Genomic DNA, 56,103 nt, shown 5'->3' on the forward strand with positions numbered 1-56,103 from the left:
CCGTCTGTACAGGATCCAGCACTGGAGCGCTCCTCTCCGTCTGTACAGGATCCAGCACTGGAGCGCTCCTCTCCGTCTGTACAGGATCCGGCACTGGAGCGCTCCTCTCCGTCTGTACAGGATATGGCACTGGAGCGCTCCTCTCCGTCTGTACAGGATCCAGCACTGGAGCGCTCCTCTCCGTCTGTACAGGATCCGGCACTGGAGCGCTCCTCTCCGTCTGTACAGGATCCGGCACTGGAGCGCTCCTCTCCGTCTGTACAGGATCCGGCACTGGAGCACTCATCTCCGTCTGTACAGGATCCAGCACTGGAGCGCTCCTCTCCGTCTGTACAGGATCCGGCACTGGAGCGCTCCTCTCCGTCTGTACAGGATCCGGCACTGGAGCGCTCCTCTCCGTCTGTACAGGATCCGGCACTGGAGCGCTCCTCTCCCCTGGCTTTAGTGACTGGACACCCCTCTCCTAATAAGATATCTGGGTGTAGACCACAGACGTCACCACAGAAGTAGAACATGTAAGATGAGGCCTTAAACTCCAAACCACCACATGAAGCCCAAACCTGGGAGCCACATTCCAGACGTACAAGTCCCTGATCCTCTCAGCACAACGCCGGTCACTGTCTGTAACTGACCCGGTCAATCTGAATATTCATGAGCTCCTGACTCTCCCCGCCCACCTGCTGCTGAGTGACAGTTTGTTTCCATAGGAACCAGCAGCAGGTGGGTGGGGGAGTGGCTATAGCTCTGAATTACATATACGCTGGACTCAATGACATCACGCTGGACTCAGTGACATCACGCTGGACTCCAATCAGCTCATTAGCATGCGGCATCTCTGTGTGTATATTATGAGGTCACACCAGTGAGTGATACATCTAAGGCACTGTTTACTAGTTAATGATTGTATAGAATTAGATTATAATCAAATATCCACAGGACAGGTTCCCTGCAGCAGATTCCACCCCACTTCACCCCACTGCCCCGAGTGCTCCACCTGCCCCCCCTCATATATGAGCTCCATGCCGCCCCGCCCCTGCTCCTCCCCTAGCCCCGCCCCTGCTCCCCGTGAAGCTCCGTGTACTCCAGCAGCCCCTCCTCCCTCACTGGGCAGCTCTCAGGCTCCTCCCCCTCCTTCCACAAGCTGCTGCAGTCGGGGTTTGTCAGCACTTCCCACATTTGGTCATGTGACCATGAAGGAGCATGTGACCAGTGACCAGTGACGTCACAGACCTCCTTCTAGCAACTCCACTCTAGCATCTACCATTCCACAAGGATCGCGGAACCAGGTGAGGGGTCGTGTGAGCGGCACCGCAATAGAGCTGCCCCTGTGCACACCGTGCGGTTCACCCTGCGCCTTATATCTTCTACTACTGCTGTATATTACACCCTGTACATGAGATATTACACCTCTACTGTATATTACACCTTGTACATGATATATTACACCTCTACTGTATATTACACCCTGTACATGAGATATTACACCTCTACTGTATATTACACCCTGTACATGAGATATTACACCTCTACTGTATATTACACCCTGTACATGAGATATTACACCTCTACTGTATATTACACCCTGTACATGAGATATTACACCTCTACTGTATATTACACCTCTACTGTATATTACACCTCTACTGTATATTACACCTTGTACATGAGATATTACACCTCTACTGTATATTACACCCTGTACATGAGATATTACACCTCTACTGTATATTACACCCTGTACATGAGATATTACACCTCTACTGTATATTACACCCTGTACATGAGATATTACACCTCTACTGTATATTACACCCTGTACATGAGATATTACACCTCTACTGTATATTACACCTCTACTGTATATTACACCCTGTACATGATATATTACACCTCTACTGTATATTACACCTCTACTGTATATTACACCTCTACTGTATATTACACCCTGTACATGAGATATTACACCTCTACTGTATATTACACCCTGTACATGATATATTACACCTCTACTGTATATTACACCCTGTACATGAGATATTACACCTCTACTGTATATTACACCCTGTACATGAGATATTACACCTCTACTGTATATTACACCCTGTACATGAGATATTACACCTCTACTGTATATTACACCCTGTACATGATATATTACACCTCTACTGTATATTACACCCTGTACATGAGATATTACACCTCTACTGTATATTACACCCTGTACATGAGATATTACACCTCTACTGTATATTACACCTCTACTGTATATTACACCTTGTACATGAGATATTACACCCTACTGTATATTACACCCTGTACATGAGATATTACACCTCTACTGTATATTACACCTCTACTGTATATTACACCCTGTACATGATATATTACACCTCTACTGTATATTACACCCTGTACATGAGATATTACACCTCTACTGTATATTACACCCTGTACATGAGATATTACACCTCTACTGTATATTACACCTCTACTGTATATTACACCCTGTACATGATATATTACACCTCTACTGTATATTACACCCTGTACATGAGATATTACACCTCTACTGTATATTACACCCTGTACATGAGATATTACACCTCTACTGTATATTACACCCTGTACATGAGATATTACACCTCTACTGTATATTACACCCTGTACATGATATATTACACCTCTACTGTATATTACACCCTGTACATGATATATTACACCTCTACTGTATATTACACCCTGTACATGATATATTACACCCTACTGTATATTACACCCTGTACATGAGATATTACACCTCTACTGTATATTACACCCTGTACATGAGATATTACACCTCTACTGTATATTACACCCTGTACATGAGATATTACACCTCTACTGTATATTACACCCTGTACATGAGATATTACACCTCTACTGTATATTACACCCTGTACATGAGATATTACACCTCTACTGTATATTACACCCTGTACATGATATATTACACCTCTACTGTATATTACACCCTGTACATGAGATATTACACCTCTACTGTATATTACACCTTGTACATGAGATATTACACCTCTACTGTATATTACACCCTGTACATGAGATATTACACCTCTACTGTATATTACACCCTGTACATGAGATATTACACCTCTACTGTATATTACACCCTGTACATGAGATATTACACCTCTACTGTATATTACACCTCTACTGTATATTACACCCTGTACATGAGATATTACACCTCTACTGTATATTACACCTCTACTGTATATTACACCCTGTACATGATATATTACACCTCTACTGTATATTACACCCTGTACATGAGATATTACACCTCTACTGTATATTACACCCTGTACATGATATATTACACCTCTACTGTATATTACACCCTGTACATGAGATATTACACCTCTACTGTATATTACACCCTGTACATGAGATATTACACCTCTACTGTATATTACACCCTGTACATGAGATATTACACCTCTACTGTATATTACACCCTGTACATGAGATATTACACCTCTACTGTATATTACACCCTGTACATGATATATTACACCTCTACTGTATATTACACCCTGTACATGATATATTACACCTCTACTGTATATTACACCCTGTACATGAGATATTACACCTCTACTGTATATTACACCTCTACTGTATATTACACCTCTACTGTATATTACACCCTGTACATGATATATTACACCTCTACTGTATATTACACCTGTAACGGACCGTTTCAGCAGACAAGGGGTTTAAAATCCGTTTAGGCGATAAGCCCCTTTCTGAGAGACAGGCACAGCTACTGCAGGACACCAACCTCCCGAACTGGATACAAAACAGCACTCCAAACTGGAACCTCACGAATAGCTGCTAGCAGACGAACAGGAAAAGCATACAATCCTGGCAATCGGTCTTCTAACAGCATACAGCGGATCCCCCCAATAACGAGACAAGGCTCCGTTTTGAGGGTCAAGCAGTGGTCTGACTGTACTTGAAGTACAGCCTCTTTTATTCACAAAAAACAAACATAGTACTGCCCACAGGGGTTTTAAATACAACCAATCAGTATATTACAAGACATACAATGTAACTACAGCAACCAATCGTTCACGCCCCCAGAGGACCAGAATGAAGACTGTAACATAGGACAACATATCCCCACAATGCATCATGGTTTCCTCCTCTCTGTCCAGACAACCTGAAGAGCAATCCAATTATCTCTGAGGACAAAAGGAGATCGCCAATACACATGTGAGGACAACAGAACAGACATCACCATTTTAAACACACAATGGGACAAAAGAAACACACCCAGCATATTCCCTCCCCTTATCCTGAGAGGAGACTCAATTATACATACAGTTAAACATACTTTCTACCCAACTTTCATAACTCTAAAACCATACATCACATTCACATAAAAATTACATATTCGCAATCAATCCATTCAGGGGAACAACATATTAAAAAATAGCATGAATCAGACCAGGGGTTCAAAAGTTAGTAAAATATCTTTTGGGCCCTGGCTGGCACATGGCTATCTGGCTCAAACCAGTTTTACAGAGCCCTCTTTCCTGGAGACAATGGGAAATAATTAAATTATATCCAGGGATAGAGGCAGACTCCATTGAGCACATGGTTGCAAAAAGACATAAAATACAATAAAATACACAAGGTTACATTTACTACATAAAATAAAGACATGCAACATATCCCCAGATAGCTTAGGTCTGAGCGCATATTATTGAATGGCGCTCAGACCACACACATACAGTTCAATTGCCATGGAGCTTAAGTTTTGCATGGGCTGATGATAGGGCCCATAATCCTGGGGCAAGAGGCCAGCAGCCAGTCCTCTCCAAAGCCCAGTGGCGAGGTTGGTTTCGCCACACATCTCCCCCCCCCCAGGGAAGACTAACCAGGTACCTGACCTCACGCCGGTCGGTACCTGAGTTAGTCTGGCAGCCCACCCACAACCCAATACTGGACCTGTTGACTTAGTAGCCTGTCTCTGTCCAGTGAGTCCACCAAGGTTATGTTGGAAGCTGGTACTCCCGGTCTCTGTGTTGCTCCCTGGCTTGGAGTGGGGGTTGCTTTGTGGGCAGGTATCAGCGGTACTCTGCCCTGGTGCCAGCGCTACCACGGAAGAAGCCTGGTTGGAGCCTGGTTGTTGGAGGGGGAGACCGACTGTCCCTACCCCCTGTGCTGTAAGTGCAGAGACCACGGTCCCATCTGCACTGTTGTGGGGCTTACTGTCTCCCCCTGGTGCGTTAAGCTGCCGCTGGGGAGAGGGGGTAACGAGCTCCTCTCCCATACATACTTCCAGCCGCTGGGGAGGGCGACCGACCGTCTCCGCTCCCAATACAGTGTCCTGCTGCTGGGGAAAGGAGACTGGGCTCTCTATTCCCTGCTGGACACTCTGCCGCTGGGGGACAGGACCGACTGTCTCTGCCCCCTGTAACTCCACCTGCTGCTGGGGAAAGGAGACTGGGCTCTCTATTCCCTGCTGGACACTCTGCCGCTGGGGGACAGGACCGACTGTCTCTGCCCCCTGTAACTCCACCTGCTGCTGGGGAAAGGAGACTGGGCTCCCAATTCCCAAAGAATCATGCTGCTGCTGGGGGGCAGGAACAACTACCTCTGCCCCCTGTAACTCCGCCTGCCGCTGAGGAGGGAGGACGCTGCTCTCCTCTCCCTGCACTTCACACTGGCGCTGGGGAATGGAGACTGGGCTCCCAATTCCCTGCAATTCACACTGCCGCTGGGGAATGGAGACTGGGTCTGTCACCTTACTGTCCTGCTGAGCCTTCTCACTGGCGTGGAACAGCTGCTGGTAGCCCTGTTCCAGCTCCATCTCCCGGGTCACCAGGTGGACCAGGTCCTGCTCAATCTCATGAGTGTCGTCCCAGTCATACCTGCTCTCCCTCCATTCCAAGAGATCATGGAACCGGGCTTGTGTAGGGCTCCCAAACTCCAGCTCTGAAAAAGTCTCCCATAACAAGCCAGGACCATCAAACTCCTCTCCCTCCGGCTTGTCATGCTCAGCTGTCCTGGGTAGGTACTGTGCCCCATACCACCAGAGCGCCTGGTAGGCATCTTCCAGCCACAGCTCCCGCCATGCTAGGAGTTCCAATTCCTTCACCCATTCCTCCCGGGGCTGCTCTCCCAGGAAGGGCATCCGCAGGGCTACTCGCTTCCGCAACCGCTGGTCTTCCGTGGGGAGTCTCTTGTCCTGCATATACTCCACAATACCCAGTACCTGGTACCAGATGCCTTTGCGGACTGCATCTCGGTCATCCATGACACCCTCATCGTACTCCACTGCTGTTTCCATTCTGGTGCTGTCAGGGTCGCTGTACTGGGACATGCGTTGCCCTCAAATTGTAATTCCAGGGAATGATGTTTCTCTGTAGCTGTCCTTCTGGGCTGTAGGAACGATCCCACTGCTGCCACCAATGTAACGGACCGTTTCAGCAGACAAGGGGTTTAAAATCCGTTTAGGCGATAAGCCCCTTTCTGAGAGACAGGCACAGCTACTGCAGGACACCAACCTCCCGAACTGGATACAAAACAGCACTCCAAACTGGAACCTCACGAATAGCTGCTAGCAGACGAACAGGAAAAGCATACAATCCTGGCAATCGGTCTTCTAACAGCATACAGCGGATCCCCCCAATAACGAGACAAGGCTCCGTTTTGAGGGTCAAGCAGTGGTCTGACTGTACTTGAAGTACAGCCTCTTTTATTCACAAAAAACAAACATAGTACTGCCCACAGGGGTTTTAAATACAACCAATCAGTATATTACAAGACATACAATGTAACTACAGCAACCAATCGTTCACGCCCCCAGAGGACCAGAATGAAGACTGTAACATAGGACAACATATCCCCACAATGCATCATGGTTTCCTCCTCTCTGTCCAGACAACCTGAAGAGCAATCCAATTATCTCTGAGGACAAAAGGAGATCGCCAATACACATGTGAGGACAACAGAACAGACATCACCATTTTAAACACACAATGGGACAAAAGAAACACACCCAGCATATTCCCTCCCCTTATCCTGAGAGGAGACTCAATTATACATACAGTTAAACATACTTTCTACCCAACTTTCATAACTCTAAAACCATACATCACATTCACATAAAAATTACATATTCGCAATCAATCCATTCAGGGGAACAACATATTAAAAAATAGCATGAATCAGACCAGGGGTTCAAAAGTTAGTAAAATATCTTTTGGGCCCAGGCTGGCACATGGCTATCTGGCTCAAACCAGTTTTACAGAGCCCTCTTTCCTGGAGACAATGGGAAATAATTAAATTATATCCAGGGATAGAGGCAGACTCCATTGAGCACATGGTTGCAAAAAGACATAAAATACAATAAAATACACAAGGTTACATTTACTACATAAAATAAAGACATGCAACATATCCCCAGATAGCTTAGGTCTGAGCGCATATTATTGAATGGCGCTCAGACCACACACATACAGTTCAATTGCCATGGAGCTTAAGTTTTGCATGGGCTGATGATAGGGCCCATAATCCTGGGGCAGGAGGCCAGCAGCCAGTCCTCTCCAAAGCCCAGTGGCGAGGTTGGTTTCGCCACAACACCCTGTACATGAGATATTACACCTCTACTGTATATTACACCCTGTACATGAGATATTACACCTCTACTGTATATTACACCCTGTACATGAGATATTACACCTCTACTGTATATTACACCCTGTACATGAGATATTACACCTCTACTGTATATTACACCCTGTACATGAGATATTACACCTCTACTGTATATTACACCCTGTACATGATATATTACACCTCTACTGTATATTACACCCTGTACATGAGATATTACACCTCTACTGTATATTACACCCTGTACATGAGATATTACACCTCTACTGTATATTACACCCTGTACATGAGATATTACACCTCTACTGTATATTACACCTCTACTGTATATTACACCCTGTACATGAGATATTACACCTCTACTGTATATTACACCCTGTACATGATATATTACACCTCTACTGTATATTACACCCTGTACATGAGATATTACACCTCTACTGTATATTACACCCTGTACATGAGATATTACACCTCTACTGTATATTACACCTCTACTGTATATTACACCCTGTACATGAGATATTACACCTCTACTGTATATTACACCCTGTACATGAGATATTACACCTCTACTGTATATTACACCTCTACTGTATATTACACCCTGTACATGATATATTACACCTCTACTGTATATTACACCCTGTACATGAGATATTACACCTCTACTGTATATTACACCCTGTACATGATATATTACACCTCTACTGTATATTACACCCTGTACATGAGATATTACACCTCTACTGTATATTACACCCTGTACATGAGATATTACACCTCTACTGTATATTACACCCTATACATGAGATATTACACCTCTACTGTATATTACACCTTGTACATGAGATATTACACCTCTACTGTATATTACACCCTGTACATGAGATATTACACCTCTACTGTATATTACACCCTGTACATGAGATATTACACCTCTACTGTATATTACACCCTGTACATGAGATATTACACCTCTACTGTATATTACACCTCTACTGTATATTACACCCTGTACATGAGATATTACACCTCTACTGTATATTACACCCTGTACATGAGATATTACACCTCTACTGTATATTACACCTCTACTGTATATTACACCCTGTACATGATATATTACACCTCTACTGTATATTACACCCTGTACATGAGATATTACACCTCTACTGTATATTACACCCTGTACATGATATATTACACCTCTACTGTATATTACACCCTGTACATGAGATATTACACCTCTACTGTATATTACACCCTGTACATGAGATATTACACCTCTACTGTATATTACACCCTGTACATGAGATATTACACCTCTACTGTATATTACACCCTGTACATGAGATATTACACCTCTACTGTATATTACACCCTGTACATGAGATATTACACCTCTACTGTATATTACACCCTGTACATGAGATATTACACCTCTACTGTATATTACACCCTGTACATGATATATTACACCTCTACTGTATATTACACCCTGTACATGATATATTACACCTCTACTGTATATTACACCCTGTACATGAGATATTACACCTCTACTGTATATTACACCTCTACTGTATATTACACCTCTACTGTATATTACACCCTGTACATGATATATTACACCTCTACTGTATATTACAACCTGTACATAAGATATTACACCTCTACTGTATATTACACCCTGTACATGAGATATTACACCTCTACTGTATATTACACCCTGTACATGAGATATTACACCTCTACTGTATATTACACCCTGTACATGAGATATTACACCTCTACTGTATATTACACCCTGTACATGATATATTACACCTCTACTGTATATTACACCCTGTACATGATATATTACACCTCTACTGTATATTACACCCTGTACATGAGATATTACACCTCTACTGTATATTACACCCTGTACATGAGATATTACACCTCTACTGTATATTACACCCTGTACATGAGATATTACACCTCTACTGTATATTACACCCTGTACATGAGATATTACACCTCTACTGTATATTACACCCTGTACATGATATATTACACATCTACTGTATATTACACCCTGTACATGAGATATTACACCTCTACTGTATATTACACCCTGTACATGAGATATTACACCTCTACTGTATATTACACCCTGTACATGAGATATTACACCTCTACTGTATATTACACCCTGTACATGAGATATTACACCTCTACTGTATATTACACCTTGTACATGAGATATTACACCTCTACTGTATATTACACCCTGTACATGAGATATTACACCTCTACTGTATATTACACCCTGTACATGATATATTACACCTCTACTGTATATTACACCTCTACTGTATATTACACCCTGTACATGATATATTACACCTCTACTGTATATTACACCCTGTACATGAGATATTACACCTCTACTGTATATTACACCCTGTACATGATATATTACACCTCTACTGTATATTACACCCTGTACATGAGATATTACACCTCTACTGTATATTACACCCTGTACATGAGATATTACACCCTACTGTATATTACACCCTGTACATGATATATTACACCTCTACTGTTTATTACACCCTGTACATGAGATATTACACCTCTACTGTATATTACACCCTGTACATGAGATATTACACCTCTACTGTATATTACACCCTGTACATGAGATATTACACCTCTACTGTATATTACACCCTGTACATGAGATATTACACCTCTACTGTATATTACACCCTGTACATGAGATATTACACCTCTACTGTATATTACACCCTGTACATGAGATATTACACCTCTACTGTATATTACACCTTGTACATGAGATATTACACCTCTACTGTATATTACACCCTGTACATGAGATATTACACCTCTACTGTATATTACACCCTGTACATGAGATATTACACCTCTACTGTATATTACACCCTGTACATGAGATATTACACCTCTACTGTATATTACACCTCTACTGTATATTACACCCTGTACATGAGATATTACACCTCTACTGTATATTACACCTCTACTGTATATTACACCCTGTACATGAGATATTACACCTCTACTGTATATTACACCCTGTACATGAGATATTACACCTCTACTGTATATTACACCCTGTACATGAGATATTACACCTCTACTGTTTATTACACCCTGTACATGAGATATTACACCTCTACTGTATATTACACCCTGTACATGAGATATTACACCTCTACTGTATATTACACCCTGTACATGAGATATTACACCTCTACTGTATATTACACCCTGTACATGAGATATTACACCTCTACTGTATATTACACCCTGTACATGAGATATTACACCTCTACTGTATATTACACCCTGTACATGAGATATTACACCTCTACTGTATATTACACCCTGTACATGAGATATTACACCTCTACTGTATTTTACACCCTGTACATGAGATATTACACCTCTACTGTATATTACACCCTGTACATGATATATTACACCTCTACTGTATATTACACCTCTACTGTATATTACACCCTGTACATGATATATTACGCCTCTACTGTATATTACACCTCTACTGTATATTACACCCTGTACATGATATATTACACCTCTACTGTATATTACACCCTGTACATGAGATATTACACCCTGTACATGAGATATTACACCTCTACTGTATATTACACCCTGTACATGATATATTACACCTCTACTGTATATTACACCCTGTACATGATATATTACACCTCTACTGTATATTACACCTCTACTGTATATTACACCCTGTACATGATATATTACGCCTCTACTGTATATTACACCTCTACTGTATATTACACCCTGTACATGATATATTACACCTCTACTGTATATTACACCCTGTACATGAGATATTACACCCTGTACATGAGATATTACACCTCTACTGTATATTACACCCTGTACATGATATATTACATTATACGCCTGTATTACCGCCTGTACTTTATACACCTGTATTACCCCCTGTACTTTATACACCTGTATTACCCCCTGTACTTTATACACCTCTATTACCGCCTGTACATTATACACCTGTATTACCCCCTGTACTGTATACACCTGTATTACCCCCTGTACATTATACACCTGTATTACCGCCTGTACATTATACACCTGTATTACCCCCTGTACATTATACACCTGTATTACCGCCTGTACATTATACGCCTGTATTACCGCCTGTACATTATACGCCTGTATTACCGCCTGTGCAGTATACACCTGTATTACCCCCTGTGCATTATACGCCTGTATTACCGCCTGTACATTATACGCCTGTATTACCGCCTGTGCAGTATACACCTGTATTACCCCCTGTACTTTATACACCTGTATTACCCCCTGTACATTATACACCTGTATTACCCCATGTGCAGTATACACCTGTATTACCCCCTGTACATTATACACCTGTATTACCGCCTGTACATTATACACCTGTATTACCCCCTGTACATTATACACCTGTATTACCCCCTGTGCAGTATACACCTGTATTACCCCCTGTGCATTATACACCTGTATTACCCCCTGTGCATTATACACCTGTATTACCCCCTGTGCATTATACACCTGTATTACCCCCTGTGCAGTATACGCCTGTATTACCCCCTGAACATTATACGCCTGTATTACCCCCTGTGCAGTATACGCCTGTATTACCCCCTGTACATTATACACCTGTATTACCCCCTGTACATTATACACCTGTATTACCCCCTGTACTTTATACACCTGTATTACCCCCTGTGCAGTATACGCCTGTATTACCCCCTGTACATTATACACCTGTATTACCCCCTGTACATTATACACCTGTATTACCCCCTGTACTTTATACACCTGTATTACCCCCTGTGCAGTATACACCTGTATTACCCCCTGTACATTATACACCTGTATTACCCCCTGTGCAGTATACGCCTGTATTACCCCCTGTACATTATACACCTGTATTACCCCCTGTGCAGTATACACCTGTATTACCCGCTGTGCAGTATACACCTGTATTACCCCCTGTGCAGTATACACCTGTATTACCCCCTGTGCAGTATACACCTGTATTACCCCCTGTGCAGTATACACCTGTATTACCCCCTGTACATTATACACCTGTATTACCCCCTGTGCAGTATACACCTGTATTACCCCCTGTACATTATACACCTGTATTACCCCCTGTACATTATACACCTGTATTACCCCCTGTGCAGTATACACCTGTATTACCCCCTGTGCAGTATACACCTGTATTACCCCCTGTGCAGTATACACCTGTATTACCCCCTGTGCAGTATACACCTGTATTACCCCCTGTACATTATACACCTGTATTACCCGCTGTACATTATACACCTGTATTACCCGCTGTACATTATACACCTGTATTACCCCCTGTGCAGTATACACCTGTATTACCCCCTGTGCAGTATACACCTGTATTACCCCCTGTGCAGTATACACCTGTATTACCCGCTGTGCAGTATACACCTGTATTACCCCCTGTGCAGTATACACCTGTATTACCCCCTGTGCAGTATACACCTGTATTACCCGCTGTGCACTATACACCTGTATTACCCCCTGTGCAGTATACACCTGTATTACCCCCTGTACATTATACACCTGTATTACCCCCTGTGCAGTATACACCTGTATTACCCCCTGTACATTATACACCTGTATTACCCCCTGTACATTATACACCTGTATTACCCCCTGTGCAGTATACACCTGTATTACCCCCTGTGCAGTATACACCTGTATTACCCCCTGTGCAGTATACACCTGTATTACCCCCTGTGCAGTATACACCTGTATTACCCCCTGTACATTATACACCTGTATTACCCGCTGTGCAGTATACACCTGTATTACCCGCTGTGCAGTATACACCTGTATTACCGCCTGTACATTATACACCTGTATTACCCCCTGTGCAGTATACACCTGTATTACCCCCTGTGCATTATACACCTGTATTACCCCCTGTGCAGTATACACCTGTATTACCCCCTGTGCAGTATACACCTGTATTACCCCCTGTGCAGTATACACCTGTATTACCCCCTGTACATTATACACCTGTATTACCCCCTGTGCATTATACACCTGTATTACCGCCTGTACATTATACACCTGTATTACCCCCTGTGCAGTATACACCTGTATTACCCCCTGTGCAGTATACACCTGTATTACCCGCTGTACATTATACACCTGTATTACCCCCTGTACATTATACACCTGTATTACCCCCTGTACATTATACACCTGTATTACCCCCTGTACATTATACACCTGTATTACCCCCTGTACATTATACACCTGTATTACCCGCTGTGCAGTATACACCTGTATTACCCCCTGTGCAGTATACACCTGTATTACCCCCTGTACATTATACACCTGTATTACCCCCTGTGCAGTATACACCTGTATTACCCCCTGTACATTATACACCTGTATTACCGCCTGTACATTATACACCTGTATTACCCCCTGTGCAGTATACGCCTGTATTACCCCCTGTACATTATACACCTGTATTACCCCCTGTACATTATACACCTGTATTACCCCCTGTGCAGTATACACCTGTATTACCCCCTGTGCAGTATACACCTGTATTACCCCCTGTACATTATACACCTGTATTACCCCCTGTGCAGTATACACCTGTATTACCCCCTGTGCAGTATACACCTGTATTACCCCCTGTGCAGTATACACCTGTATTACCCCCTGTGCAGTATACACCTGTATTACCCCCTGTGCAGTATACACCTGTATTACCCCCTGTGCAGTATACGCCTGTATTACCCCCTGTACATTATACACCTGTATTACCCCCTGTGCAGTATACACCTGTATTACCCCCTGTGCAGTATACACCTGTATTACCCCCTGTACATTATACACCTGTATTACCCGCTGTACATTATACACCTGTATTACCCCCTGTGCAGTATACACCTGTATTACCCCCTGTACATTATACACCTGTATTACCCGCTGTGCAGTATACACCTGTATTACCCCCTGTGCGGTATACACCTGTATTACCCCCTGTACATTATACACCTGTATTACCCCCTGTACATTATACACCTGTATTACCCCCTGTACATTATACACCTGTATTACCCCCTGTACATTATACACCTTTATTACCCCCTGTACATTATACACCTGTATTACCCGCTGTGCAGTATACACCTGTATTACCCCCTGTACATTATACACCTGTATTACCCCCTGTACATTATACACCTGTATTACCCCCTGTACATTATACACCTTTATTACCCCCTGTACATTATACACCTGTATTACCCCCTGTGCAGTATACACCTGTATTACCCGCTGTACATTATACACCTGTATTACCCCCTGTGCAGTATACACCTGTATTACCCCCTGTGCAGTATACACCTGTATTACCCCCTGTACATTATACACCTGTATTACCCGCTGTGCAGTATACACCTGTATTACCCCCTGTACATTATACACCTGTATTACCCCCTGTGCAGTATACACCTGTATTACCCCCTGTGCAGTATACACCTGTATTACCCCCTGTACATTATACACCTGTATTACCCCCTGTACATTATACACCTGTATTACCCGCTGTGCAGTATACACCTGTATTACCCCCTGTGCAGTATACACCTGTATTACCCCCTGTGCAGTATACACCTGTATTACCCCCTGTGCAGTATACACCTGTATTACCCCCTGTACATTATACACCTGTATTACCCCCTGTGCAGTATACACCTGTATTACCCCCTGTGCAGTATACACCTGTATTACCCCCTGTACATTATACACCTGTATTACCCCCTGTGCAGTATACACCTGTATTACCCGCTGTACATTATACACCTGTATTACCCGCTGTGCAGTATACACCTGTATTACCCCCTGTGCAGTATACACCTGTATTACCCGCTGTGCAGTATACACCTGTATTACCCCCTGTGCAGTATACACCTGTATTACCCCCTGTGCAGTATACACCTGTATTACCCGCTGTACATTATACACCTGTATTACCCCCTGTACATTATACACCTGTATTACCCCCTGTGCAGTATACACCTGTATTACCCCCTGTGCAGTATACACCTGTATTACCCCCTGTACATTATACACCTGTATTACCCGCTGTGCAGTATACACCTGTATTACCCCCTGTGCAGTATACACCTGTATTACCCCCTGTACATTATACACCTGTATTACCCCCTGTACATTATACACCTGTATTACCCCCTGTACATTATACACCTGTATTACCCGCTGTGCAGTATACACCTGTATTACCCCCTGTGCAGTATACACCTTTATTACCCCCTGTACATTATACACCTGTATTACCCGCTGTGCAGTATACACCTGTATTACCCCCTGTGCAGTATACACCTGTATTACCCCCTGTGCAGTATACACCTGTATTACCCGCTGTACATTATACACCTGTATTACCCCCTGTGCAGTATACACCTGTATTACCCCCTGTACATTATACACCTGTATTACCCCCTGTGCAGTATACACCTGTATTACCCCCTGTGCAGTATACACCTGTATTACCCCCTGTGCAGTATACACCTGTATTACCCGCTGTGCAGTATACACCTGTATTACCCCCTGTGCAGTATACACCTGTATTACCCCCTGTGCAGTATACACCTGTATTACCCCCTGTGCAGTATACACCTGTATTACCCCCTGTGCAGTATACACCTGTATTACCCGCTGTGCAGTATACACCTGTATTACCCCCTGTGCAGTATACACCTGTATTACCCGCTGTACATTATACACCTGTATTACCCCCTGTACATTATACACCTGTATTACCCCCTGTGCAGTATACACCTGTATTACCCCCTGTGCAGTATACACCTGTATTACCCCCTGTGCAGTATACACCTGTATTACCCCCTGTGCAGTATACACCTGTATTACCCCCTGTACATTATACACCTGTATTACCCCCTGTGCAGTATACACCTGTATTACCCCATGTGCAGTATACACCTGTATTACCCCCTGTGCAGTATACACCTGTATTACCCCCTGTACATTATACACCTGTATTACCCCCTGTGCAGTATACACCTGTATTACCCCCTGTGCAGTATACACCTGTATTACCCCCTGTGCAGTATACACCTGTATTACCCCCTGTGCAGTATACACCTGTATTACCCCCTGTGCAGTATACACCTGTATTACCCCCTGTACATTATACACCTGTATTACCCCCTGTACATTATACGCCTGTATTACCCCCTGTGCAGTATACACCTTTATTACCCCCTGTACATTATACACCTGTATTACCCGCTGTGCAGTATACACCTGTATTACCCCCTGTACATTATACACCTGTATTACCCCCTGTACATTATACACCTGTATTACCCCCTGTGCAGTATACACCTGTATTACCCGCTGTGCAGTATACACCTGTATTACCCCCTGTGCAGTATACACCTGTATTACCCGCTGTGCAGTATACACCTGTATTACCCCCTGTGCAGTATACACCTGTATTACCCCCTGTACATTATACACCTGTATTACCCGCTGTGCAGTATACACCTGTATTACCCCCTGTACATTATACGCCTGTATTACCCCCTGTGCAGTATACACCTGTATTACCCGCTGTACATTATACACCTGTATTACCCCCTGTGCAGTATACACCTGTATTACCCGCTGTGCAGTATACACCTGTATTACCCCCTGTGCAGTATACACCTGTATTACCCCCTGTGCAGTATACACCTGTATTACCCCCTGTACATTATACACCTGTATTACCCCCTGTGCAGTATACACCTGTATTACCCCCTGTGCAGTATACACCTGTATTACCGCCTGTACATTATACACCTGTATTACCCCCTGTGCAGTATACACCTGTATTACCGCCTGTACATTATACACCTGTATTACCCGCTGTGCAGTATACACCTGTATTACCCCCTGTGCAGTATACACCTGTATTACCCCCTGTGCAGTATACACCTGTATTACCCCCTGTACATTATACACCTGTATTACCCCCTGTGCAGTATACACCTGTATTACCCCCTGTACATTATACACCTGTATTACCCCCTGTGCAGTATACACCTGTATTACCCCCTGTGCATTATACACCTGTATTACCCCCTGTGCAGTATACACCTGTATTACCCCCTGTGCAGTATACACCTGTATTACCCCCTGTACATTATACACCTGTATTACCCCCTGTGCAGTATACACCTGTATTACCCCCTGTGCAGTATACACCTGTATTACCCCCTGTGCAGTATACACCTGTATTACCCCCTGTACATTATACACCTGTATTACCCCCTGTGCAGTATACACCTGTATTACCGCCTGTACATTATACACCTGTATTACCCCCTGTGCAGTATACACCTGTATTACCCGCTGTACATTATACACCTGTATTACCCGCTGTGCAGTATACACCTGTATTACCCCCTGTGCAGTATACACCTGTATTACCCCCTGTACATTATACACCTGTATTACCCCCTGTGCAGTATACACCTGTATTACCCCCTGTACATTATACACCTGTATTACCCCCTGTGCAGTATACACCTGTATTACCCCCTGTGCATTATACACCTGTATTACCCCCTGTGCAGTATACACCTGTATTACCCCCTGTGCAGTATACACCTGTATTACCCCCTGTACATTATACACCTGTATTACCCCCTGTGCAGTATACACCTGTATTACCCCCTGTGCAGTATACACCTGTATTACCCCCTGTGCAGTATACACCTGTATTACCCCCTGTACATTATACACCTGTATTACCCCCTGTGCAGTATACACCTGTATTACCGCCTGTACATTATACACCTGTATTACCCCCTGTGCAGTATACACCTGTATTACCCGCTGTACATTATACACCTGTATTACCCGCTGTGCAGTATACACCTGTATTACCCCCTGTGCAGTATACACCTGTATTACCCCCTGTACATTATACACCTGTATTACCCCCTGTACATTATACACCTGTATTACCCCCTGTGCAGTATACACCTGTATTACCCCCTGTACATTATACACCTGTATTACCCCCTGTGCAGTATACACCTGTATTACCCCCTGTGCAGTATACACCTGTACATCCCTGTATACCGCCTGACTGTGCACTCTCTGTGCTGTGCCTGGAGATGAAGGGGTTACAGAGCCCTCCCCGGCCTTGGCCCTTTGTTCTCCCGCAGTTCTCTCTGGTTCTCGTTGCAGGGGCCCATTGTGGTGGGTGAGGCGGGCGGCTTATGTGGGTGAGAGGCGGGTGGCGGCTCAGCAGAGAGGTCTGCCGGTTGGGGAGGCTGCAGACTCATCTGGTCATGTCCTCCGGTAGCTGTGGCGGCCCGCCATCCTCCGCAGAGTGCAGGGAGCCGGACAGCCAGACGGTCACCGCCGGCATCATCATCATCGGGGATGAGATCCTGAAGGTGAGGCTTTGTGTGTCAGTATACACTGCAGGCATTCTATTCATGAAGCAGCATGAGCCGGCTCCCAGTGCAGGGAACTGTGGGACGTGTGCAAGGTGACCATGATACTTCCGCTGTGTGTCAGTCTACACTGTAGTCGTAGCATTCTATTCCACAGATTGGGGGGCGCGCTGTCATTATCTTCTTTTGGGCCCCTCTGTTTAGGGCCACACCCAGGACACCAACTCGTTCTTCATGTGTAAGAAGCTGCGCTCCATCGGGGTGAAGGTGGAGCAGATTTCGGTCATCCCGGATGATGTGGACCTCATTGCCGGGGAGATAGCGGCCTTCTCCTCCCGATTCACCTACGTCCTGACCTCCGGGGGGATCGGCCCCACTCACGATGACGTCACCTTCGAGGCGGTGGCGCAGGCCTTCGGTGAGAACGTCTTCCCCCACCCGGAGCTGGTGTCCCTGGTGCAGAAGTTCTTTGGGAAGTCGGAGGCCTGGTGCCCGGAGATGAAGCTGGCGCGCATCCCCCTCTCGTCCACCCTGCACTACGGGACGGACAAGCGCACCGGCATCTGCTTCAAGTATCCGCTCATCAGCGTGCGCAACGTCTACGTGTTCCCCGGCATCCCGTCCCTGATGGAGCGCGCCCTGGAGGGCCTGGACCACCTCTTCCGCAACAACAAGACGCACTTCCACTGCCTCCAGATCTACGTCAACGCCGACGAGGTGTCCATCGCGCCCGTCTTAGAGGAAGCCAACGCCCGCCACCGGAGACATGTCAGCCTCGGCTCCTACCCCGACTGGGGCAACAACTACTACCGGGTGCAGCTGACCCTGGACTCGGACTCGGAGCCCCGGCTGGCGGAGGCCCACAGCTTCCTCATCCAGCGCCTCCCCCCAGGCGTGGTCGTGCCTTTCGTCAGGGACCCCGTGTCTCGGGCCGCGGCGGAGGTGTACCAGCTGGCGCAGTCAGGTAGCTCGTTTATTGTATAACTCCCCCCATCCTGATATATTAAAGGGCCAGCGCCTTCTGCTGTCAAAGAATGGGAGCCTTCTGCTTTACATCTGGAGGCTGAAGGCCTGTTTGGACCTAGTCCTACACACACAGCTGAGGGTTCGTTACAACGTATTCAGTCTGTGAGCAGACACAATACATATGTAATGAAACTACCCAGGAGAGATAGGTCCTGCCGATGTGTCAAGAGGACGGTCTAGACTAATACATTGTGACAAAGCCTCCGCTGTGAAAATTACTAGTTGGGGATCTGTTTTTAGCTTCTGGATATAGACAAGAATATTTCCATTCACTGACAGCCCCACAGGAGCTGGCCTTCTTTTTAGATAATCTTGGAGGCGCTTCTCCTCCTCTGGAGATGATGGAGGTGGTCCTCCTCTGGAAATGATGGGGGCGGTCCTCCTCTGGAGATGCTGGGGGGCGGTCCTCCTCACGGAGACGCTGGGGGCGGCCCTCCTCTGGAGATGCTGGGGGCGGTCCACCTTTGGAGATGCTGGGGGTGGTTCTCCTCTGGAGATGCTGGGGGTGGTCCTCCTCTGGAGATGCTGGGGGTGGTCCACCTTTGGAGATGCTGGGGGTGGTTCTCCTCTGGAGATGCTGGGGGTGGTCCTCCTCTGGAGATGCTGGGGGCGGTCCTCCTCTGGAGATGATGGGGGTGGTTCTCCTCTGGAGATGATGGGGGTGGTTCTCCTCTGGTTAATTCCCTCCATCTGGTCAGGTTCCCCCCTCGGAGAAAAGGTTCGGTTGGCACTGCAGACCATAGAAGGCGCTCTGGACCAGTACGGCCTGGAGAAGGTGTGCGTGGCATTCAATGGCGGGAAGGACTGCACCGCGCTGCTGCACTTGTATCACGCTGCTGTGCAGAGGTGAGTGAGTGGGGGGGGGGGGGTCCCCGGAGGTCACCAGGATCTCACCCAGCTCTGCTTCATCTCCACCACCAGGCGCTATCCGGAGCAGAAGCTGCAGGCCCTGTACATCCGCATCGTCTCACCCTTCCCAGAGATGGAGCAGTTCATGCAGGACACCACCAAACGGTCAGTGGGGGACCTAGCTGGAGGTCAGCGGGGGGGGGGGGACCTAGCTGGAGGTCAGCGGGGGGGGGGACCTAGCTGGAGGTCAGCGGGGGGGGGACCTAGCTGGAGGTCAGCGGGGGGTGGACCTAGCTGGAGGTCAGCGGGGGGTGGGAACCTAACTGGAGGTCAGCGAAGGGTGGGGGGACCTAGCTGGAGGTCAGCGGGGGGGACCTAACTGGAGGTCAGCAGGGGGTGGGGGGGACCTAGCTGGAGGTCAGCAGGGGGTGGACCTAGCTGGAGGTCAGCAGGGGGTGGACCTAGCTGGAGGTCAGCGGGGGTGGACCTAGCTGGAGGTCAGCGGGGGGGACCTAACTGGAGGTCAGCAGGGGGTGGGGGGGACCTAGCTGGAGGTCAGCAGGGGGTGGACCTAGCTGGAGGTCAGCAGGGGGTGGACCTAGCTGGAGGTCAGCAGGGGGTGGACCTAGCTGGAGGTCAGCGGGGGTGGACCTAGCTGGAGGTCAGCGGGGGTGGGGGGGACCTAGCTGGAGGTCAGCAGGGGGTGGGGGGGACCTAGCTGGAGGTCAGCAGGGGGTGGACCTAGCTGGAGGTCAGCAGGGGGTGGACCTAGCTGGAGGTCAGCGGGGGTGGACCTAGCTGGAGGTCAGCGGGGGTGGGGGGGACCTAGCTGGAGGTCAGCAGGGGGTGGGGGGGACCTAGCTGGAGGTCAGCAGGGGGTGGACCTAGCTGGAGGTCAGCAGGGGGTGGACCTAGCTGGAGGTCAGCGGGGGTGGACCTAGCTGGAGGTCAGCGGGGGTGGGGGGGACCTAGCTGGAGGTCAGCGGGGGGGGGGGGGGACCTAGCTGGAGGTCAGCGGGGGGTGGGGGGGACCTAGCTGGAGGTCAGCGGGGGGTGGGGGGGACCTAGCTGGAGGTCAGCGGGGGGGGGGGGGGGACCTAGCTGGAGGTCAGCGGGGGGTGGGGGGGACCTAGCTGGAGGTCAGGTGGGTGGGGGGGACCTAGCTGGAGGTCAGCGGGGGTGGGGGACCTAACTGGAGGTTAGTGGGGGGGACCTAGCTGGAGGTCAGCGGGGGGGTGGGGGGGACCTAGCTGGAGGTCAGTGGGGAGGACCTAGCTGGAGGTCAGCGGGGGGGTGGGGGGGACCTAGCTGGAGGTCAGTGGGGGGGACCTAGCTGGAGGTCAGCGGGGGGGGAACTAGCTGGAGGTCAGTGGGGGGTGGGTGACTTAGCTGGAGGTCAGCGGGGGGGGACCTAGCTGGAGGTCAGCGGGGGGGGACCTAGCTGGAGGTCAGCGGGGGGGGACTAGAGCTGGAGGTCAGCGGGGGGGAACTAGCTGGAGGTCAGTGGGGGGGGACCTAGCTGGAGGTCAGCGGGGGGGAACTAGCTGGAGGTCAGCGGGGGGGGGGACTAGCTGGAGGTCAGCAGGGGGGGACTAGCTGGAGGTCAGCCGGAGGGGGGGGGGTTAGTGACTGCAGCTCTGGAGGGCACTGGTGTATAAGATGTCAGCCGGTTAGTGACTGCAGCTCTGGAGGTGGCTCTAGTATAGGACGTCAGCTGGTTAGTGACTGCAGCTCTGGAGGTGGCTCCAGTATAGGACGTCAGCTGGTTAGTGACTGCAGCTCTGGAGGTGGCTCTAGTATAAGACGTCAGCTGGTTAGTGACTGCAGCTCTGGAGGTGGCTCTAGTATAGGACGTCAGCGGGTTAATGACTGCAGCTCTGGAGGTGGCTCTAGTATAGAACGTCAGCTGGTTAGTGACTGCAGCTCTGGAGGTGGCTCTAGTATAAGACGTCAGCTGGTTAGTGACTGCAGCTCTGGAGGTGGCTCTAGTATAGGACGTCAGCTGGTTAGTGACTGCAGCTCTGGAGGTGACTGGAGTATAAGACGTCAGCTGGTTAGTGACTGCAGCTCTGGAGGTGGCTCTAGTATAGGACGTCAGCTGGTTAGTGACTGCAGCTCTGGAGGTGACTGGAGTATAAGACGTCAGCTGGTTAGTGACTGCAGCTCTGGAGGTGGCTCTAGTATAGGACGTCAGCTGGTTAGTGTCTGCAGCTCTGGAGGTGGCTCTAGTATAGGACGTCAGCTGGTTAGTGACTGCAGCTCTGGAGGTGGCTCTAGTATAAGACGTCAGCTGGTTAGTGACTGCAGCTCTGGAGGTGGCTCTAGTATAGGACGTCAGCTGGTTAGTGACTGCAGCTCTGGAGGTAGCTGGAGTATAGGACGTCAGCTGGTTAGTGACTGCAGCTCTGGAGGTGGCTCTAGTATAAGACGTCAGCTGGTTAGTGACTGCAGCTCTGGAGGTGGCTCTAGTATAGGACGTCAGCTGGTTAGTGACTGCAGCTCTGGAGGTGACTGGAGTATAAGACGTCAGCTGGTTAGTGACTGCAGCTCTGGAGGTGACTGGAGTATAGGACGTCAGCTGGTTAGTGACTGCAGCTCTGGAGGTGACTGGAGTATAAGACGTCAGCTGGTTAGTGACTGCAGCCCTGGAGGTGGCTGGAGTATAAGACGTCAGCTGGTTAGTGACTGCAGCCCTGGAGGTGGCTCTAGTATAAGACGTCAGCTGGTTAGTGACTGCAGTTCTGGAGGTGACTGGAGTATAAGACGTCAGCTGGTTAGTGACTGCAGCTCTGGAGGTGACTGGAGTATAAGACGTCAGCTGGTTAGTGACTGCAGCCCTGGAGGTGGCTCTAGTATAGGACGTCAGCTGGTTAGTGACTGCAGCTCTGGAGGTGACTGGAGTATAAGACGTCAGCTGGTTAGTGACTGCAGCTCTGGAGGTGACTGGAGTATAAGACGTCAGCTGGTTAGTGACTGCAGCCCTGGAGATGGCTGGAGTATAAGACGTCAGCTGGTTAGTGACTGCAGCCCTGGAGGTGGCTCTAGTATAAGACGTCAGCTGGTTAGTGACTGCAGCTCTGGAGGTGACTGGAGTATAAGACGTCAGCTGGTTAGTGACTGCAGCTCTGGAGGTGACTGGAGTATAAGACGTCAGCTGGTTAGTGACTGCAGCCCTGGAGGTGGCTCTAGTATAGGACGTCAGCTGGTTAGTGACTGCAGCTCTGGAGGTGACTGGAGTATAAGACGTCAGCTGGTTAGTGACTGCAGCTCTGGAGGTGGCTCTAGTATAGGACGTCAGCTGGTTAGTGACTGCAGCTCTGGAGGTGGCTCTTGTATAAGACGTCAGCTGGTTAGTGACTGCAGCTCTGGAGGTGGCTCTAGTATAAGACGTCAGCTGGTTAGTGACTGCAGCTCTTGAGGTGACTGGAGTATAGGACGTCAGCTGGTTAGTGACTGCAGCTCTGGAGGTGACTGGAGTATAAGACGTCAGCTGGTTAGTGACTGCAGCTCTGGAGGTGGCTCTAGTATAAGACGTCAGCTGGTTAGTGACTGCAGCTCTGGAGGTGGCTGGAGTATAAGACGTCAGCTGGTTAGTGACTGCAGCTCTGGAGGTGGCTCTAGTATAAGACGTCAGCTGGTTAGTGACTGCAGCTCTGGAGGTGGCTGGAGTATAAGACGTCAGCTGGTTAGTGACTGCAGCTCTGGAGGTGGCTCTAGTATAGGACGTCAGCTGGTTAGTGACTGCAGCTCTGGAGGTGGCTCTAGTATAAGACGTCAGCTGGTTAGTGACTGCAGCTCTGGAGGTGACTCTAGTATAGGACGTCAGCTGGTTAGTGACTGCAGCTCTGGAGGTGGCTCTAGTATAGGACGTCAGCTGGTTAGTGACTGCAGCTCTGGAGGTGGCTGGAGTATAAGACGTCAGCTGGTTAGTGACTGCAGCCCTGGAGGTGGCTCTAGTATAGGACATCAGCTGTTTAGTGACTGCAGCTCTGGAGGTGGCTGGAGTATAAGACATCAGCGGGTTAGTGACTGCAGCTCTGGAGGTGACTGGAGTATAAGACATCAGCTGGTTAGTGACTGCAGCTTTGGAGGTGACTGGAGTATAAGACGTCAGCTGTTTAGTGACTGCAGCTCTGGAGGTGGCTGGAGTATAAGACATCAGCTGGTTAGTGACTGCAGCTCTGGAGGTGGCTGGAGTATAAGACGTCAGCTGTTTAGTGACTGCAGCTCTGGAGGTGGCTGGAGTATAAGACATCAGCGGGTTAGTGACTGCAGCTCTGGAGGTGACTGGAGTATAAGACGTCAGCTGGTTAGTGACTGAAGCTCTGGAGGTGGCTCTAGTATAAGACGTCAGCTGGTTAGTGACTGCAGCTCTGGAGGTGACTGGAGTATAGGACGTCAGCTGGTTAGTGACTGCAGCTCTGGAGGTGACTGGAGTATAGGACGTCAGCTGGTTAGTGACTGCAGCTCTGGAGGTGGCTCTAGTATAAGACGTCAGCTGGTTAGTGACTGCAGCTCTGGAGGTGGCTCTAGTATAGGACGTCAGCTGGTTAATGACTGCAGCTCTGGAGGTAGCTGGAGTATATGATGTCAGCTGGTTAGTGACTGCAGCTCTGGAGGTGGCTCCAGTATAGGACGTCAGCTGGTTAGTGACTGCAGCTCTGGAGGTGGCTCTAGTATAAGACGTCAGCTGGTTAGTGACTGCAGCTCTGGAGGTGACTGGAGTATAGGATGTCAGCTGGTTAGTGACTGCAGCTCTGGAGGTGGCTCTAGTATAAGACGTCAGCTGGTTAGTGACTGCAGCTCTGGAGGTGGCTCTAGTATAAGACGTCAGCTGGTTAGTGACTGCAGCTCTGGAGGTGGCTCTAGTATAGGATGTCAGCTGGTTAGTGACTGCAGCTCTGGAGGTGGCTGGAGTATAAGACGTCAGCTGGTTAGTGACTGCAGCTCTGGAGGTGGCTCTAGTATAGGACGTCAGCGGGTTAGTGACTGCAGCCCTGGAGGTGGCTGGAGTATAAGATGTCAGCTGGTTAGTGACTGCAGCCCTGGAGGTGGCTGGAGTATAAGACGTCAGCTGGTTAGTGACTGCAGCTCTGGAGGTGGCTCTAGTATAAGACGTCAGCTGGTTAGTGACTGCAGCTCTGGAGGTGGCTCTAGTATAGGACGTCAGCTGGTTAGTGACTGCAGCTCTGGAGGTGGCTGGAGTATAAGACGTCAGCTGGTTAGTGACTGCAGCCCTGGAGGTGGCTCTAGTATAGGACATCAGCTGTTTAGTGACTGCAGCTCTGGAGGTGGCTGGAGTATAAGACATCAGCGGGTTAGTGACTGCAGCTCTGGAGGTGACTGGAGTATAAGACATCAGCTGGTTAGTGACTGCAGCTTTGGAGGTGACTGGAGTATAAGACGTCAGCTGTTTAGTGACTGCAGCTCTGGAGGTGGCTGGAGTATAAGACATCAGCTGGTTAGTGACTGCAGCTCTGGAGGTGGCTGGAGTATAAGACGTCAGCTGTTTAGTGACTGCAGCTCTGGAGGTGGCTGGAGTATAAGACATCAGCGGGTTAGTGACTGCAGCTCTGGAGGTGACTGGAGTATAAGACGTCAGCTGGTTAGTGACTGAAGCTCTGGAGGTGGCTCTAGTATAAGACGTCAGCTGGTTAGTGACTGCAGCTCTGGAGGTGACTGGAGTATAGGACGTCAGCTGGTTAGTGACTGCAGCTCTGGAGGTGACTGGAGTATAGGACGTCAGCTGGTTAGTGACTGCAGCTCTGGAGGTGGCTCTAGTATAAGACGTCAGCTGGTTAGTGACTGCAGCTCTGGAGGTGGCTCTAGTATAGGACGTCAGCTGGTTAATGACTGCAGCTCTGGAGGTAGCTGGAGTATATGATGTCAGCTGGTTAGTGACTGCAGCTCTGGAGGTGGCTCCAGTATAGGACGTCAGCTGGTTAGTGACTGCAGCTCTGGAGGTGGCTCTAGTATAAGACGTCAGCTGGTTAGTGACTGCAGCTCTGGAGGTGACTGGAGTATAGGATGTCAGCTGGTTAGTGACTGCAGCTCTGGAGGTGGCTCTAGTATAAGACGTCAGCTGGTTAGTGACTGCAGCTCTGGAGGTGGCTCTAGTATAAGACGTCAGCTGGTTAGTGACTGCAGCTCTGGAGGTGGCTCTAGTATAGGATGTCAGCTGGTTAGTGACTGCAGCTCTGGAGGTGGCTGGAGTATAAGACGTCAGCTGGTTAGTGACTGCAGCTCTGGAGGTGGCTCTAGTATAGGACGTCAGCGGGTTAGTGACTGCAGCCCTGGAGGTGGCTGGAGTATAAGATGTCAGCTGGTTAGTGACTGCAGCCCTGGAGGTGGCTGGAGTATAAGACGTCAGCTGGTTAGTGACTGCAGCTCTGGAGGTGGCTCTAGTATAAGACGTCAGCTGGTTAGTGACTGCAGCTCTGGAGGTGGCTCTAGTATAAGACGTCAGCTGGTTAGTGACTGCAGCTCTGGAGGTGGCTCTAGTATAAGACGTCAGCTGGTTAGTGTCTGCAGCTCTGGAGGTGACTGGAGTATAAGACGTCAGCTGGTTAGTGACTGCAGCTCTGGAGGGGGCTCTAGTATAGGACGTCAGCTGGTTAGTGACTGCAGCTCTGGAGGTGACTGGAGTATAGGATGTCAGCTGGTTAGTGACTGCAGCTCTGGAGGTGGCTCTAGTATAGGACGTCAGCTGGTTAGTGACTGCAGCTCTGGAGGTGGCTCTAGTATAGGACGTCAGCTGGTTAGTGACTGCAGCTCTGGAGGTGGCTGGAGTATAAGACGTCAGCTGGTTAGTGACTGCAGCTCTGGAGGTGGCTCTAGTATAGGACGTCAGCTGGTTAGTGACTGCAGCTCTGGAGGTGGCTGGAGTATAAGACGTCAGCTGGTTAGTGACTGCAGCCTTGGAGGTGGCTGGAGTATAGGACGTTAGCTGGTTAGTGACTGCAGCTCTGGAGGTGACTGGAGTATAGGACGTCAGCTGGTTAGTGACTGCAGCTCTGGAGGTGGCTCTAGTGTAAGACGTCAGCTGGTTAGTGACTGCAGCTCTGGAGGTGACTGGAGTATAAGACGTCAGCTGGTTAGTGACTGAAGCTCTGGAGGTGGCTCTAGTATAAGACGTTAGCTGGTTAGTGACTGCAGCTCTGGAGGTGACTGGAGTATAGGACGTCAGCTGGTTAGTGACTGCAGCTCTGGAGGTGGCTCTAGTATAGGACGTCAGTTGGTTAATGACTGCAGCTCTGGAGGTGGCTCTAGTATAGGACGTCAGCTGGTTAGTGACTGCAGCTCTGGAGGTGACTGGAGTATAAGACGTCAGCTGGTTAGTGACTGCAGCTCTGGAGGTGGCTCTAGTGTAAGACGTCAGCTGGTTAGTGACTGCAGCTCTGGAGGTGGCTCTAGTATAGGACGTCAGCTGGTTAGTGCCTGCAGCTCTGGAGGTGGCTCTAGTATAGGACGTCAGCTGGTTAGTGACTGCAGCTCTGGAGGTGACTGGAGTATAGGACGTCAGCTGGTTAGTGACTGCAGCTCTGGAGGTGACTGGAGTATAAGACGTCAGCTGGTTAGTGACTGCAGCTCTGGAGGTGGCTCTAGTATAGGACGTCAGCTGGTTAGTGACTGCAGCTCTGGAGGTGGCTGGAGTATAAGACGTCAGCTGGTTAGTGACTGCAGCTCTGGAGGTGGCTGGAGTATAAGACGTCAGCTGGTTAGTGACTGCAGCCCTGGAGGTGGCTGGAGTATAAGACGTCAGCTGGTTAGTGACTGCAGCTCTGGAGGTGGCTGGAGTATAAGACGTCAGCTGGTTAGTGACTGCAGCTCTGGAGGTGGCTCTAGTATAGGACGTCAGCTGGTTAGTGACTGCAGCTCTGGAGGTGGCTGGAGTATAGGACGTTAGCTGGTTAGTGACTGCAGCTCTGGAGGTGACTGGAGTATAGGACGTTAGCTGGTTAGTGACTGCAGCTCTGGAGGTGACTGGAGTATAGGACGTCAGCTGGTTAGTGTCTGCAGCTCTGGAGGTGACTGGAGTATAGGACGTCAGCTGGTTAGTGACTGCAGCTCTGGAGGTGACTGGAGTATAAGACGTCAGCTGGTTAGTGACTGCAGCCCTGGAGGTGGCTGGAGTATAAGACGTCAGCTGGTTAGTGACTGCAGCTCTGGAGGTGACTGGAGTATAGGACGTCAGCTGGTTAGTGACTGCAGCTCTGGAGGTGGCTCTAGTATAGGACGTCAGCTGGTTAGTGACTGCAGCTCTGGAGGTGGCTCTAGTATAGGACGTCAGCTGGTTAGTGACTGCAGCTCTGGAGGTGGCTCTAGTATAAGACGTCAGCTGGTTAGTGACTACAGCTCTGGAGGGGGCTCTAGTATAGGACGTCAGCTGGTTAGTGACTGCAGCTCTGGAGGTGGCTCTAGTATAAGACGTCAGCTGGTTAGTGACTACAGCTCTGGAGGTGGCTCTAGTATAGGACGTCAGCTGGTTAGTGACTGCAGCTCTGGAGGTGGCTCTAGTATAGGACGTCAGCTGGTTAGTGACTGCAGCTCTGGAGGTGGCTGGAGTATAAGACGTCAGCTGGTTAGTGACTGCAGCCCTGGAGGTGACTGGAGTATAAGATGTCAGCTGGTTAATGACTGCAGCTCTGGAGGTGGCTGGAGTATAAGACGTCAGCTGGTTAGTGACTGCAGCCCTGGAGGTGGCTCTAGTATAGGACATCAGCTGTTTAGTGACTGCAGCTCTGGAGGTGGCTGGAGTATAAGACATCAGCGGGTTAGTGACTGCAGCTCTGGAGGTGACTGGAGTATAAGACATCAGCTGGTTAGTGACTGCAGCTTTGGAGGTGACTGGAGTATAAGACGTCAGCTGTTTAGTGACTGCAGCTCTGGAGGTGGCTGGAGTATAAGACATCAGCTGGTTAGTGACTGCAGCTCTGGAGGTGGCTGGAGTATAAGACGTCAGCTGTTTAGTGACTGCAGCTCTGGAGGTGGCTGGAGTATAAGACATCAGCGGGTTAGTGACTGCAGCTCTGGAGGTGACTGGAGTATAAGACGTCAGCTGGTTAGTGACTGCAGCTCTGGAGGTGGCTCTAGTATAGGACGTCAGCTGGTTAGTGACTGCAGCTTTGGAGGTGACTGGAGTATAGGACGTCAGCTGTTTAGTGACTGCAGCTCTGGAGGTGGCTGGAGTATAAGACATCAGCGGGTTAGTGACTGCAGCTCTGGAGGTGACTGGAGTATAAGACGTCAGCTGGTTAGTGACTGCAGCTCTGGAGGTGGCTCTAGTATAGGACGTCAGCTGGTTAGTGACTGCAGCTTTGGAGGTGACTGGAGTATAGGACGTCAGCTGGTTAGTGACTGCAGCTCTGGATGTGACCTGTGACTCCTCGCCCCCAGGTACAGTCTGCAGATCTTCACCATCCAGGGTGACGTGAAGCAGGCGCTCATGGACCTGCAGGTGCAGCAGCCGCAGTTGGAGGCCATACTGATGGGGACCCGCCGCACCGATCCCTACTCCCGCTCGCTGACTGCCATGTGCCTGACGGATCCTGACTGGCCCCGGTACATGAGGGTGATGCCCCTGCTGGTGCGTGCGCTGCTGGCGGCCAGGTGCAGAGGCGGGGCCTGTAACGTGTGTCTGACGTGTGCGTGTCTCCTCCAGGACTGGTCGTACCGCGACATCTGGGACTTCCTGCGGACGCTCTACATCCCGTACTGCATCCTGTATGATAAGGGGTGAGCCTGACCGCCTGCCGTGCCCCCGCAGAGGCTGACTGCCTCCGCCTGCCGTGCCCCCTCAGAGGCTGACCGCCTCCGCCTGCCGTGCCCCCTCCGAGCCTGACCGCCTCCGCCTGCCGTGCCCCCGCAGAGGCTGACCGCCTCCGCCTGCCGTGCCCCCTCAGAGGCTGACCGCCTCCGCCTGCCGTGCCCCCGCAGAGGCTGACCGCCTCCGCCTGCCGTGCCCCCTCCGAGCCTGACCGCCTCTGCCTGCCGTGCCCCCGCAGAGGCTGACCGCCTCCGCCTGCCGTGTCCCTGCAGAGGCTGACCGCCTCCGCCTGCCGTGTCCCTGCAGAGGCTGACCGCCTCCGCCTGCCGTGCCCCTGCAGAGGCTGACCGCCTCCGCCTGCCGTGCCCCTGCCCCCGCAGAGCCTGACCGCCTCCGCCTGCCGTGCCCCTGCCCGCCCTGCCCCCGCAGAGCCTGACCGCCTCCGCCTGCCGTGCCCCTGCAGAAGCTGTTTGCCTCCCCGGCTCCTGCCCGCTGTGGCCCTGCTAAAGCTGACCGCCTCCACCCGCTGTGCCCCTGATTAGGGCTCTTTCACACCTGCGTTCTTGTCTTCCGGCATAGAGTTCCGTCGTCGGGGCTCTATGCCGGAAGAATCCTGATCAGTTTTATCCTAATGCATTCTGAATGGAGAGAAATCCGTTCAGGATGCATCAGGATGTCTTCAGTTCAGGAACGGAACGTTTTTTGGCCGGAGAAAATACTGCAGCATGCTGCGCTTTTTGCTCCGGCCAAAAATCCTGAACACTTGCCGCAAGGCCGGATCCGGAATGAATGCCCATTGGAAGGCATTGATCCGGATCCGGCCTTAAGCTAAACGTCGTTTTGGCGCATTACCGGATCCGACGTTTAGCTTTTTCTGAATGGTTACCATGGCTGCCGGGACGCTAAAGTCCTGGTTGCCATGGTAAAGTGTAGCGGGGAGCGGGGGAGCAGTATACTTACCGTCCGTGCGGCTCCCGGGGCGCTACAGAATGACGTCAGGGCGCCCCACGCACATGGATGACGTGATCTGACGTCATTCTGGAGCGCCCCGGGAGCCGCACGGACGGTAAGTATACTGCTCCCCCGCTCCCCACTACTACTATGGCAGCCAGGACTTTAATAGCGTCCTGGCTGCCATAGTAACACTGAACGCATTTGGAAGACGGATCCGTCTTCAAATGCTTTCAGTACACTTGCGTTTTTCCGGATCCGACGTGTAATTCCGGCAAATGGCGTGCACGCCGGATCCGGACAACGCAAGTGTGAAAGGGGCCTAAAGCTGACCGCCTCCACCCGCTGTGTCACCACAGAAGCTGACCGCCTTCACCTGCTGTGGCCCGGCTCCTGCCCGCTGTGCCCCCGCTAAAGCTGACCCCCTACACCCGCTGTGCCCCCGCTAAAGCTGACCGCCTACACCCGCTGTGCCCCCACTGACCGCCTCCACCCGCTGTGCCCCTGCTAAAGATGACCGCCTCCACTTGCTGTGGCCCGGCTCCTGCCCACTGTGCCCCCCGCTAAAGCTGACCGCCTTCACCTGCTGTGGCCCGGCTCCTGCCCGCTGTGCCCCCGCTAAAGCTGACCGCCTCCACCCGCTGTGCCCCTGCTAAAGCTGACCGCCTCCACCCGCTGTGCCCCCGCTAAAGCTGACCGCCTCCACCCGCTGTGCCCCTGCTAAAGATGACCGCCTCCACCCGCTGTGCCCCCGCTGACTGCCTCCACCCGCTGTGCCCCCGCTGACTGCCTCCACCCGCTGTGCCCCTGCTAAAGATGACCGCCTCCACCCGCTGTGCCCCCGCTGACCGCCTCCACCCGCTGTGCCCCCACTGACCGCCTCCACCCGCTGTGCCCCTGCTAAAGATGACCGCCTCCACCCGCTGTGCCCCCGCTGACCGCCTCCACCCGCTGTGCCCCCACTGACCGCCTCCACCCGCTGTGCCCCCGCTAAAGCTGACCGCCTCCACCCGCTGTGCCCCCGCTGACCGCCTCCACCCGCTGTGCCCCTGCTAAAGATGACCGCCTTCACCTGCTGTGTCACCACAGAAGCTGACCGCCTTCACCTGCTGTGGCCCGGCTCCTGCCCGCTGTGCCCCCGCTAAAGCTGACCCCCTACACCCGCTGTGCCCCCGCTAAAGCTGACCGCCTCCACCCGCTGTGTCACCACAGAAGCTGACCGCCTTCACCCGCTGTGCCCCCACTGACCGCCTCCACCCGCTGTGCCCCTGCTAAAGATGACCGCCTCCACCTGCTGTGGCCCTGCTCCTGCCCGCTGTGCCCCCGCTAAAGCTGACCGCCTCCACCCGCTGTGCCCCCGCTAAAGCTGACTGCCTCCACCCACTGTGCCCCCGCTAAAGCTGACCGCCTCCACCCGCTGTGCCCCTGCTAAAGATGACCGCCTCCACCCGCTGTGCCCCCGCTGACTGCCTCCACCCGCTGTGCCCCCACTGACCGCCTCCACCCGCTGTGCCCCTGCTATAGATGACCGCCTCCACCCGCTGTGCCCCCGCTGACCGCCTCCACCCGCTGTGCCCCCACTGACCGCCTCCACCCGCTGTGCCCCCGCTAAAGCTGACCGCCTCCACCCGCTGTGCCCCCACTGACCGCCTCCACCCGCTGTGCCCCCGCTAAAGCTGACCGCCTCCACCCGCTGTGTCACCACAGAAGCTGACCGCCTTCACCTGCTGTGGCCCGGCTCCTGCCCGCTGTGCCCCCGCTAAAGCTGACCCCCTACACCCGCTGTGCCCCCGCTAAAGCTGACCGCCTCCACCCGCTGTGTCACCACAGAAGCTGACCGCCTTCACCCGCTGTGCCCCCACTGACCGCCTCCACCCGCTGTGCCCCTGCTAAAGATGACCGCCTCCACCTGCTGTGGCCCTGCTCCTGCCCGCTGTGCCCCCGCTAAAGCTGACCGCCTCCACCCGCTGTGCCCCCGCTAAAGCTGACCGCCTCCACCCGCTGTGTCACCACAGAAGCTGACCGCCTTCACCCGCTGTGCCCCCACTGACCGCCTCCACCCGCTGTGCCCCTGCTAAAGATGACCGCCTCCACCTGCTGTGGCCCTGCTCCTGCCCGCTGTGCCCCCGCTAAAGCTGACCCCCTACACCCGCTGTGCCCCCGCTAAAGCTGACTGCCTCCACCCGCTGTGCCCCCGCTAAAGCTGACCGCCTCCACCCGCTGTGCCCCCGCTAAAGCTGACTGCCTCCACCCGCTGTGCCCCCGCTAAAGCTGACCGCCTCCACCCGCTGTGCCCCCGCTAAAGCTGACTGCCTCCACCCGCTGTGCCCCTGCTAAAGCTGACCGCCTCCACCCGCTGTGCCCCCGCTAAAGCTGACTGCCTCCACCCGCTGTGCCCCCGCTAAAGCTGACCGCCTCCACCCGCTGTGCCCCTGCTAAAGATGACCGCCTCCACCCGCTGTGCCCCCGCTGACTGCCTCCACCCGCTGTGCCCCCACTGACCGCCTCCACCCGCTGTGCCCCTGCTATAGATGACCGCCTCCACCCGCTGTGCCCCCGCTGACCGCCTCCACCCGCTGTGCCCCCACTGACCGCCTCCACCCGCTGTGCCCCTGCTATAGATGACCGCCTCCACCTGCCGTGCCCCTGCTCCTGCCCGCTGTGCCCCCGCTGACCGCCTCCACCCGCTGTGACTCCTCTTCTCTCTTGCAGGTACACGTCTCTGGGCAGCACGGAGAACACGGTGAAGAACCCGGCTCTGCGCTACGTCACCCCGGCGGGCGTGGAGAGCTTCCACCCGGCATACTTGCTGGAGAAGGAGGAGGAGGAGCGGACGTCCAGGACGTAACGTGCCAGCGTGCTGCCATGTGGCATCTGTCTGTGCAGAGTCAGTGACCCGGGGAGAAGGCCGCTCTGTGGTGTCAGCACTTAGCTCTGCTGTATCAGCGGCTGTCGCGCAGCGGGAGGGCCCCGCCCCTGTCACCGAGCTCCACCCCCTGATTCCAGCATTCTCCAGGCCCTGCTGTGCAGCTGATAAATTGCCCCCCCCTCTGCCGCTGTCCAGACGATGATCCCGTTCAGGAGAGCGCACCGTACTGTGCCCACACTGTGCCACGCAGAGCCGCACCGCCTTATGCCCTTTCCTCAGTTTTCCATAGGACAGGTGCTCCGGAGTTTGACGCTGCCGCGGTACAAGAACGTCCTGGGTATGAGCTGGGGCTCCTCAATGCTGCAGGGCCTGAAGGAGTGCTTGTACTTCCTGCTGTGCTGCTGGTGCCTGAAGGAGCTGCTGGACTAGTGGAGACGTGTGCGCTGCCGGCACCCTCTAATAAAGTCCTGACTTCACCCTGTACCTGTGTACGATGAGTCTGTGCCCCCGGGGGCATCTGTAGGGGCAGGAGGGCCTGTGTGGTAGTAATACTGCAGGGGGTGTATCTATGGGGAAGAATGGCCTGAGTGGTAGTAATACTGTGGGGGTATCTATAGGGCAGGATGGCCTGTGTGGTAGTAATACTGCAGGGGGTGTATCTATAGGGCAGAATGTGCTGTGTAGTATTAATACTGTGGGGGTATCTATAGGGCAGAATGGCCTGAGTGGTAGTAATACTGTGGGGGTATCTATAGGGCAGGATGGCCTGTGTGGTAGTAATACTGCAGGGGGTGTATCTATGGGGAAGAATGGCCTGAGTGGTAGTAATACTGTGGGGGTATCTATAGGGCAGGATGGCCTGTGTGGTATTAATACTTCCGGGGGTGTATCTATAGGGTCACAATGTCCTGTGTAGTATTAATACTGTGGGGGTATCTATAGGGCAGAATGGCCTGTGTAGTATTAATACTGTGGGGGTATCTATAGGGCAGAATGTGCTGTGTAGTATTAATACTGTGGGTTTATCTAAAGGGCAGAATGGCCTGTGTAGTATTAATACTGTGGGGGTATCTATAGGGCAGAATGTGCTGTGTAGTATTAATACTGTGGGTTTATCTATAGGGCAGAATGGCCTGTGTAGTATTAATACTGTGGGGGTATCTATAGGGCAGAATGGCCTGTGTAGTATTAATACTGTGGGTTTATCTATAGGGCAGAATGTGCTGTGTAGTAATAATACTATGGGGGTTATCTGTAGGGTCACAATGTCCTGTGTAGTATTAATACTGTGGGGGTATCTATAGGGCAGAATGGCCTGTGTAGTATTAATACTGTGGGGGTATCTATAGGGCAGAATGTGCTGTGTAGTATTAATACTGTGGGGGTTATCTGTAGGGTCACAATGTCCTGTGTAATATTAATACTGTGGGGGGTATCTATAGGGCAGAATGGCCTGTGTAGTATTAATACTGTGGGTTTATCTATAGGGCAGAATGTGCTGTGTAGTATTAATACTGTGGGGGTATCTATAGGGCAGAATGGCCTGTGTAGTATTAATACTGTAGGTTTATCTATAGGGCAGAATGGCCTGTGTAGTATTAATACTGTGGGGGTATCTATAGGGCAGAATGGCCTGTGTAGTATTAATACTGTGGGTTTATCTATAGGACAGAATGGCCTGTGTAGTGTTAATACTGTGGGGGTATCTATAGGGCAGAATGGCCTGTGTAGTATTAATACTGTGGGGGTATCTATAGGGCAGAATGGCCTGTGTAGTATTAATACTGTGGGTTTATCTATAGGGCAGAATGGCCTGTGTAGTATTAATACTGTGGGGGGTATCTATAGGGCAGAATGGCCTGTGTAGTATTAATACTGTGGGGGGTATCTATAGGGCAGAATGGCCTGTGTAGTATTAATACTGTGGGGGGTATCTATAGGGCAGAATGGCCTGTGTAGTATTAATACTGTGGGGGTATCTATAGGGCAGAATGGCCTGTGTAGTATTAATACTGTGGAGGTATCTATAGGGCAGAATGTGCTGTGTAGTAATAATACTGTGGGGGTTATCTGTAGGGTCACAATGTCCTGTGTAGTATTAATACTGTGGGGGTATCTATAGGGCAGAATGACCTGTGTAGTATTAATACTCTATTCAGGAGCTTGAAGGGGCAATTAAATGATGTTCGGCGAACTCCACCCCCGGTGCAGACTGACTTCCATACGAATTTTACAGCAAATATCGGGAGGTTATCTATCCTCAACTCCTGGAGGTCTTTGCTGAATCGGTGGCAGAAGGGAACTTGCCGCTCAATGATGGAAGGTGTAATAATCCTAATTCTGTAAGAAGGTAACGACCCCACAGATATGGGACCTTATAGACCGGTCTCATTGCTGAACACCGATGTAAAGGTCCTGGCAAGGATTTTGGCGTCAAGACTTTCTGGGGTCATCTCCCTCTGATCTGTCCTCCCCCTCTCCTCCCTGCGCTCTGTCCTCCCCCTCTCCTCCCTCTGATCTGTCCTCCCCCTCTCCTCCCTCTGATCTGTCCTCCGCCTCTCCTCCCTCTGATCTGTCCTCCGCCTCTCCTCCCCGCGCTCTGTCCTCCGCCTCTCCTCCCTGCGCTCTGTCCTCCCCCTCCTCCCTGCGCTCTGTCCTCCCTGCACACAGTCCTCCCCGCTTCCTCCCTCTGATCTGTCCTCCGCCTCTCCTCCCTCTGATCTGTCCTCCGCCTCTCTTCCCCACGCTCAGTCCTCCGCCTCTCCTCCCTGCGCTCTGTCCTCCGCCTCTCCTCCCCGCGATCAGTCCTCCGCCTCTCCTCCCTCTGATCTGTCCTCTCCCTCTCCTCCCTGCGCTCTGTCCTCCCCCTCTCCTCCCTCTGATCTGTCCTCCGCCTCTCCTCCCTCTGATCTGTCCTCTCCCTCTCCTCCCTGCGCTCTGTCCTCCCCCTCTCCTCCCTCTGATCTGTCCTCCTCTCCTCCCTCTGATCTGTCCTCCCCCTGATCTGTCCTCCCTGCCCTCTGTCCTCCGCCTCTCCTTCCTGCGCTCTGTCCTCCACCTCTCCTCCCTCTGAATAGTCATCCCCCTCTCCTCTCCTCCCTCTGATCTGTCCTCCGCCTCTCCTCCCTCTGATCTGTCCTCCCCCTCTCCTCCCTGCGCTCTGTCCTCCACCTCTCCTCCCTCTGATCTGTCCTTCTCCTCTCCTCCCTCTGATCTGTCCTCCGCCTCTCCTCCCTGCGCTCTGTCCTCCACCTCTCCTCCCTGCGCTCTGTCCTCCACCTCTCCTCCCTCTGATCTGTCCTCCGTCTCTCCTCCCTCTGATCTGTCCTCCGCCTCTCCTCCCTCTGATCTGTCCTCCCCCTCTCCTCCCTCTGATCTGTCCTCCCCCTCTCCTCCCTCTGATCTGTCCTCCCCCTCTCCTCCCTCTGATCTGTCCTCCACCTCTCCTCCCTCTGATCTGTCCTCCCCCTCTCCTCCCTCTGATCTGTTCTCCCCCTCTCCTCCCTCTGATCTGTCCTCCACCTCTCCTCCCTCTGATCTGTCCTCCCCCTGATCTGTCCTCCCCCTCTCCTCCCTCTGATCTGTCCTCCCCCTCTCCTCCCTCTGATCTGTCCTCCCCCTCTCCTCCCTCTGATCTGTTCTCCCCCTCTCCTCTCTCTGATCTGTCATCCGCCTCTCCTCCCTCTGATCTGTCCTCCCCCTCTCCTCCCTCTGATCTGTCCTCCTCCTCTCCTCCCTCTGATCTGTCCTCCTCCTCTCCTCCCCGCGCTCAGTCCTCCGCCTCTCCTCCCTCTGATCTGTCCTCCCCCTCTCCTCCCTGCGCTCTGTCCTCCGCCTCTCCTCCCCGCGCTCAGTCCTCCGCCTCTCCTCCCTCTGATCTGTCCTCCTCCTCTCCTCCCCGCGCTCTGTCCTCCTCCTCTCCTCCCTGCGCTCAGTCCTCCTTCCTCCGGCCGGTGAACAGGTCGATGGCTTCCTGATGGTCAGTGAGGGGTCTGAGGTGAGGAGAAGCTCATGCTCCTGGTGCTGATCTGCCTTCTCCTGAGACAAACCCCGCCTCTGTGGCAGCCATTTTGAATTATTAAGCTTTCAACCAATAGAAACTGACATCATTTGCATAATTACCCACAATGCATTGCAAAAAGTCTCCCTAAGTTAAATGAACATTGAAAAGAATATATTAAATCCAAAATTTTAGTTAGAAAACAGAATTCTATGACAAAGTGGGCGGAGCTTAGTGAGGCTCCAGGAAGGTGCTGTCCGGAGCCTACGGCCGAGCTGCCGGCGGTGGGTTTGGTGTGGATCGGGACCGAAACCAAAATCGTCTCGTCCAATAAATTCATTAATACAAATTATTATTATATATTTTTTTTATATTCTACTCCCTGAAAATGTCAGATATTTATATTGCTGCAACTGCGCCAGACCTTCCCCATCATAGACAGGGGCACTGTCCGCACCTTCCCCATCACAGACAGGGGGCGCTGTGTGTCAGGTCAGCACCTTCCCCATCACAGACAGGGGGCGCTGTGTGTCAGGTCAGCACCTTCCCCATCACAGACAGGGGGCGCTGTGTGTCAGGTCAGCACCTTCCCCATCACAGACAGGGGGCACTGTCCACACCGGTCAGCCTGCTCCACCACACACTGCGGTACCTCAGGCCTCCACCAGGTGGCAGACATCCCAGTCCACATGGGTATCATTAGGGCATAAGCCTCTCAGCCCCTGTGCACACAGCACCACCTTCCCTGCCAGGTTCATTTAACCTAAGGAGAGGAGAAGGCGATGCATTATGGGGAATATGTAAATCTGAGGTTGGAGGTGTGTCTTATATTGACAGTGTGGGAGGAGCATCCATGTCCTGGGCTCATAGACCTTCACCATTGGGTGGAGACCTGTACACAGGGGGCGCTGTTCACACATCTCCAGGAGGAGCACCTACTGCTCAGCCAGCTTCTTCTGGGGTCAGAGACCTCACTGACTGACTGACCATGTATTCTAGGGGGCGCTGTTCACACCAATCACCATCATGCAGCCACTAGTGAGATGTGTGCCTCATACCTCTTCTAATCAGCACCTTCCCCTTCCCCGACAGGGGGCGCTGACCACACCGGTCAGCCTCCTGCCACCACACACTGCAGTACCTCAGGCCTCCACCAGGGGGCAGACATCCCAGTCTGTATGGCCATCATGAGGCTATAAGCCTCTCAGCCCCTGTGCACACAGCGCCACCTTCCCTGCCAGGTTCATGTAACCTAAGGAGAGGAGAAGGCGATGCATTATGGGCAATATGCAAATCAGAGGTTGGAGGTGTGTCTTTAATTGACAGTGTGGGAGGAGCATCCATGTTCTGGGCTCATAGACCTTCACCATTGGGTGGAGACCTGTACACAGGGGGCGCTGTTCACACATCTCCAGGAGGAGCACCTACTGCTCAGCCAGCTTCTTCTGGGGTCAGAGACCTCACTGACAGATCATTAATTGTAGGGGGCGCTGTTCACACCAATCACCATCATGCAGCCACTAGTGAGATGTGTGCCTCATACCTCTTCTAATCATCACCTTCCCCATCACAGACAGGGGGTGCTGTCCACACTGGTCAGCCTCCTGCCACCACACACTGCAGTACCTCAGGCCTCCACCAGGGGGCAGACATCCCTTTTATCAAAAGCCCAAAGTCGTGCTCTCACCTCATGCCACACAGAAATCGTGCACTAGGTCATGGTCTATCGCAAGCCCTCTCCGAAGAGAAGAGCCCCCCACAAACCATTCCCAATCCCTTCAGGGCCCTCAAGCTCCTGCAAGGGGCTGAGACAAGTGGCAACCCTCAGCCGAAGCCAAGGGTACGCCCATCTATGCTGCCACCCAAGGCATCAGCCAGGAGCTTCAACAAGGTCTGGACTCTGCCCGGAGGGAGAGCACAAGGGATTTGGCAGGGAGGTGAGGAACTAATATGGCCACACACCCAGCTGGCAGACATCCCAGTCCTAATGGGGCCTCTCAGCCTCTCAGCCTCTCAGCCTCTCAGCCTCTCAGCCTCTCAGCCTCTCAGCCTCTCAGCCTCTCAGCCTCTCAGCCTCTCAGCCTCTCAGCCTCTCAGCCTCTCAGCCTCTCAGCCTCTCAGCCTCTCAGCCTCTCAGCCTCTCAGCCTCTCAGCCTCTCAGCCTCTCTACCTGTCAGTCCCTGTGCACACAGTGCCACCTTCACTGCCAGGTTCATGTAACTTAGGGAGAGGAGAAGGCGATGCATTATGGGGAATATGTAAATCTGAGGGTTGGAGTTAATACTAGTTTAACCCTATAAGGAGTCACAAGGCTAAGGGGAGGAGCATCACTGACCCCTCCCAGCACAATGAAGGCGGAGCTAATCACATGACCTCTCATTATTACTCCTCCCCCACTGAGTAGTGAGCCCATCACAGACAGAGGGCGCTGTCCACACCAGTCAGCCAAGGAGCCGACCTTCCCAGTCACATACACTAGGTGTTGTCTCAGGGGCCACACAGGGGGCGCTGTTCTCTGCCTCCACCACCAGGGGGCAGACCCTTCAGCCCACACAGATCTCAAGTCCAAACCATACTACCTGTCAGCCCCTGTGCACACAGCGCCAAGGCGATGCATTATGGGGAATATGTAAATTAGACAACCTTCTTACAGAGCAGGACTCCTCCCAGTCCTCACCTGCCCCTTCCTGTGCTCCATCCACTGAGCAGTGCCAGGAGCTGCTCTATAACAGGCTCCATCACCTCTATGGTGATGATGACATCATCAGGTCCTGGACACCACTCATCTGGAAGTCTGTATTACAATCAGTCGTCATACTTTTATACTCTAGTACTGTGACGCAGCACAGGCCACGAATCAGTACATAATAAATGACTTACAGTCGTCTTTGCGAGCATGGCATTGTTATGTAGCGCACAGGCTAGCCTACACCAGCATACCTGTTCAATCACAAAACCTTCCAACAAAGCGTTTAGACTGTGATGAGGGGGATGGGAGGGGGATATGAGGGGGATATGAGGGGGATGGGAGGGGGATGGGAGGGGGGGGATCACATGCCCTTAGCTTTATTGAGAAGACAAATACAAAGGGGGGGAGAGGGGGAAGGAGAGCAGGGTTTAGTCCTCTTCTTCTTAGTCGACGTCCAAGATGTTGTAGTCCCGCAGCAGACTGTGGATAAGCCTATGTCAGTCCAGGACGGACTTGTTCTCCCTCCTGAGGATGAGCCGGTTCCTAGCAAACCAAATAGCGTCCTTAAAGCAGTTGGTAAGGCGCCAGGCCTCCTGGATGGCTCCACCAGTATGAGTCCCAGGAAATAGTCCGGACAGCACCGAAGTGTATTGCAGGCTGCTCCTGGGCACAGAGTCTTTGAGTTCATGTTCCAGGGCGTCCAACAGGCGCTGTGCAAAGCGGCACTCCCAAAACAGGTGGTGAGATGTTTCCTCCACGAAAGGGCGCCTGGGGCAGCACCGGGTTTTGCACAGGTTACGGGCATGCATGAATGACCGTATTGGCAGGCCACCCTAAATGGCCATCCATGACAAGTCCTTATGCCCGTTGGTCAAGCTGTCTGACAACACATTAGTCCAAACGGTCTCTGCGGTGTCGTCATGGACCCCTGGAATTGACTCAACCTCATCCTTTGCTCTGATGAGTTTGTGGATAGTTTTCGGCTTCCACAAGTCGGGCTTGAGGCCCTCCGGCTGATGTTCCCTCTCAAACCTGACGACGTCCCCGTAGAACCAGGGAGCGTCCCATTTGTCCCAGCCCAGACCCCTCCAGAGGAGCAGGAGGAAGAAGCGAGACATGGCCTTGCCCGCAGAGCCGTTAGCAGTTCTCAGAGTCCGGCGAACGCTGTCACAAACAAAGGCGATCCGCAGTAAGGTGGGCAGGTCCGGTATGCCCTTTCCGCCCTTGCGGGGCTCTTTGTACATGATGGCTCGCTTCACTCTGTCCATCTTAGATCCCTAGATAAAGCGAAACACTGTCCTGGTGATGGCCCTGGAAATGGTGGCAAGAGGAGGCCATGCCTGTGCGGTGTACTAGAGCACCGGCAGAACTTCATTTCAGAGGACGAGTGCTTTGCCTTCAATAGTGAGGTGTCTAAGGCTGCTCTATAACAGGCTCCATCACCTGTCTGTAGACACCACTCATCTGGAAGTGGTTCTCCTCATCACAATCCAGAAGAACCAAGGATCTGTAAGAAGGACAACCCAGGAGCCTCCATCACTGCGATATCTATTCCACCTAAGGAGACGAGAAGGCAATGCACTATGGGAAATATGCAGATCAGAGATGGAGATTTATATATTATGGTAATTGGAGAGGAGGAGCATCACTGACCCCTCCCACAGCTTTGTTATGGTCCTGACCTGCACAATGAGGGTGGAGCTAATGAGAACATGACCTCTCCTTACTCCTCCCACACCACGCCGCAGGGTAAAACCATCCCCATCACAGACAGGGGGCGCTCTACCAGGGAGCAGATCTTTCCCATCACAGACAGGGGTGAATATAGCTTTTCCTCCCAATCATTATGCTGTGAGGGCGCAGTACAATAATACTACACAGACATCTAGAGCACGGGCGTCCTGTACACCACGTACCACACTGACACCGGAACATCACACATCAATCAGTAAGCATCAGACAAGCAATAGAGAAAGGGAGGGGAGTCACAGGCCTGAAGCTTTATTAAAAGACAGACACTGGGGGAGAGGAGGGAAGGAGAGGGGTTTTCATCCTCCTCTTCGTCGACGTCCGGCCCGTCCATGATGGAGTAGTCTCTGAGCAGTCTTACAACCAGCCTGCCGCAGTCCTGGACGGACATCCTCTCCCAGGTCATCACTAGGTGTTTCCAGGCAAGCCACACAGCGTCCTTAAAACAGTCCATAAGGCGCCAGGCCTCCTGGATCGCCCCAACCGTATGGGTCCCATGGAATAGTCCGTAAACCACGGCGGTGTCCTTCAGGCTGCTCTTCCAGGGCATCCAACAGGGCTTGGGTGAACGGGCACTGCCAAAAGAGGTGCAAAGGTGTTTCTTCCTGGAACGGGCACCTGGGGCAGTACCTGGTGTTGCATAGTCCACGGGCATGCATGAAAGTCCTCAGGGGCAGGCCCCACTGAATGGCCATCCAGGTCTTTGTGCCCGTTGGCTGCTAGAAGCCACTTTCTTCCAAACAGTCTCAGCGGTGGCGGCAGGGAACCCTGGAGTAGACTCCATTAAGTCCTTTACTCGGATCAGCTTGTGGATAGTCTTTGGTTTCAGCTGGTGTTCCCTTACAAACTTGAGAAGGTCCTGGTAGTACCAGGGGTGTCCCAGTTGTGGGGGTAGGAGCTGTCCCACTTGTCCCAACCCAAGCCTCCTCCAGAGAGGCAGGAGAAGGAAACGGGACATGGACCGGCCCGCCAAGCCATCGTCCTTTCGCTGTCAGAGTCCTGCGGGCACAGTCGCACACAAAGGCTGCCCGCAGCAGAGTGAGGATGTCCGGAACTCCTTTCCCACCCTTCTGGGGCTCTTTGTACATGACAGGCCGTTTTACTCTGTCCATTTTGGAGCCCCAGATGAAGCGGAAGACAGTCCTCGTAATGGCCTACTGCACGGTGATGTGAGGAAGCCAGGCTTGCTCCATGTGCTGAAGAACCGTCAGGACCTCGTTCCACAGCACGAGAGTCTTCCCTTCGATGGCGAGTTGTCCAGGGCCCCACAGTCCAATCTTTTGATTGACTTTTGCCATACGATCTTGCCAGGACCTCAGGGCTGCTCCTTCCTTCCTGAACCAGACTTCCCGGATAGTGATGAAGTCCGGCTGGATGGAGAAGGAAGTCAGGGCCTGCTCCTCGAACAGCATGGCTTCCGACTTCCCGCAGTTAACCTTTGCTCCCGAAGCCCGGCCGAATTCCTTGTAGGTCTGGACGAGCGCCGTCACCGAACACCTGTCAGCGCAGAAGACGGTCACGTCGTCCATGTACAGCGAGCAGTTTACCATTCGTCGGTCTGGTCCTTATGCGGTGATCCCTCTGACCTCTGGATTTTGCCGGACAGACTTTGAGCAGCTCTATAACACAAAAAATGAAAATCACTCTTACCGGTAATTGGATTTTCCTGAACCCACGACAGCACCACGAGAGAGGATCTGCCCCCAAAGACAGGAAACCTGAAGTACTAAAAGGCGGAGACTCCTCCAACTTCAGTATGTCTTTTCAAAGGATTTGAGGAACTCCGCCCCCTAAGGTTAGTATCATGTATATATATTTTTTTATTTTTTAGCTGGAACTCCCATGAATATTAACCCCATCACCAAAGAAAAGGGAAGGGAAGGGAAATATGGGTGCTGTCGTGGGTTCAGGAAAATCCAATTACCGTTAAGAGTAAATTTTCATTTTTCCCCTCACTCACGACAGTGATAACCAAGAAACTCCTAGGGTGGGATAACAGCTGAAAGCACCTTAGAACCAAAAAGATAAATCAGAAGGTGAATTCAACTGCAGACGACAGCGATTGAAAAAGGTAGAAGGTGAAGACCAGACCGCTGCTTTACAGATATCCTCGATAGAGACAGCAGCTTTTTCCGCCCAAGAGGTAGAGATTGCCCTAGTAGAACGGGCGTGAAGGCCTTTTAGAGGTTCATTTCCATAAGGGATACTGCGGAAGTAATCCATCTTGCCAAGATTTTTTTTAGATGCTTGCTGACCCTTATTCTTTCCCTGAAAAAGAATAAACATCAAGGAGGACTTCCTCCCATCTTTAGTCTTAGATAAGTAATGAAGTAAACATCTCCTAACATCTAGACATGGAAAGCCTCTTCCTCCTCTGAGGTTGGATTCTCATAGAAAGATGGAAGGATAATCTCCGTGGACCTATAAAACTGTCACGATCAGTGTGGGGGAAAAACTCCACACTGAACACAGGAGGGAAGGTGAACAGTAACGGGGCCTGGAAACTAGGGAAGGAACAGGTCACCTCCTAGACAACCCTAATTAAGGCCCTAACTACCTACCAATATGAATAGACCTTGAAGGTAGGAATATTCTTAAGCAAGATACCTAGGCCCTGATATCCCTATAAGGCCCTGGAATAAGTATAGGACCAGAGATAACCCATTCCTCCCCAAATGGACGAATGGAAGTCTCTGTCTCAGGACCAGATACAAACAACAGGGAATATAACAAACACAAAACAATAAGAAAAGACTTATCTGAAAGTAGAAACTGGCGACTCCAGAAGCAGCACAGAGTACAACCGACCAGCTAGTAAGAAGGCAGGAAGAAAGTCTATAAACTGCACCTCCGAGAGTGAGAAGCGGCTACTTATGGGAAAGGTAAATTACCAACAAGCAACACCTGAAGCAAAGGGTGCGGCTTTCACCAAAACACAGACACAATAAGATCCACAGGGAACTTGTCAATTTAACCCACGAGTTGCCAGTCTCTCTGATCTCCTGGTACCTGCCACGAGAACGTCCGTGACAGAAACTTAGTGTCCACTTTTGGAACAAATGCGGGGTCAGGTCTGGTAACAACCTTATCATCTAAAATGGTAGTGTAAGGTGCATTAATAGAGATCAGCTGAAGCTCACTAATTCTACGAGCGGAGGTAAGAGCCACTAAGATACACAATTTAAGAGACAATATCTTAATTGGAATTTGCTCAATAGGTTCAAAAGGAGGTTTAGTAAGGGCACTCAGAACAAGATTCAAGTCCCAAGGAGATACTCTTAGTGACAATGTCAAAGCTGTTTTAGTGACTGATTTAAAATATAGGATGACCCATGCATTTGCTGCAGTCTGAACTTTTAAGGTTTTGGGGGACAACCCTAACTGTAACCCTTTCTGAAGAAACTCCAAGATCTTAGTAACTGGAGCCGGACATGGGAGGTCTGTAAAGTGTAACCCTGCAAATGACAAAAATGTTTTTTCCAGACTCAGGCATAGATGGAAACGGTGACTTCCTTCCTACTTTTCAAGAGAGTATTTATTAATTCATCAGAAAAACCTCTTCTAGCTAAAAGCTGCCTTTCAAGTCCCAGGCCATCAAATGGAGACTGTCTTCCTGAGGGGGAAGGTTGTGGGTTGCTGGGAGAACCCATGGATCCATCACGGACAATGGTCTCTTGGGCCAAAATAGAGCTATTAGAATGACCCCTGCTCAATCCTCCCTTATCTTTTTTTAAACCCTGGGAATCAAGGGGAAGTGTCACGGAACCATGAACCAGACGTACAACAAGAGATAAGAGAAAATAAGAAGGCTTTATTGAAAATAAAGCTGTAAAGCAAAAGTCCAAACGGATGGTGAAACCGAGCAGAGTCTTTGCGAAGCCAGAGGTCAGGAACCAGAAGGGTAGTCAGACGAAGCCAGGATCAGGAACCAGCAGGGTAGTCAGACGAAGCCAGGATCAGGAACCAGAAGCAGCAGCAGTCTTAGAAGCATGTGAACACAGGAGGACCAAGCAAGGAACTGAAGCCACAGACCTCCTATATATATGAGCTAGGCATCCAGCTCCTCCCAGTGGGAAGGAGGAGCCGCAGGGTGGAAGGCTACAAGAAACCCAGAAACCAAGATGGCCGCCAGCACATGTCAAACGAAGGAGAACAGCAGGAAGGTAAGACCATGACAGGAAGGGAGGGAAGGCCTAAGCTAGTGGAAAATTCCACCTGTGGAGAAAATATCATCTGGACCACAGGGGAATCCTTCCGGGAACAGGGAGTAAAAAGTCTTCACTTTTTTGTTCTGAATCGTAGCAAAAAGGTCTACACATTTAAGACCCCAACTGTCTGCTATCTTTCAGAATATTTTCGGATTCAGGGTCCATTCTCCCTGGCAAATTAAATGACGGCTCAAAAAATCTGCCTGTACATTCTCCGTCCCTTTTATGTGGACTGCCGAGATAGACTTGCAGTTTTGTTCTGCTATCTGAAGAACATCAGACTTTGGCATCTGGTACCTCCCTGTTTGTTTATATAGGACACCACTGTCCTCTTGTCTGACATTATTCTCAAGTTTCTGCCTGAAATTAGCGGAAGAACCTCCAGAATTGCAAATTTTACTGCCATCAACTCCTTCATAGTTGAGGAGGCGGATTTGAGATGCCCCTTCAACGATCCCTGAAAGGATGGAGTTTGAATATGGGCGGCCCAGCCCCAAGGGCTTGCATCGGTCGTCAAGCATAGTAAATCGTTCATTATCCATGATGTTCCGTCATTCAAATTGTTTGCATTCAACCACCATTCGAGGTCTGAGATCTCGATTTTTAATTCTAAGGGTTGTTTTCGCCCCTGCCTTGCTGTCAATATCTCCCATTGAAGGTCCCTTGAATGAAATTCAGCTCACGTGACAGCAGGAATACATAAAGTTAGGCTTCACAGAATCGACATACCTTTCCTCAATGATATTTTTGGACATCTGATCAAGGTCTCAATCTTTGTTCTTAGGGTTAAGATTTTTTCATCTCCCTTCTGGAATCTAGAATCAGACCTAGGAATTGTTGAGGCTGAAGAGGATTCGGTTTCCATTTTTCCTTCTTCAGGATCCAACCCAACTTCTCCAGGATCCGGATCACCTCTTGCCCTGCTCTGCTGCAGGCCTTCTTGGTCTTTGCTACAATAAAAAAATGGTCTAGATATGGGATAAAGAGTATGTCTTTTTCTCGAATGTGAGCCGACATTTCTGCCACCACTTTGGTGAAGATCCCGGGAGCCATTGATAACCCGAAGGGAAGAGCCTGGAATGGCATGTGGTTGCCTTTTATCTCCACTGCTACCTGTAAGTACTTTTCATGCTCCTGAAGTATAGGGGCATGAAAATAAGCATCCTCTAACACTGCCATGAAGCACTCTGGAAACAAAAGATTTATCACTGATTTTATAGTCTCCATTTTGAATCTTTTTACCAGCAAGAACAGATTTGCCTTTTTTAAATTTAGAAAGTCAGTTTTTTTTACTAGAAAAAGAGGAGAGTAAAAACCTTCTCCTTCCTGACTCCTTGGTACTGGTACCTATACATTTTTCTCTTTTAGGGATAGAACTTCTGATACTATAGATTTCTCTTCTATCCAGGTGTTTTTTTTTTACAAATCTCGACGGAGGGAGAGAGCGGATTCCAGTTTTAGTCCTTGACATAAAGTGTCTACAATCCAAGGACTCCTGGAGATTGGCTTCCATGCAGGAAGGACATTTTTCGATCTTCCCCCCACGTGGCACCTGGCGTCATTGTTGACTTGTTTTTTTTCTCGTCTCTATAGGATTTGTTGAAGAAGAAATCTCTCCCCCTTCTTCTCTGGGATCTAGGTCTAAAGTCCTCGTCTCTTTTCTCTCCTTCTCTATGGGTTTGAAAGGAACGAAAAGACCGACTAAAAATCTTCCTCTGGAGGAAAATAACATTTTGTACAGGAAATTTCCTCTTTTTGTCCGTTGCTTTATCTAACAACTCATCCAATGATGAACCAAAAAGATATTCTCCTTCTTTACAGGGCACCGCACAAAGCCTCTTTTTGGACTGCAGATCCCCACTCCAGTTTTGCGTGTAGAATTGGTCAGAGCAGAGGAACGAGCCGCTAACTTAATTGCATCTGCAAGGCATCCGCCAAAAAATCTGCTGCTTTTTTAATAGTTGGAAGTCCTGCTAAAATTTCCTCCCTAGGACATTTATTTTTTAATTGATCTTCTAGATCCGACAACCAGATTATTAAGGAACGAGCAGTACAGGTTGAGGCAATGGAAGGTCTGAAGGAAGAAGTAGACGCTTCCCAGGCCCCCTTTAATCTTTTACTGATCCCATGTCTTCTAAAAGGTAAGGATGTCTTTTTAGCTATTTTGGAGATAGCGACATCTATTTTAGGTGCTTAATTCCAGGAGCTGCAACCTCTTCAGAAAACGGATATTTTCTCTTTATATTTTTTGAAATAAACCCTCCCGTTAGGTCTTTTCCATTCCCTTTAATCCATGCCGACACATTTTATGAACCGGGAAAGATCTTAGATGTTTTGTTTCCAGGCCGCCGAACATTATATCCGGCACGGAGTTTGGTTCCTTAGAATCTTCTATTCCTGTAGTTCATGTAACCGCTTTTAATAAACGATCTACATCCTCAATTGGAAAAAAGGGGCCTTCCGATCTCCTTCCCTTCATTTCCAGAAGAGTAAGAGGAGTCGTCCGAATAGAGATTCTCCGAGGATTGGAAATCTTCCCGCTCTTCTGAATCTGAGGAAACGTTACTCAAAGCCGGCGTTTTCCTAGGCCTCTGCTCCTTAGATCTACTGATTTTTCTCAAAGCCAGGGATGAGTCCATTTCGGATTTGACCAGTGACTGAAGACATTTATAAAATGACGGCGACTCCTCCGCCACCGTTTTATCGGTGCAGGTCTGGCACAGCCTGGGAGCCTCTACATATAGCACATTCCTTATTTCGCCTTTTAGCCAAAGCTTTTTTAGGCTTTCCCTGGAAAACACATATACACAATGCCATGAAAATAATTAGACGTATACATGTCCATAGGCCTCTCACCCCTCCAGTAGGTAGGAAGGCCGGAGTGGACACTGGATCTTCAGCTGTGTCCTTCCTTTCTTCCTCCATAGTGGCTGCCAGACGATTACCGCGATCCTAATTCTAAACGGTCCAGCTCTGCCAGGAACGCTGCTGCAAACACTTAATTCAGTGGAATCAACCGCCCAAGAAGTGAACACAAGGTTAATGCGAGACCGCTGTGAGCCATCGGGGCAGCTCCAACTGTAGTTTACAGAGCCAGCCCCCATGGAGCCCAGAACGTCGCTAAGCAGTTTTGAGGATGCGCCCGTCTTCTTCAATGGGGCAGTTGAAGTCTCCGCCCAGCACTACTGCCCTAGTGGTCACAAGCTCCAGGCACTCACTCATGACCAGGGGGGCGTACATGCTGATGAGACTTACCGGCACCCCCGCCCAGGAACTCATGGACGGAATCAAGTGTGAACCCCCCTCCCGATAAGGATAGCGACTCCTGCGGCACCCATGCTGCCCCCACCAGACCAGTAGGAAGGACCGTGAGACCCCTGCTTGGTCAGATGGTCCTAGGACCTGAAAGAAGGAAAGGCACATTCCACCAGCATGTAAAAACCACATCCCTATGAGGGCAGAAGGGCTAGCACAGTGCGGCCTAGACCTATCCCTGATACTTCTCACATTGATGCTGTAGACATACTGTAAGAGAAAAGGGGGTTAGCGCAAACCATACACCTCAGTTACCACTCCTGTCGGGCGGATCCTCGTCTTTGAGGACCTCTGGCTCCGGGAGCTCTAGCAGGCCCTCATCTTCCAGTCAGTCAAGCAGGGAAGGCTCTCGGTAGACCAGGAGTTCTTCGGACTCTGGTTCAGACACCAGGTCCACCACCAGCTGCCCCATCACTTCTTCCTCTGGCAGCGGATCCTCGGTGACCTCCACCATCTTCTCTTCTCAGCACTTGGGCTGTCCCTCCCTTTCCTCTTCCTTTGCAGGGAAGAGAGGGGGAAAATCCTCCAGGGTGACGCCCGCAGCCATGGTCGAAGGGGAGGTTAGAACGTCTTCGGGGGAGTGGGGCGCGGGACCAGAGACAGGACTGCTGAGGCAGGGATAGAGAAAGTGAAAGAGGTTGCCTCAGTGAGGGTGGTGGGGAGCCTCCAGACATGGGGAGGGGGACGGAGGAGGAACTGGAAGGGATGGTAGCAACTGCTCTCTGCTGACACCTGCTGGACATACTGTGTATCTACAGCTACCTGATCATAAACTGCTCTCTGCTGACACCCGCTGGACATTCCGTGTATCTACATCTACCTGATAATAAACCGCTCTCTGCTGACACCCGCTGGACATTCTGTGTATCTACATTTACCTGATAATAAACTGCTCTCTGCTGACACCCGCTGGACATTCCGTGTATCTACATTTATCTGATAATAAACTGCTCTCTGCTGACACCCGCTGGACATTCTGTATATCTACATCTACCTGATAATAAACTGCTCTCTGCTGACACCCGCTGGACAGAATGCCCAGCGGGTGTCAGCAGAGAGCAGTTTATTATCAGGTAATTGTAGATATACAGAATGTCCAGCGGGTGTCAGCAGAGAGCAGTTTATTATCAGGTAAATGTAGATACACAGAATGTCCAGCGGGTGTCAGCAGAGAGCGGTTTATTATCAGGTAGATGTAGATACACAGACTGTCCAGCAGGTGTCATCAGAAAGCGGTTTATTATCAGGTAGATGTAGATATACAGTAGATAATAAACTGCTCTCTGCTGACACCCGCTGGACATTCTGCGTATCTACATCTACCTGATAATAAACTGCTCTCTCCTGACACCCGCTGGACATTCTGTGTATCTACATCTACCTGATAATAAACCGCTCTCTGCTGACACCCGCTGGACATTCTGTATATTTACATTTACCTGATAATAAACTGCTCTCTGCTGACACCCGCTGGACATTCTGTGTATCTACATTTACCTGATAATAAACTGCTCTCTGCTGACACCCGCTGGACATTCCGTGTATCTACATTTATCTGATAATAAACTGCTCTCTGCTGACACCCGCTGGACATTCTGTATATCTACATCTACCTGATAATAAACTGCTCTCTGCTGACACCCGCTGGACAGAATGCCCAGCGGGTGTCAGCAGAGAGCAGTTTATTATCAGGTAATTGTAGATATACAGAATGTCCAGCGGGTGTCAGCAGAGAGCAGTTTATTATCAGGTAAATGTAAATATACAGAATGCCCAGCGGGTGTCAGCAGAGAGCAGTTTATTATCAGGTAAATGTAAATATACAGAATGTCCAGCGGGTGTCAGCAGAGAGCAGTTTATTATCAGGTAAATGTAAATATACAGAATGTCCAGCGGGTGTCAGCAGAGAGCGGTTTATTATCAGGTAGATGTAGATACACAGAATGTCCAGCGGGTGTCAGGAGAGAGCAGTTTATTATCAGGTAGATGTAGATACGCAGAATGTCCAGCGGGTGTCAGCAGAGAGCAGTTTATTATCTACTGTATATCTACATCTACCTGATAATAAACCGCTTTCTGATGACACCTGCTGGACAGTCTGTGTATCTACATCTACCTGATAATAAACCGCTCTCTGCTGACACCCGCTGGACATTCTGTGTATCTACATTTACCTGATAATAAACCGCTCTCTGCTGACACCTGCTGGACATTCCGTGTATCTACATCTACCTGATAATAAACCGCTTTCTGCTGACACCCGCTGGACATTCCGTGTATCTACATCTACCTGATAATAAACTGCTCTCTGCTGACACCCGCTGGACAGTCTGTATATCTACATCTACCTGATAATAAACCGCTCTCTGCTGACACCCGCTGGACATTCTGTATATCTACATTTACCTGATAATAAACCGCTCTCTGCTGACACCCGCTGGACATTCCGTGTATCTACATCTACCTGATAATAAACTGCTCTCTGCTGACACCCGCTGGACATTCTGTATATCTACATCTACCTGATAATAAACCGCTCTCTGCTGACACCCGCTGGACATTCCGTGTATCTACATCTACCTGATAATAAACCGCTCTCTGCTGACACCCGCTGGACAGTCTGTGTATCTACATTTACCTGATAATAAGCCGCTCTCTGCTGCCACCCGCTGGACATTCCGTGTATCTACATCTACCTGATAATAAACTGCTCTCTGCTGACACCCGCTGGACATTCCATGTATCTACATCTACCTGATAATAAACTGCTCTCTGCTGACACCCGCTGGACACTCTGTATATCTACATCTACCTGATAATAAACCGCTTTCTGCTGACACCCGCTGGACAGTCTGTGTATCTACATCTACCTGATATTAAACTGCTCTCTGCTGACACCTGCTGGACAGTCTGTTTATCTACATCTACCTGATAATAAACCGCTCTCTGCTGACACCTGCTGGACATTCCGTGTATCTACATTTACCTGATAATAAACCGCTCTCTGCTGACACCCGCTGGACATTCCATGTACCTACATCTACCTGATAACAAACTGCTCTCTGCTGACACCCGCTGGACACTCTGTATATCTACATTTACCTGATAATAAACCGCTCTCTGCTGACACCCGCTGGACATTCTGTGTATCTACATCTACCTGATAATAAACCGCTCTCTGCTGACACCCGCTGGACATTCTGTGTATCTACATCTACCTGATAATAAACCGCTCTCTGCTGACACCCGCTGGACATTCTGTGTATCTACATCTACCTGATAATAAACCGCTCTCTGCTGACACCCGCTGGACATTCTGTATATCTACATTTACCTGATAATAAACTGCTCTCTGCTGACACCCGCTGGACATTCCGTGTATCTACATCTACCTGATAATAAACCGCTCTCTGCTGACACCCGCTGGACATTCTGTATATCTACATCTACCTGATAATAAACCGCTCTCTGCTGACACCCGCTGGACATTCTGTATATCTACATCTACCTGATAATAAACTGCTCTCTGCTGACACCCGCTGGACAGTCTGTGTATCTACATTTACCTGATAATAAACCGCTCTCTGCTGACACCCGCTGGACATTCTGTATATCTACATTTACCTGATAATAAACCGCTCTCTGCTGACACCTGCTGGACATTCCGTGTATCTACATTTACCTGATAATAAACTGCTCTCTGCTGACACCTGCTGGACATTCTGTATATCTACATTTACCTGATAATAAACTGCTCTCTGCTGACACCTGCTGGACATTCCGTGTATCTACATTTACCTGATAATAAACCGCTCTCTGCTGACACCTGCTGGACATTCCGTGTATCTACATTTACCTGATAATAAACCGTTCTCTGCTGACACCTGCTGGACATTCTGTGTATCTACATCTACCTGATAATAAACTGCTCTCTGCTGACACCCGCTGGACAGTCTGTGTATCTACATCTACCTGATAATAAACCGCTCTCTGCTGACACCTGCTGGACATTCCGTGTACCTACATCTACCTGATAATAAACTGCTCTCTGCTGACACCCGCTGGACATTCTGTGTATCTACATTTACCTGATAATAAACTGCTCTCTGCTGACACCTGCTGGACATTCTGTGTATCTACATCTACCTGATAATAAACTGCTCTCTGCTGACACCCGCTGGACAGTCTGTGTATCTACATCTACCTGATAATAAACCGCTCTCTGCTGACACCTGCTGGACATTCCGTGTATCTACATCTACCTGATAATAAACTGCTCTCTGCTGACACCTGCTGGACAGTCTGTGTATCTACATCTACCTGATAATAAACCGCTCTCTGCTGACACCTGCTGGACATTCCGTGTATCTACATCTACCTGATAATAAACTGCTCTCTGCTGACACCTGCTGGACATTCCGTGTATCTACATCTACCTGATAATAAACCGCTCTCTGCTGACACCCGCTGGACATTCCGTGTATCTACATCTACCTGATAATAACCCGCTCTCTGCTGACACCCGCTGGACATTCTGTGTATCTACATTTACCTGATAATAAACTGCTCTCTGCTGACACCCTCTGGACATTCTGTATATCTACATTTACCTGCTAATAAACCGCTCTCTGCTGACACCTGCTGGACATTCTGTATATCTACATCTACCTGATAATAAACCGCTCTCTGCTGACACCTGCTGGACAGTCTGTGTATCTACATCTACCTGATAATAAACCGCTCTCTGCTGACACCCGCTGGACATTCTGTGTATCTACATCTACCTGATAATAAACCGCTCTCTGCTGACACCTGCTGGACATTCCATGTACCTACATCTACCTGATAATAATCTGCACCTGTATGGAGGAGAGGTCTGGTGTGCGTTGTTCTCTACTGTCCCCCCTGTTATTCCTCCATTCTCCAGCACTGATGTAACTCCCGGTTTTGGGTGTGTGTCCCTTTAACATACCTCCTAACTTTTTGGACGTTCAAAGATGGACACTTATGGTTCATTGTGTGAAAGATTACGTTTTCTAACATATTTTTACACTTTCATTGTTTTCTCTTATGAAATGGGGCAAAAATGATCTGAATGTAGAAATTCCAGATTGCACCAAGAAATGAAATAATATAAAGGCGGCTGCAATACAGAGGAACCGGACAGAGGGTCAGAGGGACATTTATAGGACAGAGGGACATTTATGGGACCGAGGGACATTTATGGGACAGAGGGACATTTATAGGACAGAGGGACATTTATGGGACAAATGGACATTTATGGGACAGAGGGACATTTATGGGACAGAGGGACATTTATGGGACAGAGGGACATTTATGGGACAGAGGGACAAATGGACATTTATGGGACAGAGGGACATTTATGGGACAGAGGGACAAA

The 56,103-nt window shown here is 50.2% G+C and overlaps 1 protein-coding gene across 1 annotated transcript; it reads left to right on the top strand.

Annotated features, from left to right (window-relative positions):
• The first annotated feature begins 1,217 nt into the window (after nucleotides 1-1,217).
• Nucleotides 1,218-35,188, top strand: FLAD1 (flavin adenine dinucleotide synthetase 1). Its single transcript, XM_040411888.1, has 8 exons — nucleotides 1,218-1,286; nucleotides 19,069-19,280; nucleotides 19,485-20,244; nucleotides 21,005-21,152; nucleotides 21,228-21,320; nucleotides 30,552-30,741; nucleotides 30,817-30,890; nucleotides 34,585-35,188. Exons 2-8 carry the CDS (start codon nucleotides 19,101-19,103, stop codon nucleotides 34,718-34,720), a joined length of 1,581 nt encoding a protein of 526 aa, XP_040267822.1. The 5' UTR covers nucleotides 1,218-1,286; nucleotides 19,069-19,100; the 3' UTR covers nucleotides 34,721-35,188.
• The last annotated feature ends 20,915 nt before the right edge of the window (nucleotides 35,189-56,103 follow it).

Source organism: Bufo bufo, chromosome 11, assembly GCF_905171765.1.
Source record: "Bufo bufo chromosome 11, aBufBuf1.1, whole genome shotgun sequence".
In the NCBI taxonomy this organism is placed as follows: Eukaryota; Metazoa; Chordata; class Amphibia; order Anura; family Bufonidae; genus Bufo; species Bufo bufo.

Excerpts from the sequence above, each read along its gene's own strand:
- FLAD1 (XM_040411888.1), top strand. The coding sequence starts at position 19,101 with ATGTGGGTGAGAGGCGGGTGGCGGCTCAGCAGAGAGGTCTGCCGGTTG. Across the intron at positions 21,153-21,227 it reads TATCACGCTGCTGTGCAGAG|GCGCTATCCGGAGCAGAAGC; the intron begins GTGAGTGAGTGG and ends CTCCACCACCAG. Across the intron at positions 21,321-30,551 it reads ATGCAGGACACCACCAAACG|GTACAGTCTGCAGATCTTCA; the intron begins GTCAGTGGGGGA and ends CCTCGCCCCCAG.